Genomic DNA, 68,486 nt, shown 5'->3' with positions numbered 1-68,486 from the left:
CACACTATGGCTTCGTTTCTGTCCTACTCCAGCATTGTCCGTATGTAAAATCTGTGTCTTCCTAGCAGAATTACACAATAACGAAGAGAAGCCAATGCAGTTGTCCTTCAATTTGGACGCCTCTATATTGCTTGCCCTACTAAACACCACATTTTGTCCAGTTTTATTCTGAAACATCTCGTTACGTATGCAGTATGACGAGCCTGTCTGTGTAATGAGTGCCATGGCGGCCCCTGGAAAAGCAAAACAGAATTCCTTTTCATCAACTACACTGAACAGAAATTCATATCAACCATCTTTACTCGAACCATCACAACGACTCAAAAACCTTCTATGCTCCCAGTTAAAACCTATCTAAAGTGATACACTTTACAACTGTAAAACCTCACCACTCCAAAAAAAAAAAAATCCAACTGAACTTGCAACTCTTAGATTAAATCCCAACAACTACATTTCACCCAGAATAAAAGTGCACAACTTTAATAAAGTATCACAGAACCCACGAAAGCAATGCCATACCAATATTAAAGGTGACAGTGAATTATCATATAGCAAAAAATTAAACAACTTGGGATGAAATGCGAATAGAAAAACCATTCAGAGCCCAAAATAGTGTGCATCAAACTATCATACTATAAATTCAAGACTCTAAAGATCAAAGCTTTGGTTTTACAGTGGGGACAGTATGAAAGTGAATCTAATATATGAAACAATTGGATGAGATAAAACCAGAATCGGATTGGATTGGATTGGATTACCTGGTACGGCGACGCAAGTGAAATCTAGGACAAGGTACAAGGTGGTTACTAGGGTTATTGGTTATCTCAGTGAAACAGAGACTCCGGCAAAACAAAGGAAGAGACTTTGGTGGGTGTTGCTGTTGCTGATGGAACACCAAGTGCACAAGTTTAGTTCAGCGACGAGGAGGGTTAAATAGTGGGGGGCACATAGCGTTCCTGTGGTCCATTTGTCTTTATATCCGCCACGTCAGCACGCCATAGATTATTCTCTCAGTTTTGTGTTTTTGTTTTTCTTCTTCTTGTTGCTTACCTCATATGGATGGTCACTCTCTCTGTCTCTCATATCGACTCAAACCCAAGAAAATAAATACCAAGATTTGATTAGGATCGGCAATTATGGATCAAGATTATTGTTTTCCATGTATATTCAGTGTATTTCATTCAAGGCTGTTGGATTAGGATCATTCACAGTTAAGGTATTACACACACTGAAAATATACGTTTCACACACTGAAAATATACGTTTCCGAAACATTACAGTTATGTCAATTTGAGTTTCAAGAATATCGTAATTCCAACAAATAACATTCATTTCATAAACTAAACTAAAACTACACACGTTCTTTTGATCGATAAGAACTTTGTTTAAAAAAATTTGTTGTTGATATCATATTTGAAGCACAATTAGTTATTTCCTATTTAATGCTGTGAATAGTACATATTCTAATGTATTTTTCTCAAATATTTGTGTATTTTTTTTATTTTAAAAATGAACTCGTGAAAATTCTCGTATATTAAAAAATTGTGCACAATATTTTATGTCTTTTGTCTTAGTATTTCACATATAATTGAACCAAAAAATAATATAAATTATTATTTAAAAACTAATTAATTAATTAATTGAAATTACTTTCCCAAAACTCCTCAATGAACTATTAGATGAAATGATTTCACCGGTAACTCCCTATAATACTTTCTTAAGACCTAGCCGTCTTTGCTAGGGTTTCTCGATGCAAGTTCTCATCGATAAAATTTGCAAAACTTCATCTCTTCCCATTTGATTCTTTGTCGATGGCTGGGGTTGTGAATGATTAGGTGGAGACCCTGAGTCAGACGGACTCGTCTTTGGTGGCTCTCGGGGATGCAGGGGCTGTGGCGTTCCAGGACAACCATTGGTACATGGTTGGCCGACTGCTAGTGCCGAAGGCAAGGCTTCTAGGGTTTAAGGGTACAATCTCTATAATTTGGCATATCAGATCAGGTCTTACCATTCAAGATGCAGGTGAGCGCTTCGTGTTTCAATTTGAGAATGAGGTTGTGCGTAATCGGATTTTGCATGGGGATCATTGGTTCTATTGTAACACGATACTTGTGGTGGGAGAATATGACGGGTTTGATCCGCCAGAGACGGTGGCTTTGAATTTGATGGAGACTTGGGTAGCGGTGAGGGGTCTTCCTCTTGCTCTGAGGAATAAGACATCGCTCACTATGGTGAGTATAACTCTAGGGCAAGTGGTTTGAATGGATTTGACTGCCCTGAAAAGAAAAGAAGAAGAGCAGCAGATCAAGATAGTTTGTGATGTTCGTCGGAGGATTTGTACCTGGAAAGTCATTGAATTTTCTCCGGTGGTGAAGCCGGAATTAACATTCATCTATGAGAAGGTCAAGGGATATTGTCGTGACTATGATTTATTTGTTCATGATGCGATGGGTTGTGATAAAACTTTGATCAAAGAAAAGGAAGAGATTCTGGCACGATCATCAGTGGCGGCTATAGCCAGTTTGTCTTTGACCTCGAGGAAGGATGTAGTGCCCTCTGTGATGGAGACGGAGTTGGGCACGGGGAGTACTGCTCTCGTTTGTTTGGAGGTTGGTTCGGGCTCATTGGATCATGGTGATGGGGCATTGAGCGGTGGAGTTGACCGCAGAGCAACAGGGACCAATTCTTATTGTTTGAGCTCCATGATCCTGGGAAGCCATGTTAGGATGAATCCAGTCTTGGAGAACTTGTCTTCTATAGGGGGAGTGAGTCCCCGAGTTCCTATTTTCCTCACCCAGCAAAATGTTGCTTCGACATCGTTGGTTTTGAGTCCAATTACGTCTGAGGTCAGCAAGAATGAGCGGGTGGAGTTTTCTTCCATGCCGGTGATGCCAAATGGGAGGAAACGAAAAGCTCTAGCAATGCTGAATAGGTTTGGGAAGAAGTTCCTAGCTTTGCCTGTTTCAACGTTGGAAGTTGGAAAGAATACCTCCTTGATTGTGCAGCATAAGAATGGGAATTTACTGGTCTCACCTAAAAAAAAAAGCTTGGGCGTCCAAAGGGAAGCAATAATAAGGTTAAGGCTAAAGAGGAACAGGAGGAGAAGAAGATCCGCAAGTATAAGAGGAGGGGAAAAGCTTTGAATTTTGAGTCAAATTTGGAAGACTCAACAAATGAGGATGTTAATGTGCATGGAACAATGCAAGTAGGGGAGGGTGAGCCTGAGTCCCCGGTTGCAAAGGTCGAGATAGAAGGTGAGGAATCACTTTCTAAGCGTGATTTCATTTAATTTTGTTTTTCGGGTCGCAAAAACCAGTGTCTTAGTTGTTACCTTTTATGTTTGCTTCGAGGTTTCTGGTTTTTGTCATAATAATGGTGTGTGAACTTCCTAAAAGATGGGTGTACTAGGGACTAGATGAGACGTTATTTGTCTAGAATAGGGCTTATTATGGTTCTAAGGAACGATTGCTTTCTGTTGATCCCATAGGGGTGTTTCGTTCTTGTACTGTTTGCTGAATTTAATGAAAGGGCTAACCTATTTTCATAAAAAAAAACTATTAGATGAAATGAGTTTTTATCACCACTAGGGTCAAAACTTTCTTGCACCGGACTAAATGATACCTAACTTTAAAAAGTGATCAAAAATGTACCTAGACTTATAAAAATTGATCAACTTCATACATTTGTCCATTTTCTGTCACATCTCCTCTAAAACTAAAAGTATATACAACTTTTTACTCAATTTTTAGTTAGAAATGACAATATTATCCTCTAATTCTTTCTCTTTCTCTTTCTCTTTTTATGTTCTCGTTCTTCCTCATTCTTTTGCAATCTGCATATTGCATCTAGTCATCTACAGTCTAACTATCCAAGCTTAATTCTTCTTTACTTGTGATTGCGCGACTATTAAAAGTTAGTTTTAGTGTGAATGTACTATTATAACCCCACAAAACACTTCACATATACCGAACGTGATCAATTTTAATAGAGAAATAACAAATAATAAGCTGAGATATCAAGTTGAATTGTTTTTAAAAATTTAGGTATCATTTTGATCACTTTTGAAAGTTGGGTATCATTTTATCCGGTGCAAAAAAAAGTTTAGACACTGTTAATGATAAAAACTCCTTCTAGAATGTAATTTGCTGGCCTAAAAGGCTAAAAATAACTTCATAAATCTGCAATAATCCCTATTTACCCAATATTTAAATTACTTCTCAAAATTCTCTTAATTTCCAGCTCATGTCGAAAATATTTTATTTTATAATTCATACTGTTTTATACTTATATAAAGGTCTGCTCACATAAGAGACAGTTTTTAAGGGACTGTAAGGGACAAGTGAATCTGACGGCTAAAAATAAATGCACAGTTTTAAGTTATTATAATTTATGCTTTTATATTTAATACATGTGGTTAAGATACATTTATCCCTCACAGTCTCTTAAAACTGTCTCTTAGATGAGTAAATCTGTACTTATATATGTTAAATAAAATCACCCAAAATAAAGCAATGATTTGTTTCTCTCCTCAAAACAGTGCACTTAATCTTTTTGGGTGTCTCTTCTTTTTCATAATCTTTTCCACTCTTTTTCCAGATTCGGACCATCTAATGGACATGAGTAGGTTTGCAGTCAATTACAAAGAAAAAGGCCTTGTGATTATGACTTGTGAGGTTGTTGACGACGGCACGGGGCCATCATATATTCTTCTGTTCCATTATCATGTGTGTGGTGTTGGAATCTCAATCATCAAATCACGTTGGCTTTCGCACTAAACCAGTCCCTAATGCTAGATTTTAAACAAGTGGACGCCCATTAGGGCATAATATATCTTTAACATATACATGACTCATGGCTTAAGACATGTGTGTATGCATAAAAAAATATGAAAAGTTTTATGATATATATTAATGTATCGATGGATACATCAAGAAAGATTAAATTTCATTTCCTGCAACATAGACTAACTCAAGATCTAGCCAAACTAGTCTTAAAAATGCATGAAGCTACCCAATTTACATCCATATTGAACATGTCTATTTAATGTACCGTAAACAAACCTATGTATTATTGGTGGTTGCTTATCAATTAGCCACACAAATAGGATTAGATAAAATAACTCATTTGGCTTGAAGAAGATTTAGTGTAGTCTCAATGACTTCACATCTCCTTGCTTGTTGTTTAAAACAACTACGAGACGTAACGACATTTTTAGTAAATCTTTATATATTACGCAAGTATTAGAAGTCTTTATCATCTTTAAAGAGTTGTTCGTCCTTTATGTAATTTAAACAATATTTCAATTTCTCACATTTTTGGGATCTCTTTTATTTAAAGGAAAATACCCCAAACTAATCATACAAAATGGTTGGTAGAAATTCAAATATGAATTCCCATTCTGCTTTAGCAAATTATGGTCAGTATGATACAGGCCAAATAGTTCCTTTTCATGCATGGATGCTAGTTAGGTCTTTTAGTTTTAGTTTCATCGCTATTTATATATGCTTTTATATAATATAAACCCATGATAGATACATGATCATCTTGGATTATAAACTCACCCACTAATTCACAACATAAAGAAATAGTTAAACCTAGTACCATGGTCTATGTTTTTCAATTCAATGTACTTTGTTTTTCTCATGATCGATTCATGTGGTATCATACGGATGCATGTCACTCAACCAAGAACTATTATATATGGTCTTTGATAAAGTGTTATTGATTAAACAACTGTTTGTAGTCACGGCTTACGTATCATTTGGTAACGTGATTGACTTGTCGCTTTTCTTGACCATTGTGGGGGAGACGGCGGCGGCGGAGCAGCCAACTGGAGAGGGGTTTGTTTTTTTTTCGATGGCAGAGAGGGGTTTGTTTCTAGTGAGTATAGATCATATTTTCGATCGATGTGATATCGTGTTATTGAATTGAACAATATATATATATATATATATATATATATTTTTTGTAAGGTTGTCATTATACATCAATGTTGTTATAATTTCTGATATTCTAGAAATTTCAGACTTTTTTTTTTCTTTTTTTTTCCGAATCGAAGGAGGTAAGCTATTTAATGAAAGTGAAATAGTACAACGATACGATACCAAAAGACAATAAGAAATTAATAAAACAACCCGAAAAGAAAAATACATGTAAAATATAAAAACTTAATAACGCAAGGAGTAACAACGTCGAGACGCAGAGCTGATTTTACACTACGGATTGCAGCCGTGTAGTGAATTGAGTAGTCGGTGATTTGACTACCCATCGAACTCCAACGCACAAATTGACAAAAATCAACTTGGCGTCGGAATGAAGGCACTCTCCCACCTAAAGATCGAAGCCAGCTAAGGGTGTCAGAACATGACCATGTTGCAGACGATCTTTCATGAACAAATATCGTAGAATTGGGTCCTGGATCCAATACCAATAAGGCACAGGAGCCCAAATCCATTCTAGCAAATCATAAAAAGCCCAACAAAGATTGTGGGCCGCAGGCCAAAACCAAACTTCACCCGGATCCCAGATCCGGCTCCATCTGCCAAGCCCACCCTGATCCCAGATCCGGATACTGATACCAACAAGCTGGACAACAGCACTGACGGATGCGTCCTGAGGACCTGCAAGGCTGCAATGGAGGATGCCAAACTGCAATAGCCATCGCTGACGAGATCGACGCTAACAACCACTTCTGACGACCCAGCAACACTATCAAAGCCACGACTGCGCATAGCCTATGCCGGCGACAAACCATCAAAACGCAAAACCCCGACTCCAACTCTCCAGCCTCTCAGAAGTGAGGCCCCTCCATCACTGCATCGCGATCCAACGATCCCATCCAATCCAAAAGAACCGTTTCCCCATCAAACTTCTTCTCTAGGAGCTCCGAGCCACAACTAGCAAAAGAGACGCAAAAGAAAGACAACAGGACTAGGCCTGCAACTTTGTCCATAAAAATGGAGAAGGTGTGACAGCCGCCACCACCAGATGCGGCAGAGCTCAAAGCCCTAGCAGAGCTAAGTCAGGATTATTCAATAGAAAAAGAATGCCCTGTTAGAAATTTCAGACATTAAATTTCCTTAGTTAGGACTCATGAGTAAAATAGATTGGGCAACTCATAGTTTGCTACTTCGCTCCCATTTAATCCAAAATTTGAATCCTCCATACTAGACCTCACTATATTTCGAAAACAGTTGCAACTCCTTAAGAACAAACACAAATTAGGAGCTAGCGCGGTTGTCTCTTTCGAGCTGGATTGACGAGTCATGCAGAGCTTTAGGCAACGAATACAGCTCCATTTGTTGCCTGAATCCAATCCTGTGATTCAATTTAAATTGTTTGCAGCTAAGCGCCAAGTCCACATCCTTACATGCTTTCTGCATCAACTCTCTCAACTATCAGAAAGCAATGACGCATGAGATCTAGACACACATAATAAGTCTTCTGCATTAAGTCTCTCAAATCTCACAAACAGGAGTAAGGAAGATGTGAAATATGAGAGGAATGAGTCACATAGCTGAATGCAGAAACAAATTAAGGACCGCTTACAGTATCTTCAGCAGGATGCCTTAGAACCAAAACAAATCTTAGGAAAACCAAAAAGAAAACCGCATTCAATATGCTCCACATTTGTAGAGCAAATTCGTACCATGTTACCAATTAGATAAAAAAAATTAAAAAAAAAAAATTTCTAGAAATGTTCATATACTCATCAAGTAATTAGTAACTCCTGGTATGACATGGTTGAGGAACACTCGAAGAGATCAACCCGGTCCTCTTGTCTTATTTTGAGAAACTTTTATCTTGGATTGAATTAAAAGTTGAATACGTTTGTCCTTAGCAAGAGAAAGGACCGAGAGGTGTAGAAGTAGCCGGTAATAAGAGGTATAGCGAGCTATAACGGTAAGCAAAGAAGAAAGCATTGAAAGAATCAAAGCTAAACCTCCTTCTGTTATAAAAGACCTTGTTAAAGCTTCTTTGGTGATTTTTCAATTTGTTCAGTTAATCTACATGACTTTCATCATTTTATATGATCTCACAGAAGTTTTGGTTCACGTCACCCTCTTTTTTTATTTTTCTCTTTCTCAATATAATCTAAGTTTTAAACAAAACAAAAAGTAATTAGTACATTCTAAAAAAAAAAAAAAAGTAATTAGTAAAGTGTCTCGTTTCTGCTATAAAAGTAATCTAAGTTCAAAGTTCAATGGGAGCTGACGTATAAATATCTACAGATCTCCGATTAGTATTGAGCCGAGGCCCCATATGAATTCCAAATCAAGGCCCCTAAAATACAATAATGCTGCACTGATCTCCACCACTTTGTCCCTTAATGGGGAGCCTAATTTAGGTCAGTGTACATGTCTTGACCATCTGATTAGAACGCAGGCCTAACAATATTGGTAACTAGCTCAGTGTACATGTCTTGACTATCTGATTGGAACGCAGGCCAAACAATATTGGTAACCAGCAACCAGTCCATTCTTGAAAAGCTTAGCCTCTCCAGGAATGAAGCAATTGCCATCGACCCGTCAAGAGGGTTAAACCATGTTTGAGCTGTAAGACTAGAATGAACAATTGGAAGCTACATTCTAACGGCTGCTCATTAATCCCCATTGACAAAACCAGGAAAATGAGTCCATAAATTGTAGCTCAAGTATTGCTGCTTTGCCGTTTATCAATAAATAGAGGGAAAGATTACTGTAGAGATAGGGGAACACGATAACCAAGAGGAACTCTGGGAATCGGTGGTTTTATGACATAGAAAAGCACCAGCAATAGTTAGCCAATAAGTGATTATAGAGTTCATTGGCAGTAATCAATGACATCGTCATATATAACTGATTCAAAACCAACAGATATTGCAAAGAGAATTTTCAAGTGACCAACAATACTTTATATCTTTTAATTTACTCAGGAACCAAGCATTTGTAAAAATGAAGATGCTCTTTACAGACTCCATGTCCATACACCCTGTAATTATCTTCCTCTATATTGGCATCTCAATATAACTAGAAGCCAACATCACATAGAGTTGCTTCAACTAAACCAAATCAAGCACAGAAGGGATCTTTTAAAAGATAACAGAAGTCCATCTCAATACCAAGGATAATCAAGCAGAGGCAGAACACAACGTAGATAGTTGAAGTTGTAAACATATATTATATTTTACAGCAAATACAGAGATGCTAACGTCAAGGTGGTCTAATGCAGACAACCTGAAATATTTTAGCTTTGTTCTTTTTTTCTTTTTTTGTCACTTTCCTTTTTTGCTTATACACAGCATTGTTGATATAAAACTATATCATCAATCAAATGAAGAATAAAGATCTGTACATTTTAACAGGAGTTACCAGAAATTATCATCAAATGCTACCCTGGTAGACGGAGATGTATCTTCTTCTTCCTCCTCCAGTTCCAACTCTGGCTCTTCACCAAATTCAGCTGATTCTACTGCAGCAAGATTTTTCAAATCAACCACAGATAGCTCATCCAAGCGCCTAACCACCAAGTCTGCAGCTGCAAGCTCATATACAGGATGCTTGCTAGCAACAGCCACACACTTCATCCGCGCATCATGGGCAGCCTCCACTGTTTGATTTGAGTTACCAAATACAATGCACCGCTCAGGTATGAATTTGAGAAGCTGTGCCGCATACACAAACATTTCAGGATCAGGCTTCCCCCTTTGAACATCTTCTGCACCTATCATCACATTGAAGTATTCTTCAATACCAATGTTCCCAACTGCAGCCTCAAGAGTTTTCCTAGGACGTGTAGAGACCAATGCCATTGGTATCTTGTAATGCATCAAAACATTCACAAACTCTCTTGATCCAGCTCGCAATCTATATATTCCACCTTGCAAAGCTTGGTAAATGTCTTCCTTACGAGCAGCCATTCTTCTCATCTGCGCTGGGTCTCTTGACCAGCAGAGAACTTCAGAAATCGCCTGCTCATTCTTCATACCTTCTATTCTTCTAAGAACGAAAGCTGGGGGAGGAGATTTACCTTCTTCTTCACAAAGAGCCAGCCAGGCTTGCTTCTCAAGGTCAGGGTTGTCTTCAATCAGAACACCTTCCCACTCGAATATGGCAACTAGCCAACCACTTCCCATCCGTTCTTGCCGAAGCAAGGGGTTATGTAGTGAAGGGATATCTGCTTTATTCTCCGGTGGCCACAAACCAGGCCTTCGATCTATACCAGTTTGATCTACCCCTGTATCCGGAGGATAATTCCATTTCCGGGGAATGCTATCCTCCTTGAATGAATATGTCTCATGCGCAAGCTCCATTGCAAGGGCATTGATCGATGAATTTTTAGAGCGATCAACTCCCAGCCTCGGCAAAGGAGGAGACATAATAACCCTTCTACCAAGACATTTTGCTTTAGGAAACCAAACAATATCCACAGACCTCCTCTTGCTGGAGACATCCTTAACTAAAGCTCCGGCAAAGAGCGGTCTATGCCCAATGAAAGAGGTTGAAGCCAATGATTCAACCATTCTTGACCCCAAAACAAAATCTAAACCAAGCTAAAGTTTCACAATTCAACAACTGCAGATTTAGCACTACCCTCAGGGTCAAATTTCAGCCTAATCCTATATCAATCCAATCTTGTGAAAAGCAAGTTGGAATGATTCTTGACCAAATCCAGCTATACTGTCAAAGAACAATAAAAACCAATCCCTTGACACAGAAACTAAGCATAACCCATCAGACCCATCAACCCAAATCCTCCAATTAACAACCCCCACTGCTCAAAAAGCTACTCAAAATCCAACCCCAGAAAGTTTAAAAAAAAAAAGAAGCTAAATATACAGAATATACACAGCAAAAGACCCACCAAAAAGGAAAAAAAAAAAAAATCTAAATCTTTGAGCTACAGAACAACCCAGATTCTGCTCACAAATTCAAACCCACAAACTAAAAATATATACAAACACTCCTACTTTTATTTATGTCACAACAACCATTAAAAAAAATATATAAAAAAAAACCTGGGGAAGGAGCAAAGGAGTTGGATGATGAAGAATTGGAGGTCTGGGAGAAAGAGAGAGAGAGAGAGATTGGAATTCTTTTATGTGTTTGAGAAAAAGAGATTGGATGATGAATCTCTCCCCGTTTTTGCGTTTCTTGGAGAAGGGTCTTTTTTTTGTGGCTTATAAATTGCCCGGGAGAGAGAAAGCGGTGATGCCGGCGAAAGTCACCGGCTTGGACACGTGGCGGTTATATGAGTCGATGGATTTTGACTCCTTTCGGTAAACTGGTGACGATAGCTGTTGTTTTTGGGTGAACCACAATTTGCCCCGGAGCTCGCCACAATATTTCACGGTGGGTCTGTTCTGCTGTGTCTTATTAGGGTTTGATTCTTTTTCTGGTCGGTATATCTATACGCTATACCGTATATAAAAATAAGGCTAGATTTTCTTACAATTTATTGTGATATCTTTTCGACTTACTTAATAATGTTTGCACGATATTATTGTAGGTAGATACTGTATGATGGCGCTTTAAATAGCATATATGATTGAAGATTTATACCGGAAGCATGAGGTCTAAATTGATTGGTGATTTTTTTACTCGATTTGTGTTTGTTTTTAATCGCATAAATAATCGATGGGCATCAAGATGATTATGCTGTGAAGATTTTAGGGGTCAGACTGTGGAGTTTCGATTAGATCATGCGTTACCTCAAAACAAGTGGTAAATGTCTTAGATGCTACACTCGATATTTTTTTTAGTGGAATTGTTATTAAAGTAAGTAGTTTTTTAGTTGAAATTGTTCAACCGTAGTTTTTTACCTAAAATTAGGCCGTATCTCTCTTTATGCGTGTTAGATAAACGTTTTACGTATATTTCATGCATCAAATCTTACCTATGTTTGGCACTATACATGTCGTTATCATGGATGGCTTCATTTCCTAATTATCATCAACACACCTTTTCCAATCAAGGTGTAATGCACATGCAAGTCTCCATCGTTAGCTAAGTTACGAAACAAATAAGGTTAAAATATGAAAGTGCTGATTACTTACCAAACAGAAGCGAATAAAATATGAACGTGTTTCTTATGCATTCGGCAGCTGAAAATCATAACATAAAAAGATAAGAACTACAATGTTGCTAAGAAAAAGAAAAAAAAAACGTCTATTTCAAGCAAATCCATTGAAGTAAACACATCATATACTATATATTAGCTTTGTATTTATTTATATAATTGCTGCATTTTTCAATCGTGAGAATTACTGTACATTATAAATTAAATTACATTTGTAATGATATTTGATAAGATCGATGAACTAGACTTTTGTATAACTACGAATTTTGATGATCAATGGTTTAGATTGACAGACAACTCGACTTTGAGCAGTGAAAAACATCTAAATCAGATTATTTTGTATATCTTAGGCTCCAGGCTGCCTAGTGTGACTTATCCGATCACCAATGGAGGAAGAGATGGAAATGAAGGAAGTTATGGTGAACTAAACAAGGAGAGGTTGATAGTCACTGTCAAATGAAGCCTTCTGTCCATGTTAAGCAAGCTCTCTTGATTTGCTGCGTAATCTGAGCAGAATCTTCTCATTGCTTGCTTAATTAGTTTCTTTAAATATACAATCTTCCTTGGAGAATGAGGCATATGAAAGAATTATTCTAACATTTTGGTAGTGGGAGCTTAATCAAATAAGAATTATTCTTATCCTACATCTATATAATTAACTAAGAAAAATACTGGTTGATCAAGAGTTCAGAAAATTATAGAACTCGCAGACCTACTAATGTCTTCAATAATCAAGCAATACTTTAATCATTCAGAATTTGAGACATTGACAACACATTACAAAATCAAATGACGATAGTTAAATGTTTAACGTTTGATGATAATTATAAAAAATAATATATTTGTGAGAATTTTAACTTTCAATAATTAAAAAAAAAAAAAAACAAACACACAGCTAGCTTGAGGTTAAGATTCCGACGTAGTCGACTTGTGATTCATGGTCGGCCGATGATGGAAAACGTTCTCTTTCAAGAATCTCATACTCAAAATAGTTTTGAACTCTCAAATAAGAACAAAAGCACTACAAAACACCATTCAGCTTTGGTTTGCAATCAAGAATGATGCATGTAACAAAGGTCAAACATGGCCAGACCATCTCCACATACCAAAGTCGACATTCACTATCAGATTGAGATGCTTCCAACCAAGCTCAAACCACCAACAACATGATCATGCATGATATCAACATGATACCGACATCAACATGATCATGAATGATGCATGTGGTGGTCTTGATCAACACCACAAGATCAAAGTCGACACATTCATATTTCGCTTCAAAAATTTAGTTAAAATATACCTAAATTTTATGATGGTCTGATGGGAAACATCCGAACTTTCGTGACAAGTATAAATGTATATTTGTGAGGATTTTAATATTTGGTAATAATAAGTTAATTTCATATATTTTTCTTCATTATAAGATAAGAGTTCGATTTAAGCTGAAAGAAGAAATACTTTACCTAAAATTCAAACTCCAACGATGTAAAAAAAAAAAAAAAAAAGACACTAACCAATCAAGAAAAAGAAGAAAAAATCAGGCCCAAAAGAAAACGAATATAATAAGCCCAAAGCATCAAATAAAGCCCGAAATCTGAAACAAAGAAAGGAAAGCGCTGCGTCTTCTTCCTACCGTCTCCGAGCTCCAGCACTAAACTAAAGCTCCAGGTAGGTACCTCTCATCTCTCTACGCTTATACAAAAAACCAACACTTTGCTCCCATCAGCAATTTACATTCCATTCTTTTTTGAAGTTTCTGATCTTCAATGGGTAACCTTTTTTTCTTCTTTTTTCTTTTTTTTCCAATAAAGAGATTTCGTGTTAAAGATGATTACTTTTTTGGTTTACTTGCTAGATTGGACTTAGATTTTTGATTCCAAGTGTTCAAACAACTTCAATTAGTAAACTTTGGCTGATTGCAGAAATTGGGTATGTAAAAAGGTTGTTTGATTCTCTAAAATTCCAACTCAGGGGGGTCAAATTGAACTGATCATACTTGAAAATGGTGTCGGCGAACAAGGAGATGGTGGTGTATTGCTTTGACACGCTCCTGGCTCACTACAACACTGAAGAAGCTCCTCCCCCGGCATTCGAGGATGGCCAACAGTACTCTCTTCCTTTATCCACTCACTCATTTTATATGTTTCGATTATATTTCGTCGCAAAATTTATTGGCATTTCGCATTGGCGGTGTATACGGAGTTGATTAGGAGAATGTAGTTCGACTTGTGTGGTTATTCTGTAAATGTTTAACCATTAAAAAGGAATACTATGTGGCAACCAACCTATGTTTTTAGCGGCAGCAAAATGTCACAAGGTCTGGTGTATATGCCAGTGTCGGACTTGGTTTCTTTCTGGTGAAAGAGATCCTCCCTCGATTCTTGAGTTTTTGATGTTTTGAATTAGTTGCTGATCAGATTTCTCTCTGTTGAGGAATGGCCATAAGATTAATGCTTGCCTCATCCTCCTTAGAAGAGAGGTGCAGTTACCAACAACGCTATGTCCTTCTGTGCCTTATTTAGTTTTTTTTTTTTTTTAAGGAACCATTGCTTCAGCTTATATGGAGGTGAGATGCATCTGCTCTTAGCCTAACTAGGACATCCTCTCCATATTATCTGACAATATGATATTCATATGATTCATTGTCTTTTGTGAGCTATGTATGACAAGTAACCAGCAATGTTGTTTCACGTATGTTTTCTGGAAACGTCTTGTTTCATGGTTTATAAATTATTTCAAAAGTTGTTTGTATGCCTATATCATTTTTTTATGAAGACTTTAAGTTGAGAACAAACTCGAGGACTTTATTAGAGTGGGGTTAGAGTAGATGAGAGCGGGTGACATGCATCTTAATTGTTGATATCTGATCTGAAGGTTGACACACATTGGTTTTCTATCTCCAAAGAGGACCTTGAGTATGTTCTAATATTAAATGCTTTGTCTCAGTCCATTGTTTGTTACTTGGAAGAAAATGGTGAATGGTAGTGAGCCTCGTTTGCGTGGATGTATTGGAACACTAGAACCTCGTGGCTTGGTTAATGGATTCAAGGACTATACTCTAAACAGGTATTATCATGAATCTTGTACTTTGTATCGATTCATGCCGGCTTGCAATTGTACATGCGATAATATGTTTTCATGTTCTCTTTATCTGACTTTATTACTTTTAGGCAGTCATAGCTACATTTAGATATCTTTCTCTAATTCCACTCAGCAAGTTTACAATAACAGATCTGGCATCTGCCTTGGACATACAGAATATTGATTTGAAATTTGATGATTGCTGAATAATATTTCTAAGACCTTGTTCTACATTCTTTCCCCACAATTTTCATTGTAAGAAACATATGGCCTGGGTTGACTCTGTTGTTCTTTGATTATTAAGTAGAAGTTAAAATTAAAACAGAGTCTCAGGAGAAGAGAGTTGTGATGACATCTGAAAATGCAATTTTTTGCCTGCTTTTCTTCTAGAAATTTATAGAATTATGTAATTAAGGACTTATACTTGTGGGTACGACATAGGCCAATACCTTAGCGGCACCATTCGTTCGTAAGTTAAAACAGCTATACAATCAAGTGAAAGAATTGACTGGGTATTTAATTTAATTTAATTTTTTTGTGTGTGGGAGATCCATGTAGTTCCTGCTCATTTACCCAGTTTTAACTCCTGTTCTATCTGAGGTTAAATGTGAACTTCTTATCAGATTTCTTTTCTTTTATTCTTTTTTTTTTGTTCAATCTGTAATGATTATTTATTGTTTGGAATGTCCTCCAGTGCTTTGAGGGACCGCAGGTTTCCCCCAATACAAGCTAAGGAATTACCATATTTGGAATGTACAGTTTCCATTTTGACTGATTATGAAACTGCTGATGACTACCTTGATTGGGAGGTATGTTATTCACACTGGGATATGTTAGGATCCTATGTTTCTATCTTATTGTCTGCAGTAATTCACTGCATGCACCAATAACCTAGTATCTGTTGTATCCCAAATACTGCTGTGCAAAATGTAACAGCAGGGAGAGTAACTTAATCATTATGGGAAGTTTGTTAGGTCATTCTGTGTATGTAACTTGCAATTTGCAGTAATTCACTGTATGCACAAGTGATCTGCTTACTCTTACTTGTCCCAACAATAGATATCCAATCTTAATAATGTGCTGTGCAAAATATACCCGATGCGTAAGCCATTATAATTACAAAAAGTCTCTGGTTATTTTTTTAATTTATTGTGAGAATAAAATCTCTAGATTAGATGAGATGAGGGGAAAAAAAAAAGTTTCGTCCACTCTTATCTACTGTCAAAACAGTAGGCATTATATGGATAATAGTAAGTTTAGGTGATAGCGATTGCTTATGTTGGTTCACATACTAATCTATTATTAAATGAAGTACTACAGGATTGATAATTTAGATTAACTTTGTATTCTTATATAGAATGCAGATGTTGTTTTTAGTATACACTGGAGAAAGTATCAAGGGCTTGTGCTTAATGGTTACGGTGAATAATTGTTTCAGGTTGGGAAGCATGGTATAATCATTGAGTTTACTGATCCGGGCTATGGTACAAGGCGCAATGCAACATACTTGCCTGAGGTTGCTGCGCATGAAGGTAATTCATCCTATGCTTATTAAGATCAGGGCTATGATCCTACTACCACTCTTTCATGGCAATATATAAATCCATTATTTACGATAAACCCAAGTCGTCATACCTGCAGATTAAGATCAGGCTTGGTCAATTATTTGGTGTTCATGGGTCACTTGTAGTTATCTCCCCAGTTTTAATGTTTTTGTCCACAGTAATCCAAACTCCGAAGTATATACCTATTTCTGCCATGTTTTGCAGCAAAAAGTGAAATACGATGATAAAATCTGCTTGCAAACATCTTGTGTTTCAATAATTTCATCTAGGTCCCATTAGGGGCTTGTTCATTATGTTTAAGGTTTACTTGACCATCAAGCCAAAAGTTTTACAGCCATAAAGTTTGACTAAATTATAGTCTCTTATTCTGGTGCCCTTTTGGTTTTCAGGTTGGACTCAAATAGAAGCAATTGACTCATTGATGCGGAAAGCAGGGTATACTGGTACCATCACCGAGTCACTTCGGAAGCGTATACGATTGACCCGCTACCAGAGCTCATTATATACAATGCACCACAGCGACTACGTTTCTTATGTGAAGGCAAGCAGAGGCGCAGCTACATCTGGCTCCAAGTCCAGCAATCAGTGATTCATCCAGAAAGCATGTGGTTTGGAGTGGATTTGTTTGTTGTTCCAGGCCAAACTGCAATAATAGATACAATGCCTATCAATTCAATTTGGATATTGAAGAAAGTGACCTACAACAATTTGGAAACTCACGTTGATGAGAAACCTGGAAGCTGTATTTGTAGAGTGTGTGTATTTCAAAATTTAACTGTAATGTTTCTACACCGCATATGCCCAACTAGCTATCGACACATTTAACTAGCCCATTTGTAAGTTCATACTCGACCCGACCTGATCTGATCTCTGTCGTCCGATCATATTTCTACAGCCAGAGAACCACTACCGTTGTGTCTTTCTCTTGCTATAATTAACGTATGCGTGACAGTTTTGACTCCGTACGTGCCCGCATAACCTAAATAATAATACCACGACCCCGCATAACCTAGATCTTTTGATTCGAGTTTAACGAGCTAAGTGTTGGGATGTTATTGAGCTAGTGCGTAAATTAAAATCAGGCCCAACAGAGAAGAAAAGAAGGGGAGAGAGAGAATAAAGCGCCGTGTCTTTCTTCTTCTTCTTCTTCTTCTCCTCTCCGTCTCCAAGCTCCAGCAGTAAACTAAGGCTCCAGGTATCTATCTATCTATCTATCTCCTCCTCTTTCTCTATCTATCTCTCATCTGTCTCTCTAGGGCTTATATCTACCTTCAGCCCAGACCAGCCCAAAGAAAAAAAAAAACTCTCTTGATTTCTGGGTTTAATGGGTTTGTTGATGGAATTAGTGTTCCTGATCAATTCTCTCTTGATTGGTTTAATGGGTTAAATGGGTTTGTTGTTGATTTCTTTTCTTTGCTGATCCAATTCTTTTCTTTGGTTTAAGGTACGGTTATCTTTTCTTCAATTCTACATTGTGATTCCTCCGTCCTTTTTCTTATTCAATGCCATGCCTTCTTTTTCTCTACTCTAGTAATCAATAAAATGGTCAGTCTTTCTCTGGAAATCTGAGAATAAGGTAAATGTTTGAATGATGCAAGTATGTTCGTTTTGAGAAATTTGGTATCAAGATGGTCACTTGGGGTCTTATTCCAAGTTTACCATACAACTTTGAGTTCAGTAATGCACTGTATCCATTACTTACTACTTCACATTGTCTTTTGAAAAAGGAAACCTGCGGATAAAGTTGCTGCAGCTGGATTTTTCGTGGTGGTTCCCGATTTCTTTTATGGCGACCCTGTGAATCCTGATAATCCGCAATTCGACCGAGAGTCCTGGTTTAAAGCTCATAGCAAGGTTTGTGACTTTTCTTGAAAGGAGTATATATGTACAATCTTTGGAATTGGTAAGTAGGAACTAGAATCAAGATGAATTAGGAGGGGAAACATAAATGTTCCCAGATTTTGAAGGCCAGTACAATTATGTACTGATTGTCTGCAAGTGAGCATGAGTAGAACAATTGGGGGGTAAAAACCTATCGAAAGATTCTCAATTTGGACCGAACAATCAAACATGATTCCACCTAAAAAAATAAAAAAAAATTAGTGTACTTCTAATTAGCCTAGACAAGTCTCGGATCCTGGTTCCGCTACTCAGTATGTTGAAGTTTGTGAGCTTCATGACTAATGATTTGGCAATCAAGAGATACTTGGTTAAAAGATGATTACTTTTTTGGGTTATTTGCTAATCTTTGAACAAGTTTCATAGCAAGAGCACAATCTATCTATTTAGGAATAAATTAGTCTCTGAGCTAGAACGCTAGGTGTTTAAAGAACTTGAATTAGTGAAATGTGGCTGATTGGAGAAGCATGGCTAATTTGGGGTTTTACAAGGGCTATTTGCTTGCAGAAGGGTTTGAACAAGTTGGGCTTTGTAAAGGGAGAGAGTTTAGGTTTTGCTTTTAGTTCAAGTGTCGGTTGAATTAGGGTCTTCTCTTTTTGAAGAACTTTGTCAGCCATGGAGCATAGGCTATGCGTACGGGTGTTTGTTTAGCTTCTTACAGAGTTTGAGTTATAAACTCGTCGTCGTAATGATGGAGAGAAAAAGAAAGGTGGCAGTGTTTCCATTATGTGACGAGGGGTATCCTTTTTCTTTCATGCCTTCACTTACCATAACTCCCAGATAGTGAAACCATTGCAAAGAAACAGATAGTTTCAGAAATTATTATTCAAAGTTCTTTATTTCTGTATAGTCTATGTACACTTTTATTGTGTATAGTCTGATGAATTCTTATCCCATACAATGCAGTTCAGTACTGTCCCGCATACCAACCAAGGCTTTGACATGAGCCACAATAACCAACCTTTCAGGCCATCTTTTATACTTCATTAGCCTCACTGATCAAGCCTTCGATCAATTTGCTGCAAATAAACCCCCAAAATGAGCAGGAGAGGAGGAGCCAAGAGAGCATCAAACACAACATTTGGGTCAAACAATCCGATTTCACTGAGAGAAGACAAAAACCAAAGCAAGGGAGGCTCCACCAACCCCAAGGCTGCATTGAAGCTCGAGCACTTGCAGAGGCTAGCTTTATGGACCAGTGGGGAAGCTTCTATTCCTTCTTTGGGGGCCTTCTTTGGGCAGAAGTTAGCTTCTACTCAAGAGGGTCTGGATGTGCCCCCTGACCCTTCTCTGATTTCTTGCCAGAGGTATGTTGAATTCATAGCTTCCTTGAATTCATTATGGAACACATGAATTTAATCTAAGAAAACAAAATGCTTGAAGAGGGTTTATTAGAGTGATTGAGTGAGTATTTGTTTTGGGGTTGTTTGGAGGGCATTTAGTTAAAGGCTTTTTTTAGCTCAGTTTTAGTTTCTATTTTGTCGGTTGTATGACAAAAGGGTTAACACAGATAATTGGCTGTGACTTTGTGACTCTTATCTATTGTTATGTTATACATTGTTTGAGCCTAGTACATATTAAAAAAGGTGGAATTATCGTTTTGAATCGGTACTTTTCTGCATGGATATAGGCTCGCATTACAGGTTACAAGAACTCCATAAATGTTTGAATTTTTGAAATTCCTGTTTACTCCAAGTTCAATGGAAATACAAGCATCTAGGATTCAGTGTCTAAAGACAGATATAAACTAAACGACATCTATGGAAGCTTAGGCTCAGAAGATGGAGAGAGAGCATAGGCTTTGGACTCTTCTAACTACAATGTGGTGTTCATATTTTTGGGGGACCAATTCAGGAGCTTTTAAGGCTTCTAGAAATAGAGTTAAAGTCATTTTATACTTATAGTTTCGGATTCTATAGATCCAATTCCATTTGCTTTAAGATGCGTCAGTTATCATGGCACATCAAAATGTGCTTGAAGCAGATTTGTTATTTAGATGCAGGATATATTGTAGTTTTACTTTTTAGTCAGACCTGTAGGAAATGAATGATCTTCAAATTTGTATTTTTTTGAAGCACACAACCCTGATCAGCATTTTACTGTTTTGCAGATGTGAAACGATTCTTCAGCCTGGCTTCAACTGCACTATTCGCATTGAAAAAAATAGAGCAAAGGCACGACGAAGAAGTAAGAAACCCGCTAATTTCACTTTCACTCAGAACAATGTAGTGTATACATGTCACTTTTGTTCTGAACGGAATGTGAAGAGAGGGACTTCACGCGGACATATGAAAGCGATATGCCCCCCAAAGATCAAAAAAGCTTCAAATTTGAAACCTGCTAAATCCATTTCTCAGAAGTTTGCCACCCCCAAGAAGAGCACTGCTGGTGAGGATAACGTTAGTAAATTGAAATCCGGAACTCCAACTGTGGAGGAAGAGATTCCTAATGTGGATAAGTTCATCACTTCTTCAACAAAAGATGAAGAGACTCCTACTGCGGATAGCCCCACAACTCCAATGGTGAAACCCGCAATCACGTTGTTGGACTCAAAGAGAAAAAAGAGAAACAAATCGGCGTCCAAGAAACGATCTGAACCCGAAAACAGCCCCGCCCCAGCAGACGCAGAGAACTCTTTCAGCACGACAAACAAACGGAGGAGAAAATCATGGACTAGTTTAAAGGAACTCGCTGAAAGAAGTGAGCAGAAGAAAAACATCAGTGATCTGTCAATCCCTTTCTTTATGTAAGTGGGACGGTACCTATCGTACCTCGGAAGATCAAATTTTGAATGAGAGACAGTGTTCCCTTAATTCTATGGTTCATTAGCTTCAAATCATCATATTTTGGCACTCAAACCGTAGTGGAAGGCTCGATTAGTTAAGAGCTTTCTGAACTCGGCAAACAAGTGCTTCGGTGCCTCGGTGGTTAAGACTTAAGAGCATTATTTACTTGTATGCTGCGGTTCAAATTCTGGAGAATTTATTTACCGATGTATAAACCTTGAATTTACTGAGGGGACTTATTACTGTCAGCAAATTGGTTAACAGTTGACGATAAAAAAAAACGCGCGTGAGATTCTTTTAGAATTCTAGCAATTCAAATTCAAAGCAAATCTCCGAGGGCGAACAATGACTTCAGTATGACGCCACGTGTAACCGCCGATAGTGGCAAAATCCGTAGTTCTGAAAAACTATAGGCCCATTTACGAACCCCCACCAGAGTCCTATATAAACGACACACGACCCACGTCGTTGGCAGGCACCGTTTAAAACCCCATTTTCCAACTGCGAGAGAGAGAGAGAAAGCTCCGGAGAGAGAGCGAAAATTCGAAGCGAAACGGTGCGTTTTGGCTGGGATGGGAAACAGGAGGTTCGCGCAGATCGCGACGAGCGACGACGAAGAGGACGACTTCGCGCGGCAGAGCCAGCAGTCGTCGGAGGAAGTTCCGGCGTCGACGAGGAAGAGGAAGCTGAAGAGAGTGGCGGAGGAGGAGGAGGAGGAGGAGAGGCGGAGGAGTAGGAAGAAGAAGAAGAAGGGAGAGGAAGATGCTGAAACGGCGTCGGAGGGAGAAGAGGAGGAGGAAGAGGAGGAGGACGAGGAGGACGAGCTGGAAGCCAAGCCGATTGGGGAGATGGTTAAGATTTCCGGCAAGGGGAGAACTCGGAGGCAACATTACCAGGCTTTTGAGTATGATGGAAACCAATACGAGCTGGTCAGTAGTTTTTTTTTTTTTTTTCACTCCGTTTTTCTTTTGGTTGATTTAGGGTTCTAATTTGTCAATTCTGTAGTGCGAATTGCACTCATTGTTCAATTAGCTTAGACAAAATCATAGGGGATTTCCTGTATTGTAAATTAGGATGATAGGAAAACTTAGGGCTCTTTGGTTGGTGTGAAATGTGGGAAAGGAAAGTATGAGGCACTATGAATTCCAATTTTTTTGTTTCTCTGTTGCTTTCGTTTTTTTTTTTTGTTCTGTGTTGAATTTGTAGGGTTCGGTGGAATGGCAGGTTTTGATTTTATTCTTGTTTTCCTGAAAGATTTTCTAAGTTAGATAAAGAGTGTGTCAGTAATTACTCTTCTTTGTAAACATTGTTGATAGTTGTGGCCTCATTTACTTTTGAATCTTCTCTGGTCCGTATAGGGCAGTTGAAGAAACTAAAATGTTACTGAAAATTGAAGAAATCAGAATGTGACTTGAATTTTCCGGTGAGGACTTGTACTTAAAAGGTTGAGTTTCGGCAATGACAGTGTATAGGAAATTGTTTGCGTTATATACTTCCACCCCTAAAATATCTAAAGATGAAATGTTCAAGTTATGTATTCAGACAAACTGCACTCGTTTACTTATGGTAGAGTTGTTTATCATCTAAAATAGAACTCTTTTCCTTTGTTCGTTGACAATCTTCCCTCCTGAAGAATTCTCTTCCCAGAGGTGTGAAGCCTAGAAGTAGTAATGCATATATCAATAATGGATCAGAAGTTTTGCACTTATGTTTGAATTTTAAAGCTCATGGGAATGAGAGTGGATGTTTGATTTTTGAAGCCACGAGGTCCCTCGAATAACATGTTAAAAGTGACATGATTTTGAGTATATATGTCTGTCTGTTTTTGGGGGGTCGAGCAGTTATGCTCTTTCTTTACCAGTTTGTAGGCCATTGACATATGTATGATGGGTAAAGTTATGGGTTCATAGTTGACAGCTTTCATTGGTGGATTGATATGTGAGTGATTGGTTCAAATAGGGTATATAAAAAGTTTTAAGTCCTCACCGAAGTATATGCCAAAATGTAGTGACATTCTTGTTTGGTTCCTTGAAATGAATAGCTCATCCTATTCTTCTATCTTTTGTTTCATACAGTGAGTATTGATTTTGTTTTCAAAAGGTTCTCAGGATAAAGCTCTGGGGTTTGAAAATATGCATTTTTCTTTTCTTTTCTCATCTACGATTTTCAGTGACAGTTTCTTTGCGTTATGTTTCATATAGCAGCAAAATAAAGTAGATTAGGTTTTTCATTGCTTGTCCTCTTCTGTTTCTTGCTCGTGGTCTAGTATATGCTTAAATATGGATACAAGTTCTTCCAAAGTCGTACATTTTACCTGTGACAGTATTTGCAGACTTGGATGTTTGATGCATGTCATTGTCACTTGAATCGTTGTACAGCCACTTTTGTTTGTGTACCAGTTTCCTAATATTTCTTTTCGAGGTTGTGGTAATATGTATATTTTTAGTCATATATCCTTTTTAGAAGATTAAATTGAAATGATTTTATTTATTTGATTCAGATGCATTGGGTTCTTATGGGATCTCTATATCTGGAAATGGATTATCAAATTTAGGATATTTTTAATCTCTTGGTGGTGATGTTTTTTCTGCATGTGATTACTCTGCAGGAGGATCCGGTTCTTCTAACGCCCTCTGATAGAAGAGAGAAGCCTTATGTGGCAATTATTAAGGTAATTCTCTATAAAATCAGCTTATAAATTTTATTTTACAATACATTGGGTATGGTGTCTGATTTCGAAAGTGTGAAGTAATTTTGTATCTTTATGTTACTTCTTTTCCTGTGGTTCACGTAGTCTTCACCATGACTATTTACATAGACCCTTCTGCTTGGATTTTTGGCATGCTTGTTTGTGTCAAGTGGATGTACTATGGTGGATTCTTGCCTTTTTCTTTATCCTGATATGTCCTTTCTTTAGAGATATATAGGCAGCATACCATCCTTTCTGATTTTTTTTTCACTGATTCTCATTTTCCTTCATATTTATAATATATTTATCTTTCATTTTCTTGCTATTGGAACTGGGTTTTTAGGATATCACTCAGCTCAAAGATGGGAACATGGTGGTGTTAGGGCAATGGTTTTATCGTCCTGAAGAGGCAGAGAAAAAAGGGGGTGGAAACTGGCAGTCACAAGACACAAGGGAGCTGTTCTATAGTTTTCATCGTGATGAGTGTCCAGCAGAATCTGTGATGCATAAATGTGTGGTTCATTTTGTTCCTTTACACAAGCAGCTGCCAAAGCGTAAAGAGCATCCTGGATTCATTGTGCAAAAGGTGTATGACACCGATGGGAAGAAGCTTTGGAAGCTAACAGATAGAGACTATGAAGAAGATAAGCAGCATGAAATTGACTTACTAGTTCAGAAAACCATGCGAAGATTGGTAGATCTTCCTGATATTGAGATTGGAGATCCAACTACTAATCAGGATGATCAATTGAAGAGCAAAAGAAATTTGATTAAAAAGAATATAGCACCCCTTGATGTTTCTAGAGTGGAAGAAGCAACAACTAGGCCTGGTAAAATTCAAAAACCTGAAACACCTGGAAGCTGTATGACTAATTCCTCAGAGTACCATCGTATTTTAGTTGAGCTCAATGCATTAACTGGAGACACACATCGTGACAAATGGTTGGAGAAGCTTATAAAAGAGCTACAGTTCATATGCAGTTCTACTGACAGCATGAACGGAGGTGATAAAAGAAAATGTGGTTCTGATGAAACTGACTGTAAATCCCCAGATGTTGCAAATGGACGTCAGGATACAAATCTCAAGGTACACTGTGTTTTCCTCAGATTATGGCATCTCGGCATCCTTTTGGTTTTCTAGAGTGGTTAAGGGGCAGAAAGAGCGAGATGTTATTACTTATGCAGTTACATGTAAACTTGCTGTTTTGGACAGGGCGGCAAGCCTTTTCACTGGCCAGATGATGCTGTCCGTGCAGCTACTGCTCTGGAGAAGGCCTCACATGATTCCCTCTCCTCCGATTACCAGAAGTATAACCAAAAATTGCGGTCATTGTCCTACAATCTCTCGGTTAGAATCTGTACAGTTTCTCATGCAAATGTATTCATTTTTTCATAGAGACATAGACTTGGAACTCGTAATAAAAGTTTGAAGTCCACAAGATTTCAATTTGTATGATAATTGCTATGGAAGTCATTGTTGATAGTGTTGGTGTCTTTATCCTTTTTCTTTCTTATCGTGGCAGAAACAAGTGGTGCTAGCCCGCCGTCTGCTAAGTGGAGAGTTAGAGCCTTCAACTATACTAAATATGTCACCAGATGAGTTAAAGGTATGGTCTTTATCATAGCTGGATTTATGGGTGGTTCAGTATTATATAGTATGGAGGCAGCATGACAAGGGGAAAAAAATGTCTTGAGGATTTAGTTACTGTAGGTAGGCTCCTATTTCTTTTTTTTTTTTCATCAATCAGAGTTTTAAGTTTTTGCTCCTTGGAATATATGCAAGTGCATAGCTTCTAAGCTTTTGTTGCTTGAGGTTCCATAGGCATTGTATTAGCTGGGAAAATGTATGGGCAAGATTACTTTGAGCAAGTCTTTTGGTTTCTATACTTCAGCCGGGGAGCTGGGGAGTAGGTTTACTCGACTTCTCCAGATATTTTTAAAGGTTTCCAATTGTGCAGGAGTAAAATATATGCTTGTGTCTTTTTGCCCCACCTTGTATGGTCTCATTGATCAGTGTAACATCATTATTCGTTGGTGTTGCAGTAGTCAACACTTGGTGTGTGCAAAAAGGATAATAGAATCATGGCCTTCTTTTAAAGTTCTCATTTGTCGTGACTCATCAAACATGATTTTTCAACAAATTTCAGGAGGGTTTAACAGCTGAGGAGAGAGCAATGAAGGAGCCTGATGAGTCAGAGCGTATGCAGGTAACGTCATTTGCTACCTCAAATTTGTTTCAAATCTTGTTATGTGTACATTGTTGACTTCTTACTTGTGAAACAGATGACTGATGCGCGTTGCACAAGATGTTCGGAGCTCAAAGTAGGAGTGAGAAACATCATTCAAGCAGGACATGGTGCTCGCTACGAGGTTAATGCATTTCTAAATTGTTTATTAGTGTGCGCTCAATCATGTTCGTGGAATGTTCTGCTGTTTCAATATGCCAAAATTTGCTGGTTGAAATATAAAATATCCATCACTTCTATTATGTTACCAAATAGCGTCTAGAGGCAAGTGGCTATTAATTATAAGTTTTGCTACTACATTTTCCTTCTAAATCGAGATTGATACACTGGTGGGAGCAACACTAATGGCTAATGTTGGGGAATAAGTCGGTTGTTGGCACTACAGCACAGAAAGAAAAAATGGATAAAAATCTATCTGATCCCTTGCCTGTCTATTTTTTCTTTTTGGACTGGGAGAGTTAAGTCCAGTTAAGTTGAAAGTCATGCCAAGTCGTAGGGGTGTGTTGTAGACCTGATGTAATTCTTCCCTTTGGCATTTCAAGTAACTTCTCCCCTTAAAACTATAATACTTGAGTGCTATAGCCTATAGGAGTCATTAAAACCTATGATTGGCCTATTGGTGATCCTTACATGGTGGAGAAGTGATTTAAAATGCCTACTGGGGTCACAATTGACTGTGCATTTTACTGTGCATTTCTCCCCTTAATCCACTTGGTTTCTACTGTTACTTCGTATCATCTATCATTTGGTAACTTCACCAGCGTTATATGTTGCTTTTTGAAACTTTTGATAGTAGATTGTAATAGAAGGTTCTATAGATGTGAAAGCATTTTGTATCTGCAGCAACATTAAGAACAAGGGGTGACAAATGTATCTGTGATAGTTTTATTAAGAAATTGTTAATGACTGCATTTAGGTTGCATTTTTAGTTATTTATTACGATATTAAATGAATTTGGCCATGACTACATGTAGCTCCATATGCTTTTTAGTATTATTTTTTAAAAACTGTATTAGTATTATTACTATTATTATTCTGTGTGCGTGTATGACTGCTTTTTGGTAAGAAAGCTTTTAATATGAAGGTTTTATTGTCCGAGTAATTTATAGTGTGTTAATTGGTGCAATTAGAATATTTATTTGCTGATATATTGGTTTCAGTTGGAGTGTACTGCCTGTGGTAATATGTGGTATGCCGCTCGAGATGCAGTTTCTATGCTTACTATTGACACACCAAGTTCAAACAAGAATGTTGGTACTGTTCCATTGGCCACTGCTAAATTTGAAGATGTTGAGAAGAAGCTGGTCAGTCCCCGTGAATCTGACAAGACAGCAGCTCCCGAAACTATAAAAAAGACTACTGAAGCATATATGCCCATCTTAGAGGCACAAAGATCATTTGGTAAGTCTAAAAGGGAAGAAAACTCTGAATCTGCAAAGAATGCTGAGTAGCAATGTTGCGGCCTTTATTGGATTTAGAAATTTAGGTGTATTTAGCTAGGAAATGTCCCTTGTAGACTTCTGTACAAAGTAGTATACTCATGTCCAAGTTAATCAGTGGTTCTATCACTGACCCTGCTGTAGCTTTAACCTTATCAGAGTTGTTACCTCACATACTAGTACCCCTTCTATCGTGAGGGTTAGGATGGATAGTTTTACCTGCTCCTCAACCCATATACCGCATCTGCGTCGATTTGCATGATGTTATAGTATGTATGGGAATTTGACATGTCATTGGTGATGCCTCAGCACCCGTTTTCTTTTTATTGCTTCCACTTTGTTGATGAAATTCTGGCTTTTAATGTTCCGTCATTAATTTGTTAGGTTATTTCTGTACCTTAGGTTATGCTCCACTATTAGCAACTTATCCAAAAATGGATACCGGTTTGTAATTGCACATAATTAGTGACGGATATGCAGTTGCTGCCATAAATGAGTTCACTTGCTATACGAAGACTAATAACTAGTATCTGACAGAGATGGTTGCAATCTGGGTAGATTATACTCTGAAGGATTTAGTTGAGGTGGGTGTACGGTTCTGATGCATAATGGACTATGAGTAGGTACTCAATTTTATAGAACTTTGCAGTTGAAAATGGAGTGAAGTGGTTAAAAGCCCAGACCCTTCATTACTGGCTATTCTGAATCGGCACCCACTCCCAATTTACCAATATTTGGCTTACATTACAGTTACAATGTTATTGTCATTTTATTAATCCTTACTGAAATATAATATAGACCTCTACATGTGCACCTTCTGATTGAATCTGGATTAGAAAGTTCAAAGAAGGTCCAAGTAATTCCGATGCAGTGTTAGTTCGATCCCTTTCATAGTAACACACTAAAAGTGATGCCCAAGGAATATGAAAGCCGCATACGATGTTTATGTCTAAAGTTAAGTCGTGAGCAAGGAATTTGCGTTTATGTCGGTTGTGAGATGCGCACATGGATTTAGTTTAATTACAGACTTACCAATACATTTTACCTGCAGTTTCACCGTGGGTAACTTGATAAAGGTAAAACAGGAGCAAAATTGGATTACGTGAAGGACAGAGTACGATATTCCGTAGGTGTGATGTGACCGACCGTTTCAGATTTGCTTCCTCCCGCCTAGACCCTCACATGCACCCCCAAAAAAAAAAAATCAAGCACATGCACACTTACCATTGTGTCCCGTACCCTTTTCATGCTTTTGCCATTTCAACTCTAAATGTACGAGACTAGCCCAAATGATTCATTGCCGTACTGAACTAATGGCCAATGCCAATGAATTCTTCATACAATCATACATAAAGGTTTTATGATGAGAATGTTATGCTCCGAAGAACTATAGAAAGTTGAAGTTGAGGTTCCCATTCGCTGTTAAATTCATGAAACAGTGTGCTTATTGAATCTCTAGGTCAAGTTTGAGGGGGTAGAAAGTAATTTTTGCAAGGGGCACGATTTAAACTTTGTTTTATTTAATATATGGGATTTGAAAATTAATTATAGTAAAACCTTCATCTTAAATGCCTTGGTAACAGCAATACCCATAAGTTAAGTTAATAATTTCTGGCACCGATAGACGACACCAACTCCATTATAATTAATTAGTGCAGGTCTAATACTTCGCCCAATTAATCAAATGCCCTTAAAATTCCCAATCTACCCTTCAAACATTTGAATATCATTATGTCTGGACAAGGGCAATATAGTCTTTCTGCACATATGGTGCTCCCTCCAATGCTGCCAAATCTCTGGTCCAAGTGTATACTGTATACATGAACAGAGAGAGAAAAAAAAAATGAAAAAGAGCATATGATGAGCTCAGGGGCATGGCTTGTAGTAGACATGCACTGCAACTGAGCAGCACTTGTCTCTCATTTCAACAATGGTCTCACTCACCCTCTGTGTGTGATTGAGTGAGTGAGAGTTTTGTGTGTGTGGAGTCTTCAACTCCTCACTCATTATCATCTCAAGCATGCTTTCTCTCACTAGCATTGTCTCACCTCATCAATAATCATCTGCCCTTTTTCTCTCTCTAGAGCTCACTTTTGCTTTACCGCTCTCTGCCTTGTTCTGATTGTTTCTTTTAGGGGTTTAGGGTGCCCTTTACCCTCTTTTTTTTTTTTTTTTTTGGGGTGGTCACAATTGACTGTGCATTTTTACATGGTGGGTTTGGGGTATCTGTCCTAAAGATTAAGACTTTGAGTCCAAGAGATTGAGGAACATGATTGCATCTGCTGCTGGTGGTGGTGGCTTGTTGGGTTTTCCTTTTGCTTCACTTATCTGAGATCTGGTGGGGTAAGTACTTTTCTTTATTATTTGGCTTAGAATGCAAGAGAAAATCCAGTCTGGGATTTTCTTTTTTGATTAATATTTATTGCCAGAATATGCTTTTAGGTGTTTTAGCTGTGTTGTGTTGCTTTACTCATTTTCTGGGATCTTTTAGAGACAATAGGAAGGTTGGTGCTTTTTCCCAGTTTTTGCAGAGATCAGAGTTTGGGTGGTTTGAGGTTTATGTGATTCCAAAGCTTGGAATCATTGATGGGTTGATTGCCTTTCCAAAAATTGGTATTTGGGAAGGTTCAAGATAATTTTTTGTTTTTTGTTTTTTGTTTTTGGAATTTTACTCCAGGGGTGGGAATTTGAGCTTGTAGCTATTGAGAATGTGATTGTTGCAACTAGAAAATGCATTGCCATCCCTTTCAGTGTCTTACTGTAAGTCTATTTCTATTTGAAGTTTGGTTTTATGCTTGTTTGTGATTTCTTCTGCTGTTGTCATGACAAAAGAAAAGCATAGGTCTTATCAATTGTCTGTTGCTGAGCTTCAAATTTGACTTTTCTCAAAGAAGGCGGTTTGGCACATAGTGCTAATTTTGTTTAGATGTTATCGATTTCAACCTTTCTTGGTAAATTTGAAGCTGAATGCTTTTACTCTGGCGTATTTTGTATAATTCAATGAGGGCACGAGTTTGGTGAAAGAATTTAGTTTTGAAGATCATAGATGGTGTGTGCATACCCATTTGTCCTTCAGGTCATGATTTCTATCTTCTGTTTCTGATTTTTGCAGAACTTCAGATCTGTCAATGGGACTAGAGATGGAGTTCGAGAAAAACTGCAGAGTGGGTCTGAGTCCCAACACTGTTCTTCCAACTCATCGGCATTCCTGTGTTGAAAAGAGAAGCACAAAAGGTAGACCGCCACGCAAAGATGATCTATTGAGCATCAAGGAGGGGTTTGTGGAAATCAGCTTTCAGCGCTATCGCAGCACTTCTTGTAAGGTACCATCTAGACCTGTTGGACAGGAAGTTAACATAGAACTTAAGCGAGGTTCTATATATCAAAACTCCAAGGAGGTTAGGGAAATTAAGAAAATGGGCACTGCTGAGGGAAGGAAAAAGATTGAAAAGTCACGATGTAGTGACTCGTCTTTCTCTTACAGAATTGTCGATTCGTTGCGTAGTTCAGGTGATGAAAGCCCACAGAATAGGTCTTCCGTACTGTCTTTGAAACCCGAACTGAATGTACCATCTGCTGGAAGGCCTCATGTAGAGCCGTGTTCATTGGATAGCATTCTTGAAATTTGTGTGGATCTAGATGACAGGGAAGAGCACTCAGCTGAAGCTTTAGGAGAAGATCCAATGCGTTTGAATCTAAGAAGTGATCCAGTTGCTGGACCTCTAAACAACGGAAATGAACTTCTTGAAAGAGATGAAGTTCACAAATTGCCCAAGTCATTTTCTGCTAAGTTGGAAATGCTTCATACTCCTTCTCCATCGGAGAGTGATCGCTCGTCCAGTGTGAGCTCAAAGGCCCGGTTCAACAATTTAAGAAAAATGTTTGATCCATTCATGAAGTCCAAGTCATTGCGAAGTCCAAGTTATGTTGTGGAACCTGGGGGAGCCAAAACAACTGGAATGGTGGACATGACAAAAAGCAGGACATATCAAAAATCTTTGTTACCTGTCTTTGCAAATAAGGTACAGAATGCAGGTTGTGATTCTCTGTGTATCAACCAAGATAACCACCAGTCTAGTGTAGCATCTTCACCGGTTCACCTACATGGCCATCTTAAATTACAAAATAAACATGGAATGCCATTTTTTGAGTTCTCGTTGAAGGGATCAGAAGATGTCTTTGTGGCCAGGACATGGAAAGCGGATAATGGTTTTAACTGGGTGTATACCTTTCATGCCGTTGGTGGTAGAAAGAAGAGCAATGCCAGCGGTGTGGGATTGCATGGTAGCGATAGAGATTCTTCAATGGTGGGACAGATGCCAGTTTCTTGTTATCTATGTTCAGAACTAAGAGATGGAGCTTTTGACAATTCCATGGTGACAGAGTTTGGTTTGTATGATATCTGCCATGCAAGGCAGATTGCAGCAGAAAAAGCACACTCTAATTGTACCCTTGATGATGCTAAACATCCCAAAGGTTCCAATCAGAGCACGGAGGGTGCAACTTTAAAGTTGGGTGATGGGTCTTGTCCAACGAAGGTCAAATCTCAACACAAGAGCAGTGATTCCGATTCTCCAGCATGGCCATTTGCAGCTCTGCATCCAGGTCTTGAAATTGCAGCCATTGTTATGCAAGTTCCATTTGAAAAGAGAGAGAGCTTGAAATACAAGAGAGGGGATAAGGTATGTGATAAAGTACCTGCAAACCTACTTAAGCTGTCCATGGTTGAACAGAAGAACAAGGATGACCCTGATAAACGAAACTCAGGAAACTTGAAGGTGATAATTCCATCTGGAAATCATGGTTTTCCGGTTGCTGAAAGCAAGGGTCCGTCGTCGTTACTAGATCGATGGAGGTTGGGTGGTGGTTGTGACTGTGGTGGCTGGGACATGTCCTGTCCTCTTACTGTGTTAAGCAATCCCAACATTCAGTTAGCTAATAATCAATTATTTGAAGAGACTCAGCAGCCTTTGGAACTTTTTGTTCAGGTAAACTTCTTCGATGTTGGAGTATGTTTTCATGATCAAGCTTGTATAAAAGAAGTTCTCTTGTTTAGTTTTGTATTGAAAGGAATTGTAGAACAACTTGAGATTCTGGCTTCTAGTAGACTTGCCACTAATTTCATTGTACATCATTCTTTTGTTCGCTTCTGGCATCTCATATTACTCTGTTTTGATTTGTTTGCAGGGATCAAAGGAGAAAAAACCAGCATTGACCATGACAATGGTTGAAGATGGACAGTATGCAGTTGATTTTCATGCACAGTTGTCGACATTGCAAGCATTCTCTATGTGTGTTTCTATTCTGCATGGTACAGAAACATCGACAGCAGTCACTGGGCAGGAGGAAAGCAAACAGTTGTCGCAGTGCAATTCATTGAAAGTGCTTAAAGAGGAAGTGAAGTTCTTAATTGAAGCAGTCACAGAAGGGGAGAAGAAGAAAGTAGCTAAGAGGGTGAAAAAGATCCAACCATCTTATGTGCTCGATTCACCCTTCTCTCCTATTGCACGAGTATAGATTTCGAGCAGCACACTTAGTTTTTGGTCCAGAGAACCACAATGGGATCAGAGATGGCCCCAACCTTTACCAGTAAATGGAAGGGTATCAGAAACAGATGGCTGAGACAATGCCAGCCCCAACCGGTACTGGGGGTCATATGGTATCAAAACTATTTTTCCCATGGAACAACGGCCAGCTCAGCAAACCCAAAAAGGGCTGCATCGAATTGCAACAGACCTTTTGAAGCTGCTTATTCTTGCCATTGCCTGAGGTTTACATCAAATTTGATGTATTTTTCGATTGGTTCGTCATGAATCAACTTTTCAACAGAATAGAATACTGTCCATATTGAAACTTGTAGCCTTGTAGGGAAGGAAAAGGAAGTAGTTATGTTATATGGGAATTGGGAAATACCAGGACTTTTTCTTGTGCATTTTTTCTTTTGTATTTTGTTAGATAGGGAAAGGGGGTGGTAGATCCCTGAAATGGTTTCTAAAGTATGGAGAAGCAAGAAGACGAGCACTTTGTCTCCAAAATTTATGAATAAATTTGTTTTGGGCACCTTCTTACTCTCTATTGCACTGTTATTGGCTCACTGTAGTTTGTTCGCTGAGGGAAGGACAAGAGACACAAGTGAAGTCTACAAAACAAAAACAAAAACAAAAAGTAATAATCAACACCTCCTGTGGATACAATGAAGCCTATCGCTAATAGCGTTATGAACAAGAGTTGTGGCCATTGTGGAATCAACACCTCCTGATAAATGCGCGTGACATGATCTTCGGAGAAAACAATTTACATTGTGTCATTGTAACAAGTTCATAGAAAAATGGTCACTCAAAAATATAAAAAAAGTAATTCTAGACTACATAATTAAACAAAAAAGGACATGCTTCAAGAAGTTTTTGGTAGCCCTTGGCTTTTATGGTAATTAAATTAATATCATTTGACTTGGTTTTTTATATGTTTTAAGAATGTCATATCGATTAAGACCATCAAAATGAATCAAAATGTCAAAATAAAAGTAAAACTAAAAATCCCATATAGTTTGATTACTTCCGTATGATTTATTCAATGACTTAAATTGTAGTGGTTAGTAATTCTAAAATGTTGAGGTTTATTCTTCATAGTCAAGACTTGTTGAGTTCAGAATAAATGTGTTCAGTCAATATGTTCATTACAAGAGAAACAAGTTGAGATTGAAATGCAATTTAAAAGGAAACGACGTATTTAAAAAAATCAAAGCAATTAACCTATTCGTAAGTTTAGCTATACTTTCCTGAAGCATAGACGGATTGACTACCAAATTAAATTACAAGTAACCGCATCTAATTTTTGAGTTATGAATAAGATCTTTCTGGATCCGAATTTATGCACCTGCCTTGAATATATGGTTGCATAATGAGACCTATAAAATTAGTGCTGGACTCCTGGTATTTGGTCAATCAGGGTGTAGTGCAGAAGCATACAACACATAGCTTCATCAGAAGTAAAGAGTTTATTCATTTCTTAAGAAATTTTCAGAAATGGAGTTGAAGGGTGATGATGATTCTGCTAATCACCCGAAATGCAATGGCCGCCGATGATTTTTATACGAACTGTCTTGCGGCTTGCCCTATGCCGAATCGTGCACCGATTGATTATTGTAACAATCTGGCACCTCAGGAAACTAAGGGTCATCACCATCACAATTGCAAATCTGATTGCTCACACCACTGTCACAAATATCGCGATGGTATACCAGAGAATCTATATATCATTTTTTGCTCTGTTATAAATATTCTGAGTTGTAATTTTTGATTGCAGATAAAAAGAAACTGGGAAGATGTGTGCATCACTACCACAAAAACTGCAGCATCAGAGCTCCTAGTTCTAGACCAAGTCCTAGTTTCCAGTGGTTATATGTGTATCCATGCGAGCTTGTCCATGGGACATTTACATGATGCTACTCTACGGAATAAGTTTATGGTTGAATAAAATGCTTGAAATTTAGAAGTTATATACTTATATGTGTATCCATGTGAGCTTGTCCATAGGACATTTCCATGATGTTACCGTACGGAATAAATTTATGGTTAAATAAAATGCTTGAAATTTTTTAACGTGTTTGATATAATTTAAGTTGTTGCCGTAAAATTAGAGATTAAGAACATTTACTAACCTTTATGTTTGACATTTGAAATCCTAAACTCTAAATACTAACTTACATCACCATGTTCAATCAAATGAGAAAGAATAAAAGAGAGCCAAATCTTGTCTATTAGAATTTGTTAACGGTGTAGAATGAATAGCGACTTAATTTTTCAATAATTTAAGAGGGACATTAAGTTGTTGAGAGATGCATGCTCTGCAATAAATTAAAATTGAAATTAAATTAAAAAAGAAATAACTTTAAAAAATCGTTGGCTTATGTTAAAGGCAGAAGTTAAAAAAATCGCCGTTGCCGGGGATCGAACCCGGGTCACCCGCGTGACAGGCGGGAATACTTACCACTATACTACAACGACCTTGTTGGTTAAAAGTGGCTGTGGTCTTATTTAACCAGTAATCACGAGCCTCGAATCAAAATTTAATTAATCTCTGCCGTTAAGCTCTACTGCTCTTGTTGCATCATAGGAATTACAAAAAAAAAAAAAAAAAATCCTTCCACCAGCTTAAAAAAAAAAAAAAAAACAATTATGAATATGAAGTCCGTTCGGCTGCGGGTACCATAGATTTCGCCAGTGTTATATCAAGTAGTTATAAAAACCATTCTGGCTTCACCCAAGGGCATATTTCGTAACCATTATGTGAAAACAAGTTCCTAAGACGCTAAGAGCTACAATTGCTGCGCACCCGAATTGCTAAATTTTGTAAAATCTCCGATGCAAGTATATAGTTATGTTAGTAAGTCCATTCATAGGCAACGCAAGTCTAAAACATGAACTTCTGCTTCTCATTTGTATTCAATACTAAAGATCCAACATCATCAATTCATCATCATACACAATGGTACACCACTAGCACCTACATCGCCTATACATCCTTTTTCTCTTCTGAACAATTCCAATGTCAAATCCTACTTCTCCTTCTCTATTTTTCTTCTGCTCCTTCACGCTAGAATACAAATTTTGTATCTCATGATTGTACACTGTGCAATCTTGGTGATGTTGACGACGGTCGCGGGAATGTTGAGGGTGTTACTGGATCATCTTCCATGTTTTGTTGGTGTTGGATTCTATGAGCCTTAGGTTGTTGCTTCACCAAAGAAAAAGATCTCTTGAAAAATTCATATGATGCAAAGAAGAGCGCTCCTTGAGACATATACATAACCAATCTTGGAGTCAATCCCCTGACAATCAGAATAAAAATCACTGTAATACATCATCATATCATGCATGCAGCATCTTAGTGCAACTACAGTTACTTTACAATGGTTTCAGAGGACAATGAGATGAAAGTGACTCATGGAACTGTTACAAGAGAACAACATAATCAAGAGTAGAAGGGACAATCCATACCTGTACAGGCCTTTCAAACCTTCTTTCTTTCCTATTTCCTGAAGGGCGTGAATCACACTGTTATACTGGCTCACAGACCCCGGAATCTGCATAACACTCACTTTATAAGAAGCGTGATGGGACATTAAATTTAAGCATTTGTGCTGCAATATTCTTTGTGAAGTTCTGGCATACTGCCCAAAGGGCCATGTGACATTATACTTCCACTCCAAGGGAGGTATTTCAGAAACAAGAATAGACTATAGACAAGTAGCTGGCATGCCACATTAACTAGCTGTGACATATTTCTGAACATGAACTGCCCAGACTGTAATTGTTCAACATAGCACAATGAAATATAATATTGAATCAAGTGAGAAAAGGCACCAAAATAGATATATGCATAAAATTACAAACCTGTGTCTGCATTCTCGTTTTCACAACATCAAAAGGAGTAGTGAATAACGCAGCAGTAGATCCAGCCAGTCCTCCACAAACTAGCTGCAGGGATGGCAAAATCATGTTAGTGTTTCTGGGATGAAAAAGAGAGCAAAAACAACATGCTAAAAGCCAGTTTCAAAGAAGTAGATAATAGTTAAATGGAAGAGGATTGAATAGAGGGGATTTAACTGTTTGTAATTTGGTGGGGTGATTGCTAGATTGTTCTGCAGACAGCATCAATTTCTTCAAGCTTTCATATGTGTAGAACTGCAAACAAAACAAAAATCTTAAACATCACGTACCGAAGTACAAATGAGATGGTAGTAAAAACTAAAAAGTCAATAGTCCTCCAGTAAAATAACCATGTAGAATCATTGAATAGAAAGTCATAGCACATTTTTCTGACCCATTTTCTCTCCCTCCATGCCCAGTGTTTTTTTTGGTACAATTATTTTCTCAGTATGTAGAAATAACTAACCTTAACAATTGAGTGTGGAACATTCCTGCAGAGTACAGCTCCCCATCCCGCATATAATGAAGTTAAACCGCCCTTCTGAATGATGCCAACCAAAGCATTCCTGAAGAAAATGAAAGGTGAAATAGAATTTTGAGTTTTGACAGAACAGAACTTCTACATAGGGGCATGCCACAACTAGAGTGATAGCTACGAGAACGATTCTTGCAAGAAATTGAAACTACATATTATTAGCAATAAACCTCAAATTTCAATATTCAGATACGATTCTGAAGAACCCAGCAACAATACTATATGAGTACTGGTATTGGCAAAGATAATACCAAGATCTTAAGGATATACCAGCAGTTGTGAAACTGAGACCCAACTTGCATCTGCTGCTTTATACGTTCACTGGGAGTAAAGATAAAGGAAGTAGCAATGCTTGCACAACCACCTGCCACACAATGGGCAAAAGAATAGTACTCCTGCACAAAAAGTAAGGAGTAAGACACAGAAAGCCCAAGAGCATTATGCTCGCTCCAGAAACCAATGAGGAATACAGTTACAACTCCAAAATGTTATTCACTTTCCTTTTCTGACTCCACATGAGTATCAAACTTGAAAATAAACAGAGCAGTACAGAAATGGGGAGATAGTAGCAATATCAACTGGGGAGATACAGAAGCTTATTGACAATGCTCAAGGAAAAAAATAAAGAAGAAGAAGATATAGTATACAGAGATACAGAGCAAAAGAGGTACCTTCGGAAATAAAGGAAGCAAAGATCCTTTAACTGATTCGTATGTGAAAGTGTAAACTGCAGAAATTGGAGCTGAAGATGCAACGTTGGTAGCAATACCACGATAGAGTCCAGTTAAGCCTAAAATCAATATCCACAATTAGCTTTCTCAAGTACAACAGGAGGAAGCCTTCAAGAGTCCCAAAGATAGATTAGTTGATTTAGTTCTAACTTCTAACAGCATATATTCACCTCTATCGGACACAATTGATTTTCCAATGTACCATATAGATTTTTGCTCGGCCCGGCAAGATTGAATTACTGTCTTGATTGTATCAACAGGATGAAGACAAATGCTAACGAAAATTCCAGACAATGCACCTGCAAAGGCATGCTCTTGTTTAGCAAGAGAAGTATGAGGCTTATCACGTGCTAATGCCCAGGGCTGCACCTTGCATCCATCCGGAATAACAAAATTTTCCGCCTGTTTCTTTTTGTTGTCAAGTAGGTCATGATCATCTATCTTGTGAAGACATTCTTCAAATTCATTACCACAGGAAGTTAACGAGTCTAGATGATAATCTGCATGAAGATTAGAACATGGGGACCTTGAAATAATGTCATCTGCCTCACCAACTACAAGGAAATAGTCTGAATAAAGAGAGGTTCTTGTATTGATCTCCAATTTTTCATCATCATCCTTATATAAGTTACCAGATTTGACTGGAGCAGGGTTAGACACAGCAGTTCTGGCCAAGTCATCTACAACTCTTGTTGTTTCTCCTGAAATAGAGCTGCCTGCAACAGTGACAGTACCTGCTGGAATGCAACATTGGTCATTTCTGTTCTCAATCTCAATAGCTTTGACTGGGCGGTTTGCCCCAGAAGAAATCACTTCATTCATCCATCCATACATACTTCCCAGTTGGTATGAGACTTCTAAACTTGCAAGTCCTTTTCCCTTCCAAGAATCTTTAGGCACATTAGCACCACCATCCAATAACCTCCAAAATGAAGCCTGATAGTAACTTTTACTGCAATGTCCAAATACTGATATCTTTTGGCTTACCTGTGTTATATCTAAACTTGGTTGTGGTATTGTTGGAATCTTATCAGAATTCCTCAAATTAACAGACAAATTACCACTATTCTCTGAAATAAGAGCTTCCCCATCCAGACCAGATATGATAACCTCTTTCCGATAGTTACTGTCAATGTCATCTGAATTTGCCTTGGGTTGAAATAATCCAAGAGGACGACTTGCATAATCCCATATGTGGCCAACTGCTGAGATGAGCTCAGTAGTGCTCAATATCTCAGGAGACTTGTGCTGCGATTTTCTATTCCCTTGCTCATTACTTTTACGAGAAACTGTGACGGCAGATCTTTCATGAACGAAATTATCAAGCCCAGAGGATGCCTGGCCAATTGAGTACCACCTGTACTTGATCGAAGGTTGATCATTCTTCTGTGGCTTATTGCACTTAGCCATTTTCTCAAGCCCCCTTGAGAATATAGTATATCTTGAAATAAAAGTAACTGCAAAATGGAGTTAGCAAATCGCATCACTGAATCAAGCTAAGAACGACATAACAAATAGTAATCTCGTGACAACCCTCCCTTCCCCCGACCGCAAAATTACTTGGGATTGGTTTTTCTGCCCTTCCAACTTCACAATGCAATCAATAGCATGAATTATTCAACAATTTCAGTAACGGCAACAACACAGAAAAAGTTAAGTGCTTTATATACTATTCGATACCAGTCAATTTCTTCCCATTCTTATTTTAAGCAGATTACGCAAAAGCCACTCGGCTCCAACTTCTCCAATGAAACCAATACAGGAAATTACAGATGAGAACAACAGTAGAGGAACCCAGAGTGAGACCCAGTATCACATTCCCAATTAGCAGCATCAAACACTTAGTCTATCAAAACCCCATAAGATAACCAACACTCTTTGCACCATGTACATCCTCATAGAACAGAATTGAATGGTTAAAATGTAATGCAATTCAAAGTACCTATGCAATTCCACAAGCATTTCAATCGAACTATCCACTATAGAGTCAATTTAACCAACTACCCAGCTGAGTTTGACATACATTTCAATCAAATTAATAGCGCTAAACACAGGAAGCAATAAATCATCGATTTCTCTCAGAAACCAAAACAAAAACAAGAAAAATCAAATCTTTATACAAAAAGAATTGAAGTAAACGATTGAGAATGGTGAGGAAAGAAGAACCTTGACGGGAGTGGTTGCTTTCCAGGTGAAAGCAGCAGAGTCTGCGTGTTTGAGTGGTTCATTTGCCGGAGAATAATTGAAGGGGGGGAGAAATTAGGGTTTAAGTAATGGGGTTTATGGAGGACACGCAGAATAAATTCAAATTGGGCCACTTTATATTATGTATCCATGTGCGCACGTTTACCAATTGATTCGAATGGCATTTTGCTAACATAAGCCGGGGTGGAGCAAAACTGAAAGAGAGTTTTTATTGGGACATTCAAATCTACTCACTTGAATTATTAAATGACGTATATAACTTACTATAAAATCAAAATTAAAAACAATAATTATACCCAAAAATATTATATTTATTTTATGTAGACTTTCTAATTTAATAATATTAGATTGTATTTATTATTATTTTCCTTATCTATTTCATTTTCCAATTTCACTACATAGTACATACTCATTAAAACATTCATATATATATTTAATAAGAATTAAAAATATGATTAAGATCATGTGACATAAAAATGTATGATATACATGTTGAACGCATATTGGTGAGAGAAAACAAAATAAATTCTCTTATGATTTATGATCTAAATCTAAGTCAATAAAATAAATAAAAAAACTAGCAGTCAAAAAAAATATATATTTAAATAATTAATCATGTGGTACAAAAAATACAGAAAAAAAATAAACATTAAAAAACAAAAGATTTTTTTTTTTGTTTTGAGAATAAAAACAAGTGATTTTTTTTTTTTGCACAGCTAATAAAGAAAAAAAAAACAGAATAGTTCATGGCATTTTCTTATTGATTAGACATTAATTTTTGAAACTCAAGTTTGATTAAGAAATGTATATTTAATTAAGATTTATAGAGTGATTAAATCATTGAAATGACTAAATTTTTTATTTTAAAGATAATAATTTGTTTGCAAATTATATGAGTGAGGTTATTTGAGGAAGTTTAGTAAGGTTCAGTGAGTAAATTTAGTATTTGAAAATTTGATAAGAGGTGTAAAAGGTATAAAGGTCAAGTGAGTAAATTTGGAGATTCCAATAGAAAAACTCAAACTGAAATGTGAATAGGTGGTGTGCATTGATAGGCTGGGGTGACAGCCAGGTTTTCTTTATTTATTTATTTATTTTCTAAAACTTCCGAGTGTCCCACTTGTGGTGAAAGTTCTGACTCTGCCACTGTAGGTGAACCAGGCCTAGCCTCTTCTCATTCTCGCTGCTCAGATCTCTCCCATCATGTTGTTATGTACGTACTAAAGAATTTGGATGCGCCACCCCTCCTCTCCCGAATTTTTTTTCTTTTCTTTTTATTACTCCTAGGTCTAGTTTGGTTTGCAGAATTGAGGACTCAGGAAAAGAAAGTCATTACTTTCCTTTGTTTGGCAACCACAAACTCCGGAAATACTTTCCTGACAGAGGGAAAGTAGGGGGGGAAATCATTTCACTCTGATTTTCCATTCCCATTTCCCAGCATTTATTACAAGAGTTTTGGACAACAATATCATCTCTTGCATAAAAAATTGGTGTACTTTTGAATTTTTATGATGTTGTTTTTATTTTATAATACAAGGGTATTATTGAAACATTGATATATTTTTACTTTCCTTTCCTGCACCAACCAAACACCGGAAGGGAAATCAAATGGTCTTTCTTGAATACTTTCCCTGATTTACCAAATATAGGAAAAGAAACCTGACAAGAATTTTAGTTTCCTTTCCCCATGGAAAAGATAAGGGAATTAATTTCCCTTCCATAAACCAAACGAGACCCTAATGCTATAGCCTAAGATATTATAATAAAGTTTTTAGTAATATATTTTATTAAACTATTAAAGTATCGTATCTCTAAGAATTGGTGTCACGTTAGAGAATAGTATGTTGGTTAATAGTCAAAGACTCAGAGAAATGACACTAGTTTTAAGAAGTCCCCTTCATGGGAAGAGGAGGTTACAGTCCATTAACATGCTGATCCAACAAAGCCTTGCATTAATGGGAAGTGGCTATATCCCAGAAGATGGTTATGGGAATAGTCTGCCTATATCAGTCAGATATCCAAGTAGTTACTAGCTAGTGACTCTGTAGTGTATGTTGATCTTGAAGCTTATGCATTTATAAAATACAATAGCCTAGGCCTGGGCATTTTATTGAAAGCACGGGTGCCATTCCTAGTTTCATTAATTAATTTAGGCGAGGGAACATGGAAAAAAAATATAGAAAATTACATAGTAGCACATGACCAAAGATATAAATACAGAAAACTCACTTTCAAAAAGATTTATACAAATAAGGACATGAGCCCATGCCCAAAAGTCAAATGATGCAAGTCTGACTCTTAATTTTAATGTAAATGACCAAAACGTTCAGTTTGATGAAATATTTACCCGTATGCCACTGACCCAATACCACCCCCAAATCTCGTCCATGACCCTTGGCCCTTCTGCTCCATCCCGTAGCAATCTGAAACGGCATCGTTCACCCACGCGCACATCGACTGGAAGGAGACGCTGACTGCGCACATGTCCAAGGCTAACGTGTCGGGCCTGCGGAAGGACGAGATCAAGGTGGAGGTGGAGGACGGCAAGATCCTTCAAGTCATCGGAGAGTAGAAGCTCGATGTGGAAGAGAATACCGAAACGTGGCACCGGGTCGAGCGCAGCAGCAGCAGGTTCACCAGGCGGTTCAGGCTGCCGGAGAATGCGAGAGTCGAGCACGTCCAGGCGGCGATGGAGAACGGTGTCCTCAACGTCACGGTGCCCAAGGAGGAGGCCAAGAAGGTCTATGTCAGGTCAATTGAGATCTCTCGTTAATCAGGCTTATCTGTAATTAAGTGTGTTCTAAGTGTGATTAGGGTAAATAAAATTGTATCATGCAGCTCAATTGCTTGGTGTTCTATGATTACTATTATGAAATTCAATGTAGGCAATCCTAAAGAGCTTTTCGTTTTTGAATAACATGTAAGAATTTGGTATGTTTAAACCAAAATTAGGTACGTCTACTGCTTATCTTATATAATTTTCGCATTACTAACTTGATGCAACTGTTCATTAGCCCATAATCTTAACAAGTTCATGTAGCTTAGGTTGCTCGTGAAAGTTGCCGAAGCGACTCTTCTGGACTTTTATGGGTGTGGCATGTAGAAACAAGAATAATGTAATTGCCACTTTTAATCCAGTAGTGTACCAACGAATGGCTTATTTTCCATTTTCATCTTCTATGTTAAGCATTATGAATTATAGGTGCTGATCAGTTTAGTAGCTTAGCCTAGTGGCTTTCCATGGTTTTGTTTGGATAGGTTCACGTATTGGTACTTCCAGTACAAAGTTATTTTCCAACTTATATCAAGTTTGGCCGTTATGCTTGTTATTCTGGGCTTTCATAGTGTTTCATGTTCATATATAATGAAAGCCGCCTTACTTTGTGTAATGAAATTTAGAAGAAAATATTAAGATTCAGACATACATGTCAAAAATCGAAATAGAGTATCTCTTTTCCAACTCATAATCGAAACACTAGATTGGAGCGTTAGTTTTGTAGTAAGTGTGAAGTATTTTGCTACTGTATTAGTTCTTGATTGATTGTGTTTTACTACTGTAGTGATTTCCTATTTGTTCTTTTTTTTATTTTTTTGATCGTGAACAAATTCAGGATCAGATAACCCAAAGCCAAGAGCACTAACAATAGCAGGGGAGAGGAAGCAGATCAAGAGCAATATGACTAACTTTGCTTTGTCCTTGTGAATCTGCTTTATGTGAGTATTCTTTGAGTATTTTTACTTACACTGAAATCAACTTGGATAGTCTTTTATTACTATTAGTATATGTACGTAGTTATCAAGTCTTAAGATTTCTTGTTCATTAATTCTGCAAGTATGCTGAGTGTAACGAGTGCAGTAGCAGGATAAGGCAATGACGAGTGCAATAGCAGAACACGAGTTCGAGGGCAGTAGCAGAACTGGATGAGCATGACTACAGCGAGTACAGTAGCATGATTGGATGAGTGCAGAAGCAGGATGAGGCGATGACGAGTGCAAGTATGAGTACAATGAGTGCAATAGCGGGATTGGAGGAGTGCAGTTAGGCGATGAGGAGTGCAGTAGCAGAACTGGACGAGTATGAGTGCAACGCGTGTAGTAGCAGGATTGGACGAGTGCAGTAGCAGGATTAGGCGATGACGAGTGCAGTAGCAGAATTAGACGAGTATGAGTGCAGCGAGTACAGTAGCAGAATTGGACGAGTGCAGTAGCAGGATTAGACGAGTATGAGTGCAGCGAGTACAGTAGCAGGATTGGATGAGTGCAGTAGCAGGATTAGGCGATGACGAGTGCACTAGCAGAACTAGACGAGTATGAGTGCAACGAGTGTAGTAGCAGAATTGGACTAGTGCAGTAGCAGGATTAGGCGATGACGAGTGCACTAGCAGAACTAGACGAGTATGAGTGCAACGAGTGCAGTAGCAGAATTGGACTAGTGCAGTAGCAGGATTAGGCGATGACGAGTGCAGTAGCAGAACACGAGTACAAGCGCAATAGCAGAACTGGACGAGTATGAGTGCGGTAGCAAGATTAGGCAATGAGATGAAAGTAGTAGGAGAATGAGGTTTTGTGAAGTAACATAAAAGGGATTATTGTCAAGAAAAAAAGAATAACACAAACAAATTATTCTCATAAGAAAAAGAAAAAAAAAAGTAACATAAACGGATTATTCTGAGGGAAAAAAAAAATAACTAACTTCTCAGAAAAAAAAAAATTAACATAAAGAGATTAGAAGTTAAAAGATGTAGTTAAGGGTAAAAAAGTAAATTAACTCATGACATGTGGCAAGTAGAGAGCAGATTGTCCTTATTTGTAAGAATTAATCCTTACAAAGGGATTAGAAGTCAAAAGAAAGTTAAGGGTAAAAAAGTAAATTAACTCATGACATGTGACCTTATTAAATGATGTATTTGTAAGATTTAGTTCTTATATGTTTAATTCAATCTTTAAATGATGTATTTGTTAAATCATCTTTTGTCAATCACTTATATGTAATTTGTTAATATGTTTAATTCAATCTTTAAATGATATATTTGTTAAATCATCTTTTGTCAATCACTTATATGTAATTTGTTAATATGTTTAATTCAATCTTTAAATGATGTATTTGTTAAATCATCTTTTGTCAATCACTTATATGTAATTTGTTAAAAAAAAAAATATATCACAAAGATCAAACAGGAAAACCAAACTACAGGGAACAAAACATTTCCTTATGCTACTCCTAAATGATTTCCATGTCTGCTAGGCAGCGATCAATATCCAAATACCATAGGGAAGCCTTATTGAAGCCACAATGAATAATAGTACGTAAACAATGTAGATTGAAGATAACTTAGCTAACCCTAGCTAGTTCCCTTATTCTGAAATTTCACCTGTTTCCACAAGAATTGCTTAAGCCACCGGTGAGAATCCCTATAACACAATTTCTTAGTGCTATAGGAGTAAGAAACAGTAATGTTGAGCCCAAACAACGTCACCGACCGAGGAGCCCTTCCTAGTTCCCATATTGTCTTGGACACCATGGCATCGTTGCGATGCCTTACCATTCCAAGTTTAAAACTCATACCCTTTTGGGTTCCATTTTTTAAGAAGAAGTCTGGTAATCGCTCTGTTGCAACACTTACCAGGTAATTGTTCCCATACCCATTAAAGACGACCGAGGCCTGGAGGTCCTGGTAGTTAATTCCGAGTTCTATGTTAGGGTTTATGGCGATGAGTGTAACTTCCCACCCCATGGTGGTTAAATCAGAGGTCATCTCGGCATGGATATGGCAGCTGATTCCAATTTGAACTCGGGTACCATGGTTTCCAACCTGTTCCTCAGGACGAGGCAGTATACAGGTTCAACAAACACTGACAAGACGACAAGGGCACTCAAGCTATAAAGAAACCAAATCAACAGGGTGGCTGTTCTATGACTTCTATCTATGCGGTTTTGAAGGTCTTGGGCCACTTGAGGACAGCCGGTCAAGGAGGTTTCGGCTATTTCAATATCTCTGACCGGCCATATGCTTGAGGAACTCTGACCGGCCATATATCTTAGGAGGATTGTACACTACTAGCAAAATAACAACACACACGGATTTACTATACTAAAAGCCACAGAAATCGGTGTGAAATAGAAATACTAACAGAAATCCGTGTGAAATGAGCATAATTGGACCCACAATAATTTATACAATAACAATATCAACGGAAATCCGTGTGCATAAACAACAGCCACAGATATCTGTGTAAAAACTAAAACATTTTCACATGAATATCAGTGTGAAAATCAATTCACACTGATTTCTGTACGTATTATAAATTAGTGTATTTCGAAATCATTAATTTTTTATGTAATGTGAATTACGGAGGGACAGATTTCCGTTACAATAATTATTTGATACAGATTTCTGTGTGAAATGAATATCACACAAATATCTGTGTGACATGTTGACACAGATATCCATGTGAATAAATAATAGTAACAGATAGATGTCTGTGTAAAAACTAAAACCTTTCCACACGGATATCCGTGTGAAAAGAACAATTAGCTACAAAATTCCGTGTGAAAAAGTATAGGCTGACCACTTATTTGATATTGAAATAACGACATATTGAGTTAATTTTTTTACACAATACCTATTAATACACTATAAATAGATGAGTAACGTCAAATTTATTAATTTTCAATTTTTATTTTTTGGTTCGCACAAATTTCTTATATGTCTACTAATGTGGTATAACTAGTTTATTAGTTGTAAAGAAAAGTATACATTCCATGAGCAACAATGTGGAGGAAATAGACTTTATCAAAATCGACCGTTGGATGTTGTCATGATTAGAATAAATAGTTATGGTCAAAATTTCAACTATTTTTGTTATCATTTAGGTCTCGATCTACTATATCAACCATGAACCCTAAATACCACATAAAACTAATATGCTCATAACCGCTCATTCGCAACTTATTTTTTCGATTTTTCAGCTCTCATACTCTCATGAATATGAGGTATACCAAATAATGTAAAAATTTTGAAAAGTTTATCTCCTCATGGTTTTACTCCCCTTAAGGAAGTATATGTGTATATAAGGTTAACCACTTTATTTGATATTGAAAGAACGGCGGACTGAGTTAATTTTTTTACACCATACCTATTAATACACTATAAATAGATGGGTAATGTCAAATTTATCAATTTTCAATTTTTATTTTTTGGATTGCACAAAATTCTTGTATGTCTACTAATGTGGTATAACTAGTTTATTAGTTATAATGAAAAGTATACCTTCCATAAGCAACAATGCGTAGGAAATAGACTTTATCAAAATCAACCGTAGGATGTTATCATGATAAGAATAAATGGTTGTGTTCAAAATTTCAGCTATTTTCGTCGTCGTTTGGGTTTCGATCTAGTAGGTGAACCATAAACCTTAAATACTACATAAAACTAATGTGCTCATAACCGCTCATTCGTAACTTGTTTTTTTGATCTGTAAACTCTCATGCTCTCATGGGTAGAAGCTATATCAACTAATGTAAAAATTTCTGAAATTTTATCTCCTCAAGGGTCGGCTTCCCTTAGGGAAGTAAAAGCATTTAAAGGGTTGACCGATTTTTGGTACAGACGTCTGTGTGAAATGAGTAACACACGAATATCTGTGTGAAATGTTAACATGGAAATTCGTGTGAAAAGAACCATTAGCTACAGAATTCCGTGTGAAAAACTTTATTAGCTACAGAATTCTGTTGCAATAAGTTTTTAGTACAGAATTCTCTGTGAAATGAGCAATAAACGAATATATGTGTGAAATGTAGACATTGATATCTGTGTGAAAGGAAAAATTAGCTACTAAATTCCGTGTGAAAAAAATAGAATAGAGACAGAATTCCGTGTAAACAATAATTAACATGACAGTTATTTATTACCGAGATAAATACACACGGATATCAGTGGTAAATATATATGTATCTCACACGGATTTTAGTGGTAAATGTTTTCCCGCTCACTTATTTGGAACAAATGCAATTTCCCTCCCCTAGTAATTTTAGACTTTTAGTCTCACATGCTGTCTCTCTCTCTGACCCTTTTCGGTTTTTCTTATCCTTAGCCGATTAAACTTTCTCCCTCTCTCATCTCTTCCTCACTTGCAAACGAAGAAAAAAAAAGCCTCAAGTTTAAAGCATACCTCACCGTCCGTGACTCACCTCCACCATCACGGACCTCACCAACCTCCGACGAGTTTAAAGCAGCCTCCTTGACTTCCGGCAACAATCGACACGCTGATGCTGCTCACTTCCACTGTCAAGCACCGCCTCCCTCCAGTCCATCCTTCCCTCTTCTCTGTGTCGGCAGGCTTGGGCTAAGTTCTGAACATGAGTTGTGGTGCAGTCGGCGAGCGAAGATGTGAGTTGGGTTTTTGGTGGAATTGAGATTGGTTTATGGAAATGATTTGAGATTTTGATTACTGGGTTTGTTATGGTTTTTGCAGCTTAATCTTGGTGTGGATGAGAGCTATACTCTGTTTGTATTGAAGAAAGATGGGAAAGCTATTGTTGGGGAGGCCACGATTGAGGTCAGTTGGTGTTTATTATAGTAATTTGTTGCTGATTTGAAGATTAACATTAAAGTGTTAGTTTTGTTGTCTTAAAGGCTTGAGCTTTTTGTAGAATGAATTAGCAATGTGTATCAAGCTAGCAACTTTTCTTTATATGAGTGTGTTAGTTTTTGAATTCTTTGGTGTTTGATGAAAATTTTAGAGGCAGATGCATAGTTTGTTGCTGATGTGAAGATTGAAGGGTTAATTTTGTTGTCTTAAAGGCTCAGGCTTTTTGTAGAATGAACCACAATGTGAATCAAGATGGCAATTTTCTGTTCTGTTAAATTGAAGATAATATATATATATATATATATATATATATATATATAAGAGTAAAGGTCTCCATTGTATCTTGCAATTCTGTGGGACTACCTCTGGCTCTGACTAGTACAGTTTAATTTTAGATCATGTTTAATTAATCTGGACTTGCATTTAGACTAATTTCATAACAATATGTTACGGTTATGCTGTGATGTTGATTTGTGTTTGCTTTTTGGTTGCAGGCAAACACGGTGTATGGTGCGTTGCGGGGGTTAGAGGTATGTGTGACTATTACATTGCATTACTAAATAGGCATGTCGATTTGTAATACAAAATCTCTCATTTTTCTTAATATATATTGTTATGTATTGTGAAACCTCATTGATTCTTCTCTTCTACCATGTGCTAGACTTTCAGCCAATTGTGTACTTTTGACTATGATTCTTTCTTTTTTTCCTTTTCTCCTCTTTTTTATGTAATACTAATATTGAGAATTACATTAAGTAGAATGTTATTTTTTGTCACCTTCACAAGATTGTGTATATTTTTCTTAATCCTTTCACATTTTTTGCAACAGACATCAATGTTATGGCAGAAGTAGATGTCCCTGGTCATGCACAATCATGGTAAAGCCTCCTTAATATCAACTATTGTCGTAAGCTAATGTGTTGAACATATTATTGTTGCTGAAACTTTGATTGATATACTTAATAGTCTTAAACTAGTTTGTTTAATTGATATGCTGCCCAGAATATAATCAATTTTTTTATTCCTGACAGTTTGCAGTGATTTTATGTTTTAGCAATTTTATATTATACGTAATTGGTATGATGTCTTGGTTCCGGTGCAACTATAGTTCATGGAGTTCAAAACTTGTGGCCAGCCCCCTCCAAATATTCAATATGCAAATATAGTGATTGGTGGTTCGTTTATTATTGAAGGCGCTTCTCTTCTTGTTGCCATACAAGCTGTCAAGTAAGGTGTTGCTGCTGAGGGCATGAAATTAAGAGACTATATATGGCGTGGCATGATCCTACCTCTATTGCAGTCATGACTGAGGATGGTGCTGCTGTAGCTGGTCTTGCTATTGCTACAGCATCATTGGTTGCTGTAAATGTCACAGGAAATGGAATTTACGATCCTATAGGTTCATTTGTAGTTGGCAAGGACCTTGGAATGGTGGCTATCTGAAATTGTTCCAGATTCACAGCTGAACTGAAAGGGCTGGTTTCACTTATCATTATCTAGTTTGATGGTTATGTTGTTGTCTACTTTGAGTTAGTCCTCAAAGCATTTTTTATGGAAATTATTCTTGGACAAGGATTATATTGTTAAAGGGAGAAACTCTTAGTGATATTTCACCTTCAACAACAATGTATTCTAGAAAGCATCCTTGATTTTTGTAATCCAAGAATTTACTTTGGTACGAAATGTATTTTGCTATGAATGTAAATAACATCTTGCTATGAATGTAAAGTTTAATATTTTCAATTGAGTTGTGAATTGGTTCACTTCATTGTAAATTTCCCAAGTATATTTATTGTACATAAATCAAAACTATTATTATGTTTGGGTTGCAAATTAATTAGCAGAATATTTTTTTTTTAAATGTTGTCACTATTACACACAGAAATCAGTGAGAATTAGGGTACATGGATCTCACACAGAAATCTGTGTCAATAAGGTTATAGGTTTTGACACAGAAATCCGTGTGAAACACATTTGGCTTATCTATTTAGCACAGAAATCCATGTGAAATAGAGTTGTTCACACGGATTGCGTTCCATTCCGGTAATTTATATTTATGGAATTATAGTGGGGACCACGTAACCTTTTCACACGGACAACATAATCCGTGTGAGATGAGTATTACTCCCCTCCAAACCACACGGTAACTCAATCTGTGCGTGTACTATGGGTAAAAACTATCACACACGGAAATCTGTGTGAGAAAGTCTTATTACCTACATATTAAAATTTGTGGGTGATTGTTGTTTTGCTAGTAGTGGTATATGGTGCTTTGTGTTTTTCTTCCAAGTGAGAAATCTTTTAACCCTATGCACGTGGTTCCATATTATATAATAACAGATGCGATTAAGGTGGGGTGGTGTAATACTTTGAGAAGTTGTATTCTAATTTATGTCCACCTCTATCTATTGAACCATAAATATATATATTTCCATACAATGACATATATATAATATGTTATGGACAATGCCCACGTTGCGCGCTTTTTTGAGCCATATGAAATTAGAGGGGAGGGGGAGCTTTGATGTCACAGGTTGTGTACGAGCAGTGATGCATGCAAGTTCCCATCTTATTTTTATCTGCGAGAGAAAAGTAGAAGCATGTTATGATCAGTGTGAGAGAATTCAATTAAGAATGACACAGAGAAAGGGGAGAAGCAACAGTACCATTGCTGTATTTGAGACACCGATCTAATGTGCACCCAAGTTTACACAAGTCATGGTGATCCAGACTCCGATCCAGAGGCTTCAGAGCGCTATCACCCATAAAACTCCCCAGACATATTCTGAGACACCTAGCGCCACCTTTGCATTCCAGAAACAGAAAAATGAAGGTCCTCATTTGCTTTATCGTGCGCTTGCAACCCGACCTCCACTGCCAAACATCTTTTTATTTTTACTGGTCAATAGCTGTGAGAGTGAGAGGTGTTACTGGGATCCTTAATATCAAAAATCTCGAACATTACATTTTGGGTCTCAGAGTTTTGGCTGCACAACACCTCCAATCAAGGCGGCTCGTCTCGTTGAAAACTTGAAGGTGTATTCTCGGTGGGAAAGAAAAATACTCCATATGGGTTTTCTGTTTTTTTTTTTTTATAGAATAAGAAAATTATAAAAATGCCCCATATGTTGGTTGAAAAATAATAGTTCTATTGTAGAGAAACTGAAATTGAGAGGAATTTGCTGTGTGTTCTCATTGATAATAGGGATCTCTTTATATAGAGGATTACAATACATAGAATCTCAATCATACAAGAAAAGTAATCGTACATTGAATAGGAATCTACATCCTTCTAATCTAACCCTATTACCACTAGAGCAAGTAACCTAGAGTTTGGGCCAAACACAAATTAGGGTTTACTTGAACACTCCCCCTTGTGTTGCCCAAACGCGGTGCTTCTCTCATTTCCTCGTTAAAAACCTTGCCGAGTAACAAAAACTCAGTGGGACAAAAATAACCTCGGTCGAAGAGGAAAAAGAGCACAACACACCCTTCACGATTCTAGACGAACATGTAGATATCTCCCCCTGATGTCTGCGCCTCCCCCTGATGACTACGATCATGGGAGTTCAGATAATTTCTGCAAGCCAATTCTTGCCACATGTTTCTCGAGCGTGGATTTGGGCAATGACTTAGTAAACAAGTCTGCCACATTGTCTTCAGATCGAACCTGGTTCACTTTCATCTTGAGGAGTTTCTGTTGTTGCTGATTGTAGAAGAATTTAGGTGATATGTGCTTGGTGTTATCGCCTTTGATGTAGCCTTGCTTCATTTGTTCAATGCAAGCAGCATTATCCTCATAAATACTTATTGGCTCATCTGTGGTAGACTTCAGACCACAATTGCTTCGAACATGCGTAACTATGGACCTAAGCCATATACATTCATGAACTACTTCGAATAATCTCTGCATGATTTGAAGAGGTAGCGACTAAGGTCTGCTTTGTAGACCTCCAAGATATCGCGGTCTTTCCCATGGTGAAAACATAACTAGTTTTGGAGCGACCTTTGTGTGGGTCAGAGAGGTACCCAGCATCAGCAAAACCTTCCAAAACACTTATATTGTTTTGGGATGGGGAGAGGGAACGCGGTCCACCATATGTGGCGTCCCTGACACTAGATGGGTCCAAATCCATCTTCACTCTGTAGGGATAGAACAAGCCTATATCGATCATACCACTTAGGTATCGAAAGATATCTTTAACACCAGTCCAATGACGTCCTGTTAGCACAGAGTTATATCTAGCTAGCAATTTCACAGCGAATGAGATATCCGGTCTTGTCCATTGTGCTAAGTACAATAATGCGCCTATTGCACTTAGATAGGGCACTTCTGCCTCTAGCACTTCTTCGTCGTCATCTTTTGGAAGGAATGGATCCTTCTTTGGATCAAGACTAAAGACGAACATTGGGGTGCTTGAAGACTTAATATTGTCAGTGTTGAAACGCCTAAGCATCTTTTGGGTATAAGCTGATTAATGAATCAAGATACCATCTCTACTGTGCTCAAGTTCTAAACCGAGGCAAAACCATGTTTTCCCAAGATCTTTCATCTCAAACTCAGATTTCAAGTGTTCAGCAGTTTCCCTTAACTATTTAAGGGTGCCAATTATGTTCATGTTATCGACATAAACCGCTACTATTGCAAATCCGGAACTTGTCCTTTTTATGAACACACATGGGTATAGTTCATTGTTGACATATCTCTTTCCAATCAAATAGTCACTTAGACGGTTATACCACATCCATCCGGATTGTTTCAATCCATATAGCGAGCATTTCAACCTAATTGCAAACGCGCTCCGTGGTTTGGAACCACTTGATTTAGGTAGCTGAATTCCATCTGGAACTTTCATGTATATTTCCGTATCTAGATCCCCATATAGATACGCTGTAACCACATTCATAAGCTGCATGTTCAGTTTTTTGGAAACTACCAAACTGATAAGGTAGCGGAACGTTATGACGTCCATTACGGGATAATAGGTCTCTTCGTAGTCGATTCCAGGGCGTTGTGAGAAGCCTTGCGCCACAAGGCGAGCTTTGTACCTTACAATCTGGTTTTTCTCATTACGCTTTCTAACGAATACCCATTTGTGACCAACTGGTTTGGTGTTGGGCGGTATTGGTACAACATTGCCAAATACCTTTCTTTTCGCTAGAGAATCAAGTTCTGCCTGGATCGCATCTTTCCATTTTGGCCAGTCAGCTCTACGTTGTCATTCTCCAACGGAGCATGGTTCGATGTCATCGGTCTCAATAATCTCACGTGCCACTGAATATGCAAATACATCATCAATGATGATGGAGTTTCTTTCCCACGTCCCACGTACACTAGTGTAATTAACAGAGATCTCTACGTTCTCAGGGATAGGTTCTGACATTGAGGCGTCCCCCAATGATGTCTCTTGACATAACCATAATCCGGAACATTCTCATGGGACAGATTTTGAGTATCGATGATCAAATGATTTGTTTATGCCTCATTCACTCTCTTTCTAGGGCGAGTATCCTTCTAACCAATTGGTCTACCGCGCTTCCTTGCGGGACCAGGGGCCATAGACGCCACATCATTACCATGCTGGGCAATAGCGCCATCTTCTGGTGTCACATGAGTGGCGTTATGTCCATTCTTTGGGACATCAATCCTTGCAGGCATGTTTACAGCAGGTATGTGTGATCTCTTCACTTTGGCAACATCAGAAAACGCATCAGGCAGAGTGTCTGCTACGTTATGGAGCTTGATTATTCTTCGTACTTCAAGTTCGGACTGTACGGTACAAGGATCGAGATGAGACAGAGTGGGGATAGACCACGACAATTCTTGTCGTTCCTGTTGAACATATGTGTTCTTATCTCCCCCTAACGACGGGAAAACTGTCTTATCAAAGTGACAATCCGCAAATCTAGCGAAAAAAAGATCGCCTGTCAAGGGTTCAAGATAGCGGACGATGGTTGGAGATTCATATCCAATGTATATGCCCATTCGTCGTTGTGGACTGATCTTAGTACGTTGTGGCGGTGTAATAGGCACATAAATGGCACATCCAAAAATGTGTAAATGTGAGATATCAAGCTCTTACCCAGTCACTACGGGCTTAGGCTCTTACCCAATCACTACGGACAAACATTGGGGTGCTTATACTAAACTCCTCGCCCATATTATCTGTCTACAGGCTCACTACCCAGATCAGCCTATTAAGTCGATTCGACTTGATAATGCTGGGGAGTTTACATCGAATCGACTTAATAGTATTATCTAGGTAGTGAGCCAGTAGACAGATAATATGGGCGAGGAGTTTAGTATAAGCAGCATTTCAAGTGGACAATAGCGCGACATGTGACCGGCGTGTCGACGCATCAACCAATATCATAAAGTATTTAAAAGGTCCGCATGATGGTTGAATTGGTCCACAGATATCCCCTTGGATTCTCTGTAAGAACGAAATGAGTATTTTAGGATCTTTTGTGTAGGACGGTCTCGGTCCTAATTTCCCTAAGGAACAGGCTTTGCAAAATGAGCGAGCGGCCTTAGAAGCAACCAATGAGAATTTTGGTTGGGCCTAAGCATCCGTAGCGCTATTGGAAGCAAAATGTGTGACTACATCTCCCATCATGGCATTAGAGCCATGGAAATTGGTGTGTGTGGCATTATGGCCACGAGGAGAGGCAACCATGGCGTCATTCCCATGGTTGGCCCCATTGATGGAGTCATCACATGGGACTTGGGCAGCTCTATGGCCCCCCAAGACGGCTGCAGCGCCAGAAGCTACAATTGTTGCGGTCTTGCTAAGTCCAGGAATCAATTTTCGATTCTTGCTTCTTCTCACTCTGAAGAATGGATGTTCATGTGAAGTCTTTAGTATACAGAGCATCATGTCACGACCAGGGTGTCCTAGTCGGTCATGCCAAAGCCAATATGTGTCTGAATCCAAGAGATCTTCTCTTATGACATTATTGGATTCAATTGGTTCAATTGTAGTGACATAAAGTCCACTAGATTGACACATAAGCTTCTCTAAGATGCGCTTTCGTTTGCAATCATTAGAGGTAATGCAAAGAAACTCTTTTCTGTTCTCATTATGCATTTCCGCATGGAATCCGTTGGCTCTTATATCTTTAAAGATCAGGTTCGATTTTCCTTAGGAGCGTAGAGAGCTTCAGTGACTTTAATCAAGGTGCCATTTGGCAATAGGAATTGGGTCATTCCATGTCCTTGAACTAAACCTGATGGCCCAGCCATCGTAGTCACAGAGGAATATGTAGGCAATATCTCTAAGAATAATTGCCTATGTCGTAGAATGGTGTGCGTAGTCGCACTATCCGCAAGACATTGTAGTTCATCCATTCCTAAAAGAAAAGCTCATAATTAAAAAGGAGTCATAAAGAAAAGCATTCAACTTTTATTAATAAGCCAAACGAAATTACATCACTAGCTAATGCAAAACAATGGTAGTCGTCTAACTCTTTTTGGTAATTTCAATACAAATGTGACCAGCTGAGTAGAGAGATGTCGGTGGAGCAAAGCTCGCTTAAGTACCACTTATCTCAAAACCTTCCTAGACATCACATTGACATTGAGTACGCCTCTTTGAAGAAAGACTAATACCATTGGCATCTACTATAATAATATGGTAATTGCCTACATCTCTTGGAAAATAAGAAGACTTAATCAAAATCGCCAGTTTCTGGGTCTTGATCCTTGTAGTCTTCCACCCTTAGATCGAGATCGCCATCTTGATCTTCTTGTTCCATGTAATTTGCCTGCCTTGCTTCACGATACATCTTGTATGCCTTTGCAACGTTCTGGGATGCTTTACACTCCCTTGCCCAATGTCCAGGTAGTCCACATTTGAGACAAGCATCATTATGGTCAGGTTCCCTTGATCGAGGCGCTTTGGGAGCGCTATGAAGACGGTTATTGCCTTTGGTGGCATCACCACCATAACCGGAGGCTTGGCCTCTCTCTCTCTCTTCACACGTTTACCTCCACGATTCCGTACACTCCTATCTTGGCGGTTTCCTTCCTCTTTAGGGCGAGAATATGGACCAGAATGTCCAGGATTATCCATACTCTTAGGGTTTCGCTCCTTGCGTCCTCTCTTGGAGGCGCGACTATAATTAGACTCCGGATTTGACTTGGTTCCCACGGGTCTAGAGTTATCGTTCTTCACAAGTATGTTGTCGTGCTTTTCAACTACGTTCATGGCACCAATTAGCTCATGAAATCTTGTGATGCGTCTTGCATTGACATCAATCCGATAGTTCTTAGCTATCATCAATGCAGAGACGGAGAAGGTTAAGAGAGTCTTCTCTATCAACATCGTATCAGTGATTTTCTATAAACAGAATTCCATGATAGACTTGATACGAAGTGCTTCTGAATTGTAGTCAAGTACAGACTTGAAATCACAGAAGCGGAGGCTATGCCATCTCACTTCTAAGTCTGGAACCAGGGAATCACGGACGTTGCCAAAACGCTGCTCAAGTTCTACCCATAGTTTTCTTGGGTCTTCCTCATTGAGGTACTCATTTTGAAGTGCATCTTTCATGTGCCTTGTCATCAGAATGATGGCTTTAGCTTCATTCGCCTCTCTCTTAGCTCTATTATCTTCAAAAGCAACAGCTTGTTGAGAAGTAAGCACGTCCTGACTTGGCTCTTGGATCGTACTCAGGATCCCATCAGCCTTAAGATGCTGGCGCACATCACGGACCCACTTGTGGTATCCTGCGCCTGTTGTCTCTAGTGGAGCGAAGCTCAACTTGTTCAGGTTACTCATCCTGAAAAACAAAACAAAAATAGGGTTAGTTTCGGAGCGAAAAGGGCTACCACGAAAACCTATAAAATTTCTGAGCGTAGTAGCTTCCAAGAAATTAGGGATCTTCTGAGCGTAGTCGCTTCTAAGAAAATCCGATTCCAATAGGGGTTTTGGATTTAAATTGAAACAATGATGTATGTGGTCGATCATTTTTCTTCTCAACAAACTCTAAGTTTAGAGGACTCTACATGCTCCAAACTTGGATTAAGCACGAACCCCCACAATTCGGCTTTTTGGTCTCCCCTATGAAGAAGAAAAGGGGGTAGAAGAAGGGATGTTGGAAGTCCCCGAGAAAAAGAAGAAGAAATTGAAAAACTTCAAAACGGGAACTTTTAGAAAAGTTTACCTTAAAAAGATGCCGGAAATCTTGACTGGAAAAAGTTGGCCTAAAAAATGTCGCTTGAAAAGTCACGGGAAGTGGCCGGAAAAGTCGCCGGAAAAAGGTTGACTGATGTTTACCGAGGGTGCTGACGTGGCGATCGGTTGCTGACGTGGCAGCTGACTGGACGCTGACTGTGTACTGACTGGATACTGACGTAGCAGGCTGGGGCCAATGGGCTGCTTCTCTGGGCCGGGCCTTCTCCTTCTGGTACTGGGCCGATCTGCTTCCTTCTGGGCTTAGGGCTTCGTCTGACTCTGGGCTGGACTTCATAGGGCTTAAGGCAATGGCTGGAGATGCAGACAGCGGTTCAAAAGTGCAGTGGATTCAGGCGGGCGGTTCGGGCGTTTCTAGGCCTGTTTCGGTGATTATTTTTCCGGTTCCCGGAATCTGAGGACGAGATGCAGCTTGTGACAAAAGGTGGCAGTGAAGAGTGAACGGGAAGATGGCGAACCAAGCAGAAGATTTTCGGATTCTTCTTAGAAGCCGTTTTGGTCTCTTCCGGTGGCCGGTGCAGGTTGATTCCGGCCGGTTCTGGGCTTTTGGAGGGGAGAGCTTCAAGGTGGGCATCGGAGTTTTCTGGGATTTGAAGGCTACGAATTTAGGATTTCAGGGTTAGAACTTCGTGCTGATAACGTATTGTAGAGAAACTAAAATTGAGAGGAATTTGCTGTGTGTTCTCATTGATAATAGGGGCCTCTTTACATAGAGGAGTACAATGCATAGAATCTCAATCATACAAGAAAAGTCATCGTACATTGAATAGGAATCTACATCCTTCTAATCTAACCCTATTACCACTAGAGCAAGTAACTTAGAGTTTGGGCCAAACACAAATTAGGGTTTACTTGAATAAGTTCTCAATTGAAAAAAAAGAAATTTGCATATGGTTTACAATTTTATATTTTTATATGTGTATTTGGAAATTTGGGTACCCACGGGTATACCCATACCCCACCCATTTTTATATGGGTATTTTGTAATTACCCATACCCATAAACCATGGGTATACTATTACCCATTAACAAATATCCAAAAGAAAAAATTACCCGCAGGCACCCGTACCCGTGGATTTTAATGCCATCCCTATCCAGAAAACAATCATTGAAACAGTCGTTTGCCATTGCATTTCCGGCGATTAGGAAAATCACCATCATCACCACCACTAAAACAGCCTTGCAGTCCGCTCCACTTCTAAACACCTTGACGAAACCAAAAGTTCCAAAGGACACCTTCTATTGATCTCAGTGCCTAACCATTAACTACAGGCAGGTGCATAAAACCAGATATTCATAACTCAGAAATTCTCAAGATTCATTAATAAATGCAACCCAGTTTAACTGATTTCGTTTACTTTTATTCAACTTTACAGCTAATGTAATGCGTTTCAAATAGTACGTAAACAATACTGTAGTTAACTATAGATCTTACTGCGTTTAATAGTGTGATCCTTTGGATTTTTCTTGTTAATACAAAGCAAGTTTCGACTAGCTGGCCTTCTACTTTAGTGTGTTTCTTTTTGCTGGGGGATAGAGGGAATTTGAATTAGCTAGACTGCTAGAGTCTCATCAACCATTGTAAAGACTAAAGAGAGCCAGTATTGGACCAATTAGGTCTTTATTTTGTTTTATTTACTTTACTTTGTGGTAGAAAATTTATTCCATCCTAAGAAAATCTACTGTAATAAGAATAGAAGTCTTGATTTTTACCCGTTGCCAATTATTTTTGGTTAAAGAACTATAATTCGGAAAATCCCAGCCGCCTCATTGGTGTGATGTGCCACTACTAGCAAAACAACAATTACCCATAGATTTTAATTTGTGTGCAATGAGACTTTCTCACGCGGATTTCAATATGTGATGACTTTTACCCATGATACACGCATAGATTGAGTTACCGTACGGCTTGGAAATGGGGTAATACTCATTTCACACGGATTATTTTGTTCGTGTGAATATTTGGCATGGGCCCCACTATCTTTTTTTTTTTTGAGGTGCACCCTTCCAAAAATAGGCGTATGCCACTTAAAGTACCGCGCACACGGTAATCTTTAGTAAAAGGCGAAAGAATAGTTCGCTCTGTGATCAACGCGTGGGCCCCACTATCTTTCTATAAATATAAGTTACCGTAATTAAATGCAGTCCGTGTGAACAACTCTATTTTACATATATTTCTGTGCCAAATATGTAAACTCCGTGTGAAATACTCACACATTTGCAACTGATATCCATGTGTCTTTACCTCAGTAACCACTAACTGTCATGTCAATTCTCATTCGATTGCTTACACGGAATTCTGTCTCTAGTCTCCTTTTTCACATGGAATTTTGTAGCTAATCCGTCCCTCCATAATTCACATAACATAAAAAACTAAAGATTTCTAAATAAATTAATTTATAATACTTACATAAATTAGTGTGAATTGATATTCACATAGATATCTATGTAAAAATACTGACTGAATGAGTATGTTACTAACTCACCAATATAACCGAAATTGCTTGCTACCTCACCCTGATTAAAAAAATAAAAAAATAAAGAACAACTAAGTTTATATATGTGGGGAGGCAATGTATCCCTTAAATTGCAGTAAGGGCAAAATACGTTGCCCAAGAAAAAAGCCTTCTATACATAAAATGATAAAAAAGAGAGTCTATATATTATTTTAGATTTTTAGTAGGAGCAGCAGCCCACACTAAAATACCAGTGGAAAAATGCCAAAAAAAAAAATAAAGGGAAAGTTTCCTAAATTTAAAAGGAGCCGAGAGTTCCCTTATCAAAACTGGAATACCCTGACGTAGTCACCAAGCGAACGTAGTCCGTCATATCCTAGGAAAACGAAAGTTCCCAATCATATATATATATATATATATATATATATATATATATATATAGGAGTAGCATCACTCCAGTATCCCACTCACAACTTCAGATCAACATGGCTCTTCTCCAACAACGTCGCAAGATCCCCTCCTTGTCTTTAGCCTCCACCGCCGTCAACCACCGCCCAATTCTCTCCCTACAAACCATCCCTCGCCCCGCCGTCACCACCACCATCACCTCCTCCTCTTCCACAGCACCCATCTCCGCCTCAGACCTAGAGCGACTCCAAGTCTTGGGCCACGGCAGCGGCGGCACCGTCTACAAGGTCCTTCACAAGCCCACTTCCACCCCTTACGCTCTCAAACAAATCCACTCGCCGGCTGCTGACTCCTCCTCCGATAACAACACACTTCAGAGTGAACTCGACATCCTCCGCCGCACAACCGGCTCTCCCTACGTCGTCCACTGCCACGCCATCTTCGAGAAGCCCTCCGGAGACGTGTCGGTTCTCATGGAGTACATGGACTTGGGTTCTCTTGAAACCCTGCTCAAGTCCCAAGGTCCCTTCTCCGAAGAAAAGCTTGCGCCCATTGCACGCCAAGTCCTCGAAGGCCTCGACTACCTTCACAAGACTCACAAGATTGTTCATCGCGACATCAAGCCCGGGAATCTTTTAATGAACAACAAGAAGGAGGTCAAGATCGCCGACTTTGGTTGCAGTAGTGACGAGTCTTGCAGTTCCTCTGTGGGGACTTGTGCTTATATGAGCCCGGAGCGGTTTGATCCGGAGAGATACGGTGGAAGTCACAATGGCTATGCCAGTGATATATGGAGCTTTGGGGTGACTATAATGGAACTCTACATGGGTTACTTCCCCTTGCTCCCCAAGGGTCAGAGACCGGACTGGGCATCCCTTATGTGCGCTATCTGTTTCGGAGATGTGCCGTGCTTGCCGGAGGGTGCGTCGGAAGACTTTCGGAGCTTTCTTGAGTGCTGCATGCACAAGGAGGCCTCCAAGAGGTGGACAGCGGCTCAACTTTTGACCCACCCGTTCGTCTGCAAGGCTCCATCCGAGGAATGCAAGCCAAACTTGTTCGACAAGAAAAGAAAACGTGATGATGATGGCGTTGAGCGAAGTGAGAGATCTCAAAAATCAATCAAGGTTGAAGTATGTTAGTTAAAAGTTCATGTGTTATTAACCAAGGTTGAAGATAATTTGAATCTTTGTAAATATTTATCTTCTTCTCAATTGTATATATCAAGGACATGATGGTGCGAACATTAGCATCATTTATATTTCATATTTCATCTCTCTTTTGAGCAATTTTTATCTCCGTGCAATCCAAATTTGTTAAACAAAAAGGGAAAATGCAATGATGAGCTAACAGAGAGATCTAAAAACTAAAAGTTGTACTATGACAATTAATAGTACATATATTACAAGGTGATTTTGATGTTTGAAGTTTCCACTTGTCATTTCAATATAAAGACAACTGGAAACTACTAACGGCCTAGAAGGAAGCAGCATAATTATGAATACACAGTACAATACAGTGAGTTTCTAACAACAATGCCAATTATGTAACAAACTCTATCGCTTTCCAAATTGCTTATTGCCATCGTTTGCCAGACTTCACCGACGAGGTGCTGCTTCCAACAGTAGGTTTCCTAGGACCTGACATGAATTATACAAAGAAAATACCAGAAAAATGAGTAGAAAGTGGGCGGCATTTACATAACTAAAAGAATAAGAATCAGTAAATTAGAGTGGCAGCGGTAGAAGGTAGATCAATCACTGCAACTCTAAGGTTGAATACAGGAGAGAAGAGGATTCAAATCGATACATACTCGGCAAAACCTTTGACGAGCTTCTAACCAATGATGAACGAGTGGCTTTTGTATCGACCAACTTCGGTGTTGGCTTTGGAAGTTTAGATGTTGGTGCAAACCTTTAAAACAAATTCATTAAAAAGAAAAAACATAAAAACAAAGCATTAGATTCATAGGATCTAAGGGAGTTTAATTATGAAAAAAGTCATATAAAATTCCATTAATAGCATATAATGAAAATGAGAAACCCACCTTACAGTAGGATGGGATGGTGTCTTCTCGCCTAGAGCATTCTGAGCTTGAGTTTTCTTGGCTTCTGGAGTTTCGGTAGTTGTGCGTTCTGTTGGTTTTGTAACTTCAGGAAAAAGAGTAAACTCCACAGCAGAACTGGACATTGAACCATCGGTTTCTGTTCCCATTGAAAGAACACCATCAGATATGTCGCTCAATCTCTCCCCAGTATCTTCATCGCCAAAGCCCAAGAGCTCAAAGTCTTCATTAAAATTTTGACTTGCATCGCCTTCATTGATATTTTGACTTGCATCGCCTCCAAGTTTTGACCTCTGCTTATGATGTCTAAAGTCATCCATTGACAGCTGAGAACTAACTTCAGAATGCTTATCGTATGCCGCCTCCGACAAACTATCCCTATATGGAGCCACTTTATCAACTATGCTTGAGGCTTTCCTCTGTCGAGGACTCCCAATCGAGTATCTTCTTGGAGAGGAAGACGCAGATCTTAGTGGGCTCATGCCACGGTACACCCCATTACTATTGGCCTTCAGCAATCGATCAATCTCCTCATCTTTCTTGGCAATCGTCTCTTTAAACGATGCCACCTGCAAGAGTTAAACAGATGATTACACAAACAGATAATAAAAAAATCCAACTTCTGGAACACAAACAGAAATTATTAATGGAGTGGGATATGTAAGCTTTTGGGCTAAACAATATATAGAGCTATCGACTACTTGATGAAATTGCTATACTGAAAAGTGGTAGGAAACATGGGTGGTATTATTCTTATTTATTTATTTATTTATTTTTTCCAGAAATAGTACCTGGGCTCCAGCCCAGAGTACTTTGGTCATGCAAGAGTGCCATCTACTTTTAAGAAATGCTACATCATCAGAATTTAATTCAAAAGGCAGGACTGAATTATATAGTAGAGTTTAAAAAGATATATCAGTACCTGGTCCATAAGCTCTCTTACATATCTTCCTTCCTTGTTGCTTTTTGCAGCACCTAATTCAACACCAGAAACCCTCTCTGCAAACTTCAGTGTACTCAAAGTTTCAGAGAATGATTGAGTATCAGGATTAAGCTGTACAAACATGAGCGTCTTCGCTTGGCCCCCTGCAGGTATAGACAAGCAATAACAGACCATTCATCTATTGAAGATACAGAGAGTTACGGAATCAAACTTGGACTGGATCTTGTTAGCAAGTATGTAAATAATTGGACAACTACCTAAAGAACTCTGGAGCACTTGAGTTAATTTGCTATTTCTATATGGCACATGTGCATTCTTTTGCGCAAGAGCAAAGATTACATCTCCAAGGGCTGACAATGATTTGTTTATATGTTGTGCCTCCCTAAGCCTATCTCCGGTAGCTTCAGAGCGATCCACTCGTTCGCTGCCAGCAAGATCCACTAGGTGTAGGCTACCCCGGATAGCAGTGTCAGTCTTCAAATCCACGCCACGAACATGAACAGTCAGAACACTGCACCAAAGATTGATTATGAAACATAGCTTGGAAGACAACAAACATAGAAAGTTGATGAGCAGAGGTTTTACAGAAAACACAACCTGTGAGATCTGCTACTTCTTTCGTTTAGGGCGGTAGCACCGACTGCCCTATTTGCCAAGCCAATATTCATCAACTCTAGGACATCAGCAGTTGAGTTAACAAGATGCATGCTTGCATCAGGGACAGCTAACCCATTTGGTTGGGTAGAATTCCAGATCCCAAGTGTGTGCAAGTTAAGGAAAAGAATATTTTGATACCAAATAGAAAGCAAGGATCAATATCATCATTAAGGAAGCATAGAGATGAACAAAGTTCAAACAATGAAACTTGACACTCAACCACTAAAATGGCCTTAAGATGTAATAGAAATCAACGAACAAAAGGATATCTTTTTCGAGAACTATCACTTGAGAGTAAATCACGAACTTGTTCATTGTATATCTCAACCATTTGAACACCAACTTCATATTCTATGGAGCTTTTCCTGCTCTGAGATATTTGGAAAAGGTCATTTAGGGCTCGATAGTTGACACCCCATTCCTCTGTTGATGTTACACTGGGCCCACTCTGGAAGTAACAAAAGAAATATGATAAAGACACAAGTAACATTATGTGCATGGTTGATTTGAGAAAAGTACAGGAATTTCATACCATTGTATAGGTCTTTCCTGAACCAGTTTGACCATAAGCAAATATACAAACACTGTATCCATCAAGGACAGAACGAATCAATGGTTGGGTGTCTAGAAATACCTCCTCTGTTTACATGTATCAAGATAAAATAATTCATTAGACAACATAAATCAGCAATAACAACATAATTCATTAGACACTATTAGGTCATAGATACCTTGTGTAGCAGCAGGACCAAATACTTTATTAAATTTAAATAGCTTGCGGCTGTCTTTTCTTTGTTTAGAGGGATTTGCAATCACCAAATCACCATTTTCACCAACGTACTCTATGGTGGTCTGCTTCTGGCTTTGCCCAGGAAGGAATGGCCTTATTCGACAGTATACTCTGATATTACCTTGAAGACAAGAAAGTATCATAATCAGTTAAGGTGCATTAGAATCAGTATGGTAATAGCGTGTATAAATGACCATGTACCTTTCAAATCCTGAACCTCATTGTACAGCTTTCGATTCTCAGCAAGAACTACATGGTACTTTTCGGCCGCATCTGCTAATCCTCTAAGCTTCGATCCTATGGGAGTTACAGAAGCATAGATAGTGAAAAGATGCCCAGCCCCCCAAAGAACAAAAAAAAATGTGAAGTTGTAAATACCAAAAGCTATTAAGTATTAACATCAATCTTACCCATGCAATTAAATTCTTCAAAGTAACTTTGTTTTGCACTCATGATTTCACATCGTGTAGATTCCAAAGCAGTACTTAGTTCCTATAGAGCATCAATATATCATGCTATAAAATCAACACCAACAGACTAAGAGATTAAGACAAAGATAAAGACAATTAAGGCACACCTTCAAAGCTCCAACTTGAAAATTTACAAAACTTTGGTAAGATCCTTCTTTCTGTTTCCATTTCCCTGATACAGATTCTAAAGATGTCTCTAGTTCTTTCTCATTCTTCTTTGAACCTGTTAGCAAGGACTCAAGTTCTTTCAACTTCCTTTCCAATTCAAGTTTAGCTTCTTTTGCATTTGCTTCTAACTGCAGGCAGTGGCTTTCATGTGTACTTTTAGTCGTTTGCAGTTCTTGTTTTAATGTCGAAATCTCCAAACCCATCTGATCCTTCTCTTCCTTTAATCTCAGTACATCCTGCTCCTCGATTTTCTGCTTCTCCTCTATATTAAACTGCTCAATCTGAAAGTAACAATAATTGTATTTAAGCAATAATTTACAAGCACAAGTGGAGTTTTAACAAATTCTACATATGAAAGCATATATATTAAAAACAATCCAAGCTTTCATTTATAATAATTAAAAAAAAATCATGTCCTCCATTTTATTGAAACAGACAGACCATGCCATATAAACGGATCTAGTTTCATCTTACAATGATCTAAACACAAATAACGCTTCATCAACAGTTCTGCCCAAATGATACAAGCACCCGCACAGTTTAGGTTTATTTATTCAGTGCATGGAGATAATAGTATATAGAAAAATAATGCATGCTATCCCCAAAGGATATGGTAATGGCCTGTCAACCAAGGAAGCAGGCGATGTTGGGGTACATGATAGTCATATTAGACAGGTTACTACACTAAGTAATAGACTCATACTGTAAGGTTGCTTTGAGGAATCAAGTTTTAGGAATGCTATATGTATTGATTGAAATATGATTTTAGGAATCAGTACATGATAGTCATATTAGCCAGGTTACTACACTAAATAATAGACTCATACAGCAGGTTTGCTTTGAGGAATCATGTTTTAGGAATGCTATACCTATTGCTTGAAATATGATTATAGGAATCAGTAGAATCTCGCAAGTTTCATTCAATAATGTTTGGAAAATACCAGAAATGAGAGTATTAGCATTACTGTCAACTTCACATGGAAGCATAGAAATAAGGGCATCGTTGTTGTATGGGTATATGATTAACCAATGAATCAAAAACAGATAATCAACAAAAATAAATAAATAAAAATAGATGACAGATTTATAAAATAGGGTTTGAACCTTCATATTTTTTAACTACACATGGAAAGCAAAATGAACACTTTGTACTTGCTGAACATGGATATATTACAACCATTCCTTAACAATGATTCCACAAAACAAGCACATGCATGGTTCACATGCAGCTATATCATGTTAACTACCAAAGTAAAAGACAATACCTTTGTGGAATGAATACGACATTAACTTAAAATTAGATATTCTGAGTAAAAGAGAATGCATGCATGAAGACCATGTAGTGCAGGAATCAAAGTCATCAAAATCAAGAATCAGACATAAAATGTCTTTTGATTTGTAAATTCAAGATAGGATTAAGAGATTAAAACTTCACCTTCATTTGCTTAAGCTGGTTCAGAACAACCTATAGGAAGGATGGGGGGAAAAAGGATCGATTAGATTCATATAATTTATTTGATTTTAACTTTATGAGGATAGGAATTGTCAAACATATTGCTGGGTTCACCTGAATTTCTTCGCTGGTCCCTGATGCAAGAGTTTCAAGCACTTTCATCTTCATTTGATACTTCTCCTCACGGCCCTTGTACATATTGTTTTGCTACAAGCATCCAACAGTAGAAGCACTTCAATACTAATGAGTAGAATATAAGCAAACAATATTCTCATAGGAAAAGAAACAGGCTAACAGACGTACAATTCTTAAGTTCACTGCTTGATTCGCAAATCGTTGTTCAATCACTTGCATGACTTTTCTCAGAAGATAAGCCAGATGCTGAGAAAATTTGTTAAAAAAGAAAGTTAAAACTACAAAATAAATTGTACAGCAGAGAACAAAGAATTAAACTATAAGTGCACATGATTCATGAATGCTTTAACACAACAGCATCCATGTATCCTCTTACTCCCATACTTGAGGTACATCCCCGTTATTTCTCTCGGCACTGTCATCCAGAATCCTATTCCCAACAGTGAAAAGTGCCCGAGTAGATGCATTCTGCAGCAAAGAGTTGCTTGATCAGA

General features: G+C 38.2%; 9 protein-coding genes, 1 long non-coding RNA gene, 1 other non-coding gene and 1 pseudogene across 16 annotated transcripts in view; 6 read left to right on the top strand and 6 right to left on the bottom strand.

The window, feature by feature from the left end:
• Positions 1 to 914, bottom strand: part of LOC112176081 (glutamate--cysteine ligase, chloroplastic) — a 6,176-nt gene extending 5,262 nt beyond the window's left edge. Inside the window, exons 1-2 of the mRNA XM_024313899.2 lie at positions 759 to 914; positions 1 to 233 (exon numbers count right to left, since the gene is read on the bottom strand). The exon at positions 1 to 233 is cut by the window's left edge and continues 113 nt beyond it. Of these exons, the coding sequence (XP_024169667.1) occupies positions 1 to 225 (225 nt within the window). The 5' untranslated portion in view covers positions 226 to 233; positions 759 to 914. The remainder of the gene's footprint in view (positions 234 to 758) is intronic.
• Positions 915 to 9,134: 8,220 nt separating this feature from the next.
• LOC112176987 (5-amino-6-(5-phospho-D-ribitylamino)uracil phosphatase, chloroplastic) lies at positions 9,135 to 11,327 on the bottom strand. The gene has a single exon (XM_024315132.2). The coding sequence runs from the start codon at positions 10,499 to 10,501 to the stop codon at positions 9,347 to 9,349; it is 1,155 nt and encodes a 384-aa protein (XP_024170900.1). The 5' UTR covers positions 10,502 to 11,327; the 3' UTR covers positions 9,135 to 9,346.
• Positions 11,328 to 13,570: 2,243 nt separating this feature from the next.
• LOC112178191 (uncharacterized protein At2g38710) lies at positions 13,571 to 17,499 on the top strand. Of its 3 annotated transcripts, none has more exons than XM_024316381.2 (6): positions 13,571 to 13,725; positions 14,029 to 14,163; positions 15,004 to 15,123; positions 15,833 to 15,947; positions 16,577 to 16,670; positions 17,093 to 17,499. In XM_024316381.2, exons 2-6 carry the CDS (start codon positions 14,060 to 14,062, stop codon positions 17,290 to 17,292), a joined length of 633 nt encoding a protein of 210 aa, XP_024172149.1. In that variant the 5' UTR covers positions 13,571 to 13,725; positions 14,029 to 14,059; the 3' UTR covers positions 17,293 to 17,499. The 3 variants fall into 3 exon arrangements, with proteins under 3 accessions (XP_024172149.1, XP_024172148.1, XP_024172150.1); XM_024316380.2 differs by having other exon boundaries at positions 13,635 to 13,725; positions 13,980 to 14,163; XM_024316382.2 differs by having other exon boundaries at positions 13,696 to 13,827.
• Positions 17,500 to 17,699: 200 nt separating this feature from the next.
• Positions 17,700 to 21,441, top strand: LOC112178190. 3 transcript variants are annotated; one of them, XM_024316378.2, is made up of 5 exons: positions 17,700 to 17,898; positions 18,148 to 18,279; positions 18,431 to 18,557; positions 19,509 to 19,909; positions 20,713 to 21,441. In XM_024316378.2, the coding sequence occupies exons 4-5, from the start codon at positions 19,641 to 19,643 to the stop codon at positions 21,350 to 21,352; spliced, it is 909 nt and encodes a 302-aa protein (XP_024172146.1). In that variant the 5' UTR covers positions 17,700 to 17,898; positions 18,148 to 18,279; positions 18,431 to 18,557; positions 19,509 to 19,640; the 3' UTR covers positions 21,353 to 21,441. The 3 variants fall into 3 exon arrangements, with proteins under 3 accessions (XP_024172146.1, XP_024172145.1, XP_040366962.1); XM_024316377.2 differs by lacking the exon at positions 18,148 to 18,279; XM_040511028.1 differs by lacking the exons at positions 17,700 to 17,898; positions 18,148 to 18,279; positions 18,431 to 18,557 and having other exon boundaries at positions 18,991 to 19,909.
• Positions 21,442 to 21,766: 325 nt separating this feature from the next.
• Positions 21,767 to 28,111, top strand: LOC112178189 (AT-rich interactive domain-containing protein 4B). The gene is made up of 8 exons (XM_024316376.2): positions 21,767 to 22,317; positions 23,997 to 24,059; positions 24,421 to 25,164; positions 25,291 to 25,425; positions 25,601 to 25,684; positions 26,225 to 26,284; positions 26,361 to 26,447; positions 27,484 to 28,111. The coding sequence occupies exons 1-8, from the start codon at positions 21,961 to 21,963 to the stop codon at positions 27,772 to 27,774; spliced, it is 1,821 nt and encodes a 606-aa protein (XP_024172144.1). The 5' UTR covers positions 21,767 to 21,960; the 3' UTR covers positions 27,775 to 28,111.
• Positions 28,112 to 29,182: 1,071 nt separating this feature from the next.
• Positions 29,183 to 33,822, top strand: LOC112178188. Of its 2 annotated transcripts, none has more exons than XM_024316373.2 (3): positions 29,183 to 30,105; positions 30,875 to 32,750; positions 32,950 to 33,822. In XM_024316373.2, the coding sequence occupies exons 2-3, from the start codon at positions 30,891 to 30,893 to the stop codon at positions 33,277 to 33,279; spliced, it is 2,190 nt and encodes a 729-aa protein (XP_024172141.1). In that variant the 5' UTR covers positions 29,183 to 30,105; positions 30,875 to 30,890; the 3' UTR covers positions 33,280 to 33,822. The 2 variants fall into 2 exon arrangements, with proteins under 2 accessions (XP_024172141.1, XP_024172142.1); XM_024316374.2 differs by lacking the exon at positions 29,183 to 30,105 and adding an exon at positions 30,161 to 30,522.
• Positions 33,823 to 35,696: 1,874 nt separating this feature from the next.
• TRNAD-GUC lies at positions 35,697 to 35,768 on the bottom strand. The gene has a single exon. It is a non-coding gene; the product is annotated as a tRNA-Asp (tRNA).
• A 405-nt stretch (positions 35,769 to 36,173) lies between these two features.
• Positions 36,174 to 40,782, bottom strand: LOC112179268. Its single transcript, XM_024317634.2, has 9 exons — positions 40,626 to 40,782; positions 38,630 to 39,916; positions 38,400 to 38,518; positions 37,999 to 38,123; positions 37,660 to 37,759; positions 37,371 to 37,448; positions 37,158 to 37,241; positions 36,762 to 36,847; positions 36,174 to 36,592 (listed from the first exon to the last, which is right to left on the bottom strand). The coding sequence occupies exons 2-9, from the start codon at positions 39,867 to 39,869 to the stop codon at positions 36,379 to 36,381; spliced, it is 2,046 nt and encodes a 681-aa protein (XP_024173402.1). The 5' UTR covers positions 39,870 to 39,916; positions 40,626 to 40,782; the 3' UTR covers positions 36,174 to 36,378.
• An 8,194-nt stretch (positions 40,783 to 48,976) lies between these two features.
• On the top strand, positions 48,977 to 49,952 carry LOC112175514. The gene is made up of 3 exons (XR_005802979.1): positions 48,977 to 49,223; positions 49,751 to 49,786; positions 49,918 to 49,952. It is a non-coding gene; the product is annotated as an uncharacterized LOC112175514 (long non-coding RNA).
• A 10,493-nt stretch (positions 49,953 to 60,445) lies between these two features.
• Positions 60,446 to 60,551, bottom strand: LOC112181066 (annotated as a pseudogene).
• Positions 60,552 to 61,391: 840 nt separating this feature from the next.
• Positions 61,392 to 62,453, top strand: LOC112177476 (mitogen-activated protein kinase kinase 9). Its single transcript, XM_024315765.1, has one exon. It carries the CDS (start codon positions 61,392 to 61,394, stop codon positions 62,451 to 62,453), a length of 1,062 nt encoding a protein of 353 aa, XP_024171533.1.
• Positions 62,454 to 62,658: 205 nt separating this feature from the next.
• Positions 62,659 to 68,486, bottom strand: part of LOC112180725 (kinesin-like protein KIN-14J) — a 9,275-nt gene continuing 3,447 nt past the window's right edge. Inside the window, exons 7-22 of the mRNA XM_024319282.2 lie at positions 68,377 to 68,460; positions 68,161 to 68,238; positions 67,972 to 68,064; positions 67,840 to 67,869; positions 66,344 to 66,685; positions 66,177 to 66,258; positions 65,968 to 66,063; positions 65,708 to 65,887; positions 65,509 to 65,615; positions 65,246 to 65,424; positions 64,917 to 65,081; positions 64,577 to 64,830; positions 64,299 to 64,462; positions 63,359 to 63,945; positions 63,125 to 63,225; positions 62,659 to 62,951 (exon numbers count right to left, since the gene is read on the bottom strand). Of these exons, the coding sequence (XP_024175050.1) occupies positions 62,887 to 62,951; positions 63,125 to 63,225; positions 63,359 to 63,945; positions 64,299 to 64,462; positions 64,577 to 64,830; positions 64,917 to 65,081; positions 65,246 to 65,424; positions 65,509 to 65,615; positions 65,708 to 65,887; positions 65,968 to 66,063; positions 66,177 to 66,258; positions 66,344 to 66,685; positions 67,840 to 67,869; positions 67,972 to 68,064; positions 68,161 to 68,238; positions 68,377 to 68,460 (2,607 nt within the window). The 3' untranslated portion in view covers positions 62,659 to 62,886. The remainder of the gene's footprint in view (positions 62,952 to 63,124; positions 63,226 to 63,358; positions 63,946 to 64,298; positions 64,463 to 64,576; positions 64,831 to 64,916; positions 65,082 to 65,245; positions 65,425 to 65,508; positions 65,616 to 65,707; positions 65,888 to 65,967; positions 66,064 to 66,176; positions 66,259 to 66,343; positions 66,686 to 67,839; positions 67,870 to 67,971; positions 68,065 to 68,160; positions 68,239 to 68,376; positions 68,461 to 68,486) is intronic.

Source organism: Rosa chinensis, chromosome 7, assembly GCF_002994745.2.
Source record: "Rosa chinensis cultivar Old Blush chromosome 7, RchiOBHm-V2, whole genome shotgun sequence".
In the NCBI taxonomy this organism is placed as follows: domain Eukaryota; kingdom Viridiplantae; phylum Streptophyta; class Magnoliopsida; order Rosales; family Rosaceae; genus Rosa; species Rosa chinensis.
Note: the sequence above shows the minus strand (reverse complement) of the source record. Positions and strands in the feature narration are given on the sequence as shown.

What these genes read in the sequence shown, in the direction of transcription:
- LOC112177476 (XM_024315765.1), top strand. Translation starts at nt 61,392, where the DNA reads ATGGCTCTTCTCCAACAACGTCGCAAGATCCCCTCCTTGTCTTTAGCC.
- LOC112178190 (XM_024316377.2), top strand. Translation starts at nt 19,641, where the DNA reads ATGAGCAGGAGAGGAGGAGCCAAGAGAGCATCAAACACAACATTTGGG. An exon ending in TCTCTGATTTCTTGCCAGAG is followed by an intron (nt 19,910 to 20,712) that starts GTATGTTGAATT and finishes ACTGTTTTGCAG; the next exon opens with ATGTGAAACGATTCTTCAGC.
- LOC112176987 (XM_024315132.2), bottom strand. Translation starts at nt 10,501, where the DNA reads ATGGTTGAATCATTGGCTTCAACCTCTTTCATTGGGCATAGACCGCTC.
- LOC112179268 (XM_024317634.2), bottom strand. Translation starts at nt 39,869, where the DNA reads ATGGCTAAGTGCAATAAGCCACAGAAGAATGATCAACCTTCGATCAAG. An exon ending in TTCCACACTCAATTGTTAAG is followed by an intron (nt 37,449 to 37,659) that starts GTTAGTTATTTC and finishes TTTTGTTTGCAG; the next exon opens with TTCTACACATATGAAAGCTT. An exon ending in ACCCCACCAAATTACAAACA is followed by an intron (nt 37,242 to 37,370) that starts GTTAAATCCCCT and finishes CCATCCCTGCAG; the next exon opens with CTAGTTTGTGGAGGACTGGC.
- LOC112178189 (XM_024316376.2), top strand. Translation starts at nt 21,961, where the DNA reads ATGGGAAACAGGAGGTTCGCGCAGATCGCGACGAGCGACGACGAAGAG. An exon ending in CTTATGTGGCAATTATTAAG is followed by an intron (nt 24,060 to 24,420) that starts GTAATTCTCTAT and finishes CTGGGTTTTTAG; the next exon opens with GATATCACTCAGCTCAAAGA. An exon ending in GTCAGGATACAAATCTCAAG is followed by an intron (nt 25,165 to 25,290) that starts GTACACTGTGTT and finishes TGTTTTGGACAG; the next exon opens with GGCGGCAAGCCTTTTCACTG.
- LOC112178191 (XM_024316381.2), top strand. Translation starts at nt 14,060, where the DNA reads ATGGTGTCGGCGAACAAGGAGATGGTGGTGTATTGCTTTGACACGCTC. An exon ending in GCATTCGAGGATGGCCAACA is followed by an intron (nt 14,164 to 15,003) that starts GTACTCTCTTCC and finishes GCTTTGTCTCAG; the next exon opens with TCCATTGTTTGTTACTTGGA. An exon ending in AAGGACTATACTCTAAACAG is followed by an intron (nt 15,124 to 15,832) that starts GTATTATCATGA and finishes AATGTCCTCCAG; the next exon opens with TGCTTTGAGGGACCGCAGGT.
- LOC112178188 (XM_024316373.2), top strand. Translation starts at nt 30,891, where the DNA reads ATGGGACTAGAGATGGAGTTCGAGAAAAACTGCAGAGTGGGTCTGAGT. An exon ending in CTTTGGAACTTTTTGTTCAG is followed by an intron (nt 32,751 to 32,949) that starts GTAAACTTCTTC and finishes ATTTGTTTGCAG; the next exon opens with GGATCAAAGGAGAAAAAACC.